The 72,089-nt window shown below is 39.8% G+C and overlaps 3 protein-coding genes across 21 annotated transcripts in view; 2 read left to right on the top strand and 1 right to left on the bottom strand.

Annotated features, from left to right (window-relative positions):
- picalma (phosphatidylinositol binding clathrin assembly protein a) overlaps nucleotides 1–28,922 on the bottom strand; it is a 47,160-nt gene extending 18,238 nt beyond the window's left edge. For 17 of the 19 annotated variants that reach the window (XR_014554617.1, XM_083684932.1, XM_083684923.1 and 14 more), the window contains exons 1-13: nucleotides 28,808–28,922; nucleotides 28,430–28,647; nucleotides 11,909–12,051; nucleotides 11,423–11,498; nucleotides 10,875–10,977; nucleotides 9,459–9,552; nucleotides 8,989–9,100; nucleotides 8,249–8,355; nucleotides 8,114–8,155; nucleotides 7,133–7,218; nucleotides 6,223–6,346; nucleotides 5,530–5,666; nucleotides 683–780 (exon numbers count right to left, since the gene is read on the bottom strand). Coding sequence is in view for 18 of the 19 variants with exons in the window: in XM_083684932.1 (XP_083541058.1) it covers nucleotides 683–780; nucleotides 5,530–5,666; nucleotides 6,223–6,346; nucleotides 7,133–7,218; nucleotides 8,114–8,155; nucleotides 8,249–8,355; nucleotides 8,989–9,100; nucleotides 9,459–9,552; nucleotides 10,875–10,977; nucleotides 11,423–11,498; nucleotides 11,909–12,051; nucleotides 28,430–28,559 (1,252 nt within the window). In the remaining variant the exon portion in view is untranslated. The remainder of the gene's footprint in view (nucleotides 1–682; nucleotides 781–5,529; nucleotides 5,667–6,222; nucleotides 6,347–7,132; nucleotides 7,219–8,113; nucleotides 8,156–8,248; nucleotides 8,356–8,988; nucleotides 9,101–9,458; nucleotides 9,553–10,874; nucleotides 10,978–11,422; nucleotides 11,499–11,908; nucleotides 12,052–28,429; nucleotides 28,648–28,807) is intronic. The other 2 variants (XM_083684933.1, XM_083684925.1) reach the window with 1 other exon arrangement.
- A 12,004-nt stretch (nucleotides 28,923–40,926) lies between these two features.
- Nucleotides 40,927–46,857, top strand: zpld1a (zona pellucida-like domain containing 1a; the record flags this gene model as incomplete). Its single annotated transcript, XM_083665553.1, has 10 exons — nucleotides 40,927–41,035; nucleotides 41,158–41,378; nucleotides 42,115–42,296; nucleotides 42,618–42,690; nucleotides 43,271–43,368; nucleotides 45,383–45,463; nucleotides 45,566–45,737; nucleotides 45,917–46,019; nucleotides 46,374–46,403; nucleotides 46,682–46,857. The coding sequence occupies exons 1-10, from the start codon at nucleotides 40,930–40,932 to the stop codon at nucleotides 46,855–46,857; spliced, it is 1,242 nt and encodes a 413-aa protein (XP_083521679.1). The 5' UTR covers nucleotides 40,927–40,929.
- A 6,515-nt stretch (nucleotides 46,858–53,372) lies between these two features.
- On the top strand, nucleotides 53,373–60,246 carry LOC310801170 (zona pellucida-like domain-containing protein 1; the record flags this gene model as incomplete). Its single annotated transcript, XM_083665165.1, has 9 exons — nucleotides 53,373–53,436; nucleotides 53,749–53,969; nucleotides 54,321–54,505; nucleotides 55,585–55,657; nucleotides 55,960–56,057; nucleotides 56,199–56,279; nucleotides 56,972–57,140; nucleotides 58,474–58,597; nucleotides 60,122–60,246. 9 exons carry the CDS (start codon nucleotides 53,373–53,375, stop codon nucleotides 60,244–60,246), a joined length of 1,140 nt encoding a protein of 379 aa, XP_083521291.1.
- Nucleotides 60,247–72,089: the final 11,843 nt, after the last annotated feature.

Genomic DNA, 72,089 nt, shown 5'->3' with positions numbered 1-72,089 from the left:
AAACATGCCACCTGACTGGACATAAAACGTATCATAACAATTACATCAGCTGATATCAGTTTATGAGAAGTAACCTTACTGAACAGTCCTGAACAAAGAACTTTGTTTTGGTGGGCAAGTTGGCTGCCTGGCAGTTTACCTAGCAAACTAAGACACTTAAACAGTGATTTGTGTTCTGCCATAAGCTGACAGCTGTTATAACTACTTATGACAAAACAGAGGTGTCAAGTAATGTGTTCCCAAGACAACACATTATACAACTGTACTAAAAGACAAGACTAGCAACAGATGAAAGGAAATAATTCAATCATGCCCTTTAATCAGTAAGTCGAGTCCAAACAATTATTCTCCCTGCAATGAATGCACAGCACATGGATTAATGTACTGAATTGAATCCATTACCGAGCACTATTAAGCCGATAAGCTTGGTTTGAGAACGCAAAGGGCATACTACACCAGTACAACCAGAGGAACCCAATGACTGTGTGCGTGTGTGTGCATATTATTTATTTATATATATATATATATATATATATATATATATATATATATATATATATATATATATATATATATATATATATATATATATATATATATATATATATATGTGTGTGTGTGTGTGTGTGTGTGTGTGTGTGTGTGTGTGTGTGTGTGTGTGTGGCATGACAGGAGCTCTCACCTCCCCATGCGTTGGTGGCGGGCAGGCCAGTGGAGACAGGCAGTGGCTGCTGAAACGCCGGCTGCAGGTCCAGTAGGTCACTGGCTGCCTTGGAAGTGCTGGAGGGAAGAGGGAGAAAAGGTCTCTCTTTAGTTTCTTAAAGGTCCAGTGTGTAGTTTTAAAATCGTGCTAAACGGCCATGATAAATCTGTTGCGATCAAGGAATGAGATCACATTAAAAAACATTCAGTGAAGATCACTGTTTTGGTCTAAACAAAGCGCTTTCTAAAATCTGGTCTTAAGGTCGAGCACTGACCATTATGGACAGTACCTTCAGCAAGTATTCAACCCCTTGGACTTTTTCCACATTTTGTAGTGTTACAACCTGACTTTAAAATAGATTTAATTGCGATGTTTTTAAACTGATCCACACAAAATACCCCATAATATTTTTGTTGAAATCTTTATAAAATGTCTTGAGTCAAAGTATTCCCTTTGCTATGACGCAAAATGTCTTCAACAAGTTACTCAATAAGTCCATCTGAGTTCAACGATAATAGTTGATGTGATGATGTTAAAATCTTTGTTTTTGTTCTACAAACTGAGCAAACGGAGAGGAGGAAAAAAATGCTCAGGAATGCCATCCTGAGACCATACACAGAAAGTCTATGGACCAATTTTGTAGAGTGACTGGGATGAGGTTGTCCCATCTACAGCTGTTTCTTCTCAGGCCTCAGTGTAGCATTCCTGAGCAGTCTCTTCATTGCAGTGACAACCTGATCCATACAGTGTGTAATTGATTCTTATTAAAAATCAGGGACCCTACAATAACAGATTTCTATTCTGAAATCACATCAATTATTAGAGTCACTTTTTTTTGTTTGTTTTGCATTTTGAGTGTCAGAGCAAATGGGGTAAAAATATTTGTAAGATATTTTGTGTAGATCAGTGTCAAACATCTCAATGTCACTATTAGAAAGCGTAGCATATGTATGTTTTCAAATGTTCAGTGTGGCCAGAGAGGGCAGCATCGCTCAAAACAATATGCTTCACCTTTAAAGTTGTAGTAGTTAAGTTTTAAATCATTCAAATATTGCAAAATTACACTGGTATATCTGCAGCAAACTGGCAGTGAAATTGGCTGGCAGAACATATACTGTAGGACTCAGTGTCCTATTCTCTGTGCAATCACGCAATGAATGTTCATTGGTGAGTTTAACTACGCTGATGTTGAGAAAAAGCATGAGAGAAGAGGAAGGAGCAGGGAGGGAGAGAGGCTTGTTTGTTTTAGTTTCAAATAGGAGGCTACTGCACCGAGTTGGAAGCTTTCCGCAACCCTGCCGACTGCCACTTTATTAACAAAACCGCAACTATCCCCTAACCTCTTCCAAGGTCTTTGAATGCCTCCAACCAATATATTTAGGATGAGACTACCCCACCCCTAATCCAAACCCAAAACATTGTTACTGTAGGATGAATGACTAATCTGAGCTCTGGAAGAGGCAACTTCTACCACCACCACCTCACCTAAAAAAAATAGGTTAAAAACAGTCCCACAGAGGCTCCACCAAAACATTTTACCCACACACACACACACAAGATGAACTTGGCAAGCTGGTTTGAGACTCTCAGGTGAGAGACAGGGGGAGCTCTGAAAGTCACATGCAATCAATACCCTCTTTACAGCCACCGAGTCTCCTTGAAAAGCTATCCTGATCAGGGAGAGCCTTCAAATAGGGAGAGACACACTGTTCTAAGTCAACATGGCGCCCCCCATGGCAGACGTGTTTGTTTGTCCCGCTCTCGAATGCCGGCGTTTTCTTTTGTTTTGTGTGTTTTTTGTTTTATCTACAGTGCACACATGCCATGCACTGCTGACATACAACAGACAGGCATTGGTGGATGCCTTAAATTTTGCTGTCTTGTACATTTGTTTAGTATATATTGTATATTCTTTTGTATTGTATATTTTACATTGGTTGGCATTCTGCGGACAGCAAAGTAAGAATTTCGTTGTACAGGGAAACATGTTTTCTACTGTGCCAATGATAATAAACACTTTGAATCTTGAATCTTCTAGCCACAATGTTATGCAAATCCTACCCTTGCAATACGCCTAGAAATCCAAGCTATGATTTAACATGGCATCTCTAAATAAAAGTGAGGCTCACATGAAGGTTTAGGATGAGTCTTTTATAGTGCATTGACATATGAGCAGCTGTGGCACTATAAATACTTTCCACTGTCATTGGTTTCATTAGGTGGGCAAACTCAGATGCAAGTGTGTAAGAATAGAGGGACAAAGGTTATAAATAGTGATGGGGTGTTTGGCTCTATGGCCACATGCCACTGACTGTCTAGTCAGGCTTCTCTAGGCATAGGCCCTGAGCTGTGGCTTACATGGGAGGGATTTTGCTCTGAATTCAACCCCAAGCCTTAATCTCTTTCCAAGACACTTGAATGCTTAAAAGGACTGGTGGACCTTCACATCAAATTACATCCTGATGAAGGCAACTTAGATTGTCATCGGCAAGTATTGGCTTTGTTTGTCTCGCTCTGTTATTTTAAAGAAATTAGCTTATGAAGAAATGAAAGCTTTTTAATACAAACTGGTAAGAGTGCTCCGTGTCTTTTGGATATTACCAAAGTTTTTTGTTTAAAATTAAATCAAAATCAAAGTTTATGACTATGAACCATGAATACCAGGTTTGAGAGTTGTTATTCAAGGCTTATATGCACTGTGCACAATAGCCTGGGGACTAGGTGACCCCAAGACCCAACCACTGGTCACGTCTTGATGCCCCCTAAGATCTAGGAAGCGGATGTTTCTAAGAAATTAAGCAGAAACTCCACAAAGAGCCATTATCATATCAGTGCCCAGGGACTACAGGTGAAAACATTTTTTTTGGTAACCCCAGTACTTTTACATTGATGTGAAAACTGGAATGCTGATAAATGTGCACTGACCAGCATGTAATTACTAAGCCGTAGAAGTACTGTAATACCAATATATATTATGGGCCCCAATTTACTTCTGGTAAAGAGCACTGCGCAACACTGAGTTTGAGTGGGCATTGCCGCTAAGATGGCAATTTCGTTCAGCAAAGTTTCAGTTAGTGTAGAGGCAGAGAGCTGGTCTCTGACAATGAGTGGGTGGGGATAATTGAATATGATATTAAGATGTCGATTGTGCCCGCCAACCAGGATTTCACTGCGATTGTTAGATTGGATAATCATTATTGGCGAATAAAATGCCCTTACTATCAGTTGTAGGCAACAAATGCAACCATGAGCTGAAGTGTCTCAGATATCATTATAATCTAAGCACTCAACAAGCCTACAATGGCACGCCAAATTCAACCTGCTGCGTGTCTCCAAATGCCGTAATGGTTTTACACCTGTCGTGACTCTTCTCATGTCTTTTAATCATTTGCATCAGCTAAATAAATAGTCAATTCTCCTTCATCTCTCACAACCCCAGTCCTAACCATAATTACAGTGCCCTCCATAAGTATTGGAAAGAGGAAGCATCTTATTTCAGCTCTATACAGTTTGGATTTGAAATCAAACAACTACTATGGGGTCAAAGTAGAGATTCTCAGTGTTAATTTAATGTGTTTTTTTTTCTTTAAACATACTCCTCCTATTTCAGGGCTCCAAAAGGGTTAGGGTTAGGGTTAGTATTGGGGAAAAAACATATGATGTCCAAATAAAGCACTCATGTTTAGTATTTGGTCGATAATCCTTTGCATGCAATAAATACCTGAAAGTCTGTGACCCATTGACCCCATCAGACGCTGGGTATATTCTCTGGTGATGCTCTGCCAGGCCTGTACTGCAGCCATCTTCAGTTGTTTGTTTTGAGGATTTTTTGCTTTAAATTCCCTCTTCGGCAAATTAAATGCATGTTCAATTGGATTTAAATCTGGAGACTGACTTGGCCACTCCAGAACCTTCCACTTTTTGGTCCTGAAAAACTCTGTAGTTGCTATGGCAGTATGTTTTGGGTCATTGTCATTGTTTGGGTCATTGTTTTACTGTTTACAATGAATTTGGAGACATTTGCTTGTTCTTGTAAGATGTACACTTCAGAACACATTCTGCTGCTGGCCATCAGCAGTAACATCATCAATTAAGACAAGTTCTCTGACACATCTCTCTCGCATGTTTGCGATTGCTGAGCTCACCAGAGCTCATCTTTTTTTTCTTTTTAATGATGTTCCAAACTTTTGAGGTTTTCGCTTGTTTCTGAAAGTTTTATTCAGATTTTTCAGCCTAATAATGGCTTCCTTAACTTTCTTTGACACCTATTTTGGTCCTCATGTTGACGAACACAAATAGCAGACTCCAAAGGCAAACGCAAAGATAGAATCAATACTAGACATTGACAGCTTTCTTATGCCAGCACAAATGGTGTAACGGAACACACCAGAAACACCTGTCAAGCCAATTGTCCCATTACTTTTGGTGCCCTGTATAAAAACGATTGTAATTTCTAAATGGTGAAAAATCCAAACTATAGTATAGAGCCAAAAGAGGAAAAAATGCTTCATTGTCCCATTACTTACACAGGGCACAGTGGGGTAGCTCTCTGTGTTACATTTTTACATTTTGGTGGTGTTAGTCTGCCCACCAAAAACAGAGTGGTGCAGCTTCTGTGGAGCAGGATTTTCAAGACACACCCGAGGTAAGAAATTGATTCATGACATATTAGGAGTTAAACAATTAAGCAACTAAACTTCAAGGTACTGTTAATGTAAAGTATATTTTCAGCGGTGGAACAAGTATGTGGGTAAAGAAATTTTTTGGAGAGAAGGGCTGTGAGGCAGTGGTGTATGGGTAATGTTAGAGAAAACAGGTGCTCTCACCTTTTTGTCGAGCTGGGTGTGGAGAAGAGGTCAATGGCGGGCCCTGTGTTGATGGCCCCTCCCACTATGGACACTGGCGACACAGCCGTGGTTTCAGAGAGAGAAGGATTCTTCTGGAGTTCTTTCAGACGCTGCTCCTAAGTAAAATGGGCCAAATTCAACAAAACGGAACATACAGCCTACCTACATGAGCCCAACTTGGTATCCAAAAGCAGTTATTCAGCGCAACTCAAGACTCACGGACAAGGTTGCTCATTACAAATATAGTTCATATTAAATCACTTCTGCAAACGACACTAGCCAGCAGCAGCATATTATTATAAGAACATAATTTTTTAAAATAGTTTATTTGTATCCTCATTAGCAGTTACATCAACTACAGCTACTCTTCCTGAGGACCATTCAAGCTTGCTTAACTGAAGTAGAGGGTCAGTGGACGATAACAAGTGAACAGAGTGTGGTTTATTGACACAAAACTCATACAAGAAGGTAAACAAAAAGAAAGAGACTTTTAAAATATTTACATTTTAAAGCAACTTTCAATATTCTTTCCCTAGAAGCATCACACAGCCATTTGAGGGATGTTCATTATAACAAATGTGTTATAAATGTTGCTGCCAAGGGACAGCGCAGGTGGACTATCTAGGCCAATAAGAGGAGAGAAAAGTAGGGGAGCGCAAAAGGAAAATGTACCTTCAGCGCTTTTAGGCGAGCCTGCTCTTCCTCCAGAGCGGCCTGTTTTTCCCTCTCGTCAACCTTGGTGAAAGATATGCCAGTGTTGGCCAGAGAGGAGACGGCATTGGAGAGAGTGCTAGCCCTGGATAAAAAAAGAGGAAGAGAGAGACAGGGGTCAGCTGAAAAAAAGGGGGGGGGGGGGGGGGTACTAGGGGAACACTGTTTACAGGCTTTTGTCAAAAGTGCTGTGCTGGCATAAGCAGTTTTACAAGCTCAGTGACAGAGAGCGGTGCATATACTGTATTCACAACTGGACTTTGATAGTCTACCCAGGTGCAACAACAATGACAGAAACTTGGCAGAGGAGGAAAGGATTTCTATTTCAGAGTGACATGTCTGTTTCAGCAACCAGGAGTAGGTTTGTGCACAAAAGGCAGACTGCAGAACCTTCCTTTTGCTTTTTTAATCTAAATATTTTTGGATCTTGCAGCAGCAGGGGAACAAATGCACACAACAGACGTTTCATCCAAAGCCTTCTTCTGTGGGAGAAATGGAACTGTCTCACTCCAACAGAAATCCTGTACAAGCATTGATGGTATATTGAAAAGCACAAAAGGGAAGGGGGGAGATAACTTAGGTCTGGGACACAGTAGGTCTTAATCAACAATACATGATTTAAACAGGAGTTAGGGTTAGGGTACATTTGTCACCATTTTCACAGGAAATGATTGGCAAAACACTAGGTGAGAGGAAAGGCTTCCTTTGGAATGCAGTTCAAAAATGCTTATTGTTGGAATTGCTGTCCACCCCAAACACACTTCATCTCAAACTTACACCCACTTGCTAAATTTGGTGAGTGAGCAAACAGTTTTGTCTGACTGGATTGTATGGGATAAAAGGGTTTAAAGGGAAGTCAAATTTACTGTACCTGCTGGCTGCTGTGGAATCTTTCACCTTCTTCCCTTCTAAAGAAGCCAAGTGCTGCTCTAAGGCATCCAAAAGGCTACTGGGGGCCTAGCGATTGAAACATACAGTAAGTTCAAAGGACAACATAAATAAATGACAAGATGTAACAGTTTAAGAAGACAAAAACATCTACACTATGCATGCCCAGTTATTACAAAGTGTACACAAAGTGAAGCAAGCTACTCTCAAACACAGAAAAATTGTGAGATACAGATACTTACACAAACCGTGAACTGAAAATGGAAAGATACAGAATATAAAGGTGGTAATTGTCACAGAAGATAGAGATGATTTTGGAAAAAAAACTAATAGGCCTAGTACCTAAGTGGCAACTGAGCCCCTAATCAAATCTAATGCAAAATGAATTACATAGAGAACCCGTGCAAATAGTTTTTGTATGGTATTGCACCATGTGTACAGGGAGTGGCTGTTGTAATAAATGTAGAATCATAATATCATGTTATTGACTAGCAATCACTCAATCAACCTAAACAACATACTGCCTTTCTTGAAAGGTGACATGTAACTAACATACTGTGTTGAAATGTATAATTTCAAGGTATGCCAAGAGTCTTTCCTCCAGCTCCTTTATCCTGCTTCCAGCCTACCAGGTACTGTATATCCTGGTACCTAAAGTTAACACCTTTATGTGCTGTATGTCGTGCAAGGTCTGAGGGAGAGTGAGTGAGGTTTCCTCTAGGAGGGAGCCACATGCACTGTGGGCCCAGCATGCAGTGTGTTAGCACTGTGCAGAGGAAGACAGAGCTGTGTGGCTATTTGTGAGGTCTAAGACTGCATGGGGTGAGGCAGAGTGGTGAGAGAAGACAACGCACAGTGATGGGGGCTGAAAGAAATGTCAAGCCGAGGGGGGGGAGCAGGGTTCAGTCTCAGACCTGCTGCCCTTCAGGCCAATGTGAGGAATCCAGATAGCTCCAGGTCTCACCTGAGAGAGGTCTGGGATGTCCCCTCGATCGATCCCCACTTGCTGCAAAGGGAGAGGACAGAGAGTCAAACATTACATTACTAATGTAGTCATTTTAGATCGTATCATGCAGCTGTTTGACAGGTGGAATCTTACCTCCGCTACTTTGAGGAATTCTGAGATTCTTGTCATTCGAGTGAGGAATTTCTTGTAGATGTCAAGGCCCTCTTTACATTGAGTTTTCTTCATGTCAAAGTATTTCTCTGAAATGTAACAGGACAACATTAAAAATTAGGCATTGAAACTGGGGGGATAATAACAACATGTCCATGACTAATACACAAAATGAAAATTACAATTTATCAAATTGTTTTTACAACTAATTTGACGATGTTTTCTATCAGCTTAATTGGTATCACTCCTTTGAAGGAGTTCCGTATATTTGTCTGTAGAATGTATACAGAGTCTCGAGGGGTGGAATATATCCAAAGCCTTTCTCACTAGTCTGCAAACCTCTCACTGTTTTCTCATCTCACATTTGTTCACTTCCCTCCAGGACAGGCTAGATTTGAAATCCAAACAATGAATTTGAAACTTGAACACACACAATGGTTTTTGAGTTCAAATGGAATTGCCCAAGTGCAAAATGACATTTTAGCCTATATAAGGACCTTACATCACACAGCAAAACTAGACCACCAATGGAACAAAATTGTAGCATAGCACAATAATAACCCTTATAGCCCTCCTAAAGTTTGGGCTGGTAGGCATGGAACAGGTTGATAGTGAGCGGTGACAAACATCGAGGCCAGAGACAAAGTACAAAGGTGTCTTTGCATCAGTGCTGCTCGATGGTAAAGGATAATATGGTGATGAGGCCAGCTGGAGGGACTTACCCAGCAGGTTAATAATGCCTTCGTTGTAGGCAGCAAACAGTCGAATAGCATCTTTAAACAGGAGCATAAAGGCCGCGTTGATCACACCATTTGTGAGTTCATTGGCATTGACCTGGAGATGGAGGTGGGGGAGCAAACCAAGAGTTCAACAAGGTCATCCATCATGAATCCTCATCGGTCAGAACTAGCCACAGACCAGCTTCTGATCAACAGGACAGGGGTGAATTTATTCAGGGGTGAATTACGATGATCATCTTTACATCCATTGCTCACAATAGACTTAAGATGATCTTAGGGCTACAAAGCTTTTAGAAAACTCACCTCAGAAAAATCTAGCGAACTAAATCAACAAAGCTAACAATTCCAGGACAATTACCAGGACGAGTACTGTTCTGTTCCAGAGCTAGAGACAACATTCAGGTCATAGTTATTTATACAGACAAAACCAAGCAAAACCACCAAAAACTCACATTGAAATCAAGTAGTGCATCCATCTGATTCTGGATGATGGGTATGGTCTTCAGCAGCTTCTCTGTATTCATAGTTCTCATCACTCCATCAGATCTATGGGAAAGTGGACTGTCAAATCATTCAGGGCCTAATCCTGATTTGAGAAAGACATGCACAGTGTGTTTGCCAATAATCCTTTTTCAATTCCCTTGATAAAACATGCATGTTCAAATTCCACACACATATCTTAAAAGGGGCAATCTGGGATTCAAACAACAACAAATCTCCCCACCACTGTTTGGCGTAAACAGCTGAGGGATATGGCTGAAGAAGTCTAACCAATCTCAAACTCATAGATGGAGCTATGGATGCAAGGATTGACCATTGATGAGATCAAAATTATCGTTTTAACCATGTTTTGAAGATATACAATGTTTATTTACAATTACATTGTTTACAAACAATGGAGTAAAGCAATCTTATATTTTGAGTTCTGATGGGGTAAAACAGTTTAACTAAGCTCCTGAGGAATTTAGAAGTTATATTCTTCAATAATTAATGGCTATATATAATGAATTATTTAAAAGTCCAAAAAAGTATGTACCAATGCCCCTTGAGTCTTGAGAGAGCAAGGGGAACACCAGCACAATGGGGAGTGGGGACCTGTCTGTGAAAACTCTCAGCCCAGGTTATAAGGCATGTTATGAAGTCTAGTGAAGAGAGACAAAAATACAGTGCCCTGCATAAGTAACGGGACAGTAAAGCATTTGTTCTTCTTTTGGCTCTATATTCCAAAGGTTTGGATTTGAAATCAAACCATTACTGTGAGGTTAAAAAAGAGATTTTCAGCTTTTATTTGAGGGTATTTGTGGACAACTTGACAGGTGTTTCTGGTAAGTCAGGTGTGTTCCGTCACATAATTTGTGCAGGCATAAGAGACCTGTCAATGTCTAGTATTGATTCTAGCCTTCGTGTATGCCTCAGGAACACTCTCCAGGAGGTAGGCGTGAATGTGTCAGAGTCTACCATCCACAAAATACATCACCAGCCGAACGACAGAGGCTTCACTGCAAGGTGCAATCCACTAGTTATCCTCAAAAAGGATGTTCAGGTTCGCTAAAAAGTATCTACAAAGCCTGGAAGTCTGGAAAAAAGGTCTTGTGGACGGATAAGATGAATATGATCATGCATCATTAATTTGGACATCATATGAATCTGTCCCATTATTTTTGGTGTCCTGAAATAGGGGGACTATTTATAAAAAGTGTTTCTCACCATTTCTCAATGGTGAAACCAATATGTACAGAAATACCTTTAAAAGAAATTAAAAAAATAATCTGTCCTTCAACCTCATAGTAATTGTTTGATTTAAAATGCAAACTTTGGAGTATAGGCAGGGCATTATGCAGGGCACTGTACAGCATAAGTTTCCTTACCCTCTTTTTACTTTTGTGAAGTCAAAAGCTACTTGTCGGTATGACACAGCCTTTTCGTTCAGGTAACGGCTATACCTCCTAATGAAAGTTGACATGTCATAACCTGAAAAAGAGAGAGAGGGGATGTTGTCTTTGAGCATAAGGTACTTCATCATGATACACAGCACATTACCTTCACATTTCCACACAGACAAAATACGATAACATCTCTCTCTAGCAATATGTAGTACCCTGATTAAATTTTTCACTTCACAGTGAAAAACAGTTATTCACTTCACATTACTGGATTTAAACAATGGAATTTCAAGGCCTTTATTTCTATTTTCTTTTTCCCATTTCAACACTAGTTGTGATTGGAATAGAGACAAAAAGAAGTCAGCCTCATATTTGTTTTCTTGAGTGACATGGGCCTCCAACATAGTTTTCACCCTCAGGTCTAGGATCATCTACAGCTCTTCCTGAGCTATACTGAAGCATGTCATCTCATACTACATAGTATAGTGTACTGCACGTGCTGCATCTGTGACTGACAAGGACATGTCACTTACCTTGTAAGCCACTTTTGTCCAAAAAATTACTGAGGTTGAAAAGTGTGTTCCTCGAAGCCAAGTACTGTATAAATCTCTGCAAAACATAAAAAAACATCAATGTGTGAGCAAACCTACTGTAGATTTAGAAGGAAATGTAAAAGATATGTTGTGTTTTTGCACAAGGAGCAATAGTTAATTAATGGCAACCTTATAGAACAAGTGCTCTTTCAGACATGTTTCCAGAGGCTGATAATGCAGAGTTACATTTTGAACACCCTTTAGATAGATAGATAGATAGATAGATACTTTATTGATCCCTGAGGGGAAATTAAGGCATTACAGCAGCTCACATCACAAACAACAACAACAAGTGACAATAGAATAATTAGTGGCTCTTAGCTGAAGACTCATACTTATTTTCATACATTAAAGACAGTGCAACTTATGATCCAGTACCTTCTTTCCAACAATCTTTGTTTTCGATGTGTGTGTGTACGTACTCACCTCATTTCCATAGACCATAGTATGGTGTGTGGTGTTTAGGGACTTGAAGACCACCACCCAGCTGGTGTTAGCGGTCCTCTCAAACAGCGTGTCGGCCAGCTGGGGGATGTTCACGTTCATCTCATTGGTGCATTGTATCAGGTCTGTAAGAGGTGGAGCACATGGGTTATAGTGGGCACTATACAGTAGACATAGCATTGTGTGTGTGTGTGTGTGTGTGTGTGTGTGAGTGTGTGTGTGTGTGTGTGTGTGTGCGTGCGTGTGTGCGTGCGTGTGTGTGCGACTGTGAGAGAGCATGACAGTGGGAGTGAGTAAGTAGGTACCACAAGCACTATTTTGAACAAACAGTTCCACCAAATCAAGTTGTGTGAGCCCAAAGTCTTTGTGATACTGCCCGAACAGCGCAGGTTAGGTACTTTGAAATGCACCAATCCGATACTGAGCAGGTAACCGATCCGATGCCATGACGTAAACTGTCGTAAAAACTTGCCAAACTTGTGCAGCATCACACAAGTGCGGTGACAACAATAACAACCATGTCTGTGGGTCTGGAATTACTTCAGCCTTGAGACAACCACCAGTAAAACAAAATGTGTGTTTTGAGGTCAGTAACATTTCACATTTAAAAAAAAAAAATAGACTTTTATTAGATCAGTACTCTGTATCAGCCTCAGTTTAGTATTCAAAATTGGTATCAGCAATGGTAAAGTGGTATCAGTGCATCCCTAGTTGCACTGATTATGGTGTGTTCAGGCTGTGGTCACAAATGCCTGTCTGGGCATTATTTTGCCTCTTACAGGAATCCACTGCCATCTAGCCTGTAGAGAAAGCAGATGCCTTCTGGCCCCTCTCCATCAGTGCCATGAGACTAGATTTCATTTCGTCAGGCCATTCAATCATACACCATCAAACCCTAGTTTTCTTTCAATCTGACACTGACCCCCCCCCCCCCCCCCCCCCAACACACACACACACACACACACACACACACACGTACGTTGTGTAAAAATGTGTTAAACAATCCAAACCTCAGAAGCCATCATTTGGTTCAGAATGTGCCCATAGCAAAAACATCAAAAGATTGATTAGGCGAGACAAAATCTCCCAGAAATTGTTTAATAGGGCAGAGCACACATACAAATACATTCACCAACAGCTGTACATAGTACACCGTGATTCATTTTCATGATATCCACAAAAGGGCAATATCAAAGTTTCATCATGCATTCAATTGTTCTATTCTTTCTTTCCTTTGTAGAGCTGACTGTTGCTAGCCTGTTTACCTGACATGGGTGGTCTACAGAACACCTTTACTGACAACAGAAACCATTCTGACACCCACAAAAGGCTGGCCATGTGACAACAAAAGGCTTTTCAGAACAGGCTGACATGACTAGGGGGGAATGGAGACAGGACACATACAGTGCCCTGCGCAAGTAATGGGATAGTGAAGCATTTTTTATACATTCCCCTTATTTCAGGGCAACATATGTAATGGGAAAATTGGCTTAATGGGTGTTTCTGTTAAGTCAGGTGTATTCCATCACATTGTTTGTGCAGGCATAAAAGAGCTGTCAATGCCTAATATTGATTCTTGGCTTTGCATTTGCTTTTGGAGTCTGCTGTTGGTGTCGGTCAACATGAGGACCAAATAAGCGTCAATGAAAGTCAAGGAAGCCATTATTAGGCTGAGAAATCTGAATTAAACCATCAGAAACACAGACAAAACCTGCTTGCTATAATCAGCAGTTTGGAACATGATTGATGAAAAGAAGAAAAAGCACTGGTGAGCAAAGCAATCGCAAACCGGCTGGTAGACCAAGGAAGACTTCTATAGTGGATGACCGAAGAATGCTCACCATAATTAAGAAAACCCCCAAAGCAACTGTCCCACAGATCAGGAACACTCTCCAGGAGGTAGGCATGAATGTGTCACAAGACTACCATCCAAAGGATGTGTCATCAGCTGAACTACAGAGGCTTCACTGCAAGGTGCAAACCACTAGTTATCCTCAAAAAGGATGGTCAGGTTACAGTTTGCTAAGTACCTAGAAAGCCTTCAGATGTCTGGAAAAAGGTATTGTGGAAAGATAAGATGAACATTATCATGTATCAGAATGATTGCCATTGTTTGGGCATGTATAGCTGCCACTAGAACTGGCTGACTTGTCTCAATTGATGATGTAACTGCTGATGGCAGCATTAGAATGTGCTGATATTGACCTCAAACGCAAGCAAATGCCTCCAAATTCATTGGCTGGTGCTTCATCATATAGTAAGACAATGACCCAAAACATACTGCCATAGCAACTAGGGAGTTTTTTTTAGGGCCAAAAAGTTCTTGACTGAACAAGTCAATCTTCTGATTTAAATCCAATTGAACATGCATTGCATTTCCAGATAAGATTTTAGGCAAAAAGACCTCAAAACAAATAACTGAAGACGACTGCAATACAGGCCTGGCAGAGCATCACCAGAGAGGATACCCGGCGTCTGGGGGGGGGGGGGGGGCAATGGGTCACAGACGTCAGGCAGTTATTGGATGCAAAGGATTGTTGGCCAAATACTAAACATGAGTGCTTCATGTGGACATTATATAAATCTGTCCCATTACTTTTAGTGCCCTGAAATAGGGAGACTATGTAAAAAAGGTGTCATTTCTAAATGGGGAAACCAATATGTACACAAATAAAAGCATTAACCTCATAGTAATTGTTTGATTTACAAAAGAAGAAGAAAAAAATCACTGTTTCATTACACCTCTCTCTCTCTTCTCTTCCTCCTCCTCACTGTAATATTCATGAAACTACCGGACTTCACAAGTTAGAAGCTAGGGATATGGGTGTTGTCACAGACAAAGCCAGACATAACCACAAACCTGCATGGCAGTCATATCAGAATGACAAATGTGGGCCACGTCTTAAAGCCTGAGCACACCACAAAATTGCCTGCTATAAACTTCATCTCAAGGTGCATTTGTTTGTGCAGGGTTATTATGGAAGCACAAAATACACAAAAAAATACAATACATTTCACATGCACAGGTCTATACGCCTAATCAAAGGATACAATGACAACAAAAATACAGTACACTGCACACCAATTTTCTTGCACTGATTACTTAATATAACTGGAGAGTGATGTACCCATAATTTAATATTCAAAATGATCACATGCCAAGTGGTAGCTTTGCAACTTAAATACATATATTTCTGTGAATTTCTTTGTTGTAGAATGGCCAAAATGAACTCCCATTATGCATAGGTTGTAAATTAATTTTTAAAAATTGTCACACAAACAATTCAACAAAAGAAGAGTAAAAGTCTGTTTTCCTGTACTACAACTAGTGTGGAACTAAAACTTGTCCCTACATTTCTGAGAATGGCATGAAGCTACCTTCTCCCTGTGACTTGTAAAATGGTGTGTATGAATCTAATTCTGCTATCGCTTTCCTTCCTAAATTGCTGTTAGAAGCAAAAAAAAGCCATTGACTCAGCGGCAGGATGCTTTTCACTTCCTGCATTTCATGACAGGAAACTTAATTGAAATGAATCGCTGCTCTGCAAGCCCCTTATACTGTACAGGTAGATAGCAGTCATGGTTCAGTCTCCCCTCCTAAAACATCACCATTGCACAAGGGATAACTTTTCAGTAGCAGTGTACAGTATGACTGGCATGTTCCCATGTCCCAGGGGTAATGATAATCTACTCAGTGATTATTCCCAAAATCAAAGCCTTTCAAATCCATTAAGGGGAGCATCCCTGCTTATAGTGTAATATGGGGTAATGCAACAGATGTTTGTCAACCTACAGTAAGCACTAGGGCTGGGAATTGCATGGGATCTCACAATACAATATTATCACAATACATAGGCTGCGATGCAATACATATTGCAACAGTCAATGTATTGCAATTCCATACTACAATATATTGAAATTCAATATTGCCAAAAAGAACATGTTTTTCTTTTTTTAAACACAACCTGTAAAATAAATAAGGGGGGTGGAGGTGGGCTCATCCTTTTGAAATAAATAAATACACACATTAATTAAATCAGTATCGATACAGAACTGCGGAACATAATATCGCGATACTCAACCTGAAAGTTAATGAAAACAGACAGTGTGTATATAGACAAAGTGACCTTGGTGGCATGCACTATGGGGCTGGGGAGCACATGGAGGGGGAAACCGGGCAGAAGTAATGAAGAGAGTGGCGGTACTACAAGTGCAACAGTGTGTAAATTCATCTTTTTCACATCAGCCATGAGAACAGCAGCAGCAACAGTTTTGGCAGGAATGTCAACTGAAATTGCCATGGTCTAGAATCCAAAGCATGCAAAAGGAAGCAAATGCAAAGAAGCAGCTGGTGGGAATCAGACAAGGGCTCAGTTCTGAAATCCACAGTCAGCGTGGGCAGGGCTACCCTCTGGTTTGGAAGGCTGTGTAGAGGAGTTTCAAAGCATGAGATGAGGGGTGAGAAGCATGACAAGGAGTTCAACAGAGAAGGCTGTATCAGCAGCTGTAGCTACATGGTAAAGTCCAGCCATAATCAAACAAACTGAAAATGATGAGTAAACCTTTCCATTAGGAGAAAGAACTACATGAAAGCTACACAACACATTCATAAGATAACCTACAGTATAACTCTTTTGGAAGCAATACTGTACAAAGAGTCTGATTCAAATGCAAAGAATCTTGATTTAGGCTAGTGCAATGAAACTAGAGGCCAAGCCCTGGACTAAATACTGTAATACATGACTCTCATTTGACAATGCTTTTTAGTCCAGGAGCAGGCTTAATCTGAGTCTGGGAAATTGTCCCTAAGTGTTTGTGATCTTCCTGTGCCTTGTTGCAGTTGAGCCATGATGGGCTCAGGGATGATAAGGTTGGGGCAGCTGACATGAATTAACAGTGTTCTAATTAACTAAACATGGGGAGATAAAAATACAGACCCCAAAAAGGAACTCTCACCATTGGAGCACAAGCTAGCAGTCATCGGAATGCAGTGACAGAGGCATTTCCCTCGCATTCCCTTGAGAACCCCTTATGAATAAACAGACACACAAAGAAAATAAATATCCTCATAACCGTTGAAATACACTCATTTTTGAATTGTAAAATGTGCATTTTTATTTTCATTTCACTTTATCTAATAGCATGAGTGCAACATCATTATTATTAACAATTGTTTTGTAATAATCCGTCTATCAAACTGTTTCGTATTTTGAGGGAGAGGTAGTTGCTCACACTCTCTCCCTCAAGAAGTGCGCTATCCCTTTGAAGCTCCCGCTAGCTAGCGCGCTAGATGCGGGGGAGGGGAGGAGGTAGGGCTGAAAGCACTGGCCCTCTACCGATGAGAGTGCGTGCTGTCAGAGAAATCACGCACGACCTACAAGACTAGCCGCTGGACTCCACTGACGATCCCCTGGGATGTTGGCATGCCTCACGCCGGACAACGTAAATATGCTCGTGTTCCTGGGACAAAACTTCAAGGAAGAGGCCTAATAATAGACCGAACAAAGTTCTTATATTTTGCCTATTTTGCTATTAAATAGAACGTGTTTATTTTGCTCCTTTAGCCTGTTATTTAAAAAGGATATGCGCAACAGTCTATTTGCACTGACTACGGTAGGCTTAGCGTGTCTTTTGTGTTTGGAATTGTTCTATTTATCAAGCGGCAGCTGCCTGTTGTCATTTTATTTGCGTAGACTATTTATTAAAAAACAATATTTCTGTTCCCTGCGTTCATATGGCAGGTACTTTTGTTAAATATGTGTGCACTTCATTTTATGCCTGATGTTCTTGCCTTTTGTTGAATCAATAGATAGACCTTAAAAACGTTGGATGTTGTTCATTCGTTATTCAGCAGCAGCAGTCGACCACATGGTTATTCTGGCTCTGGGATGAAATGAAACTAACATCCAATCCATTTTCTCACAATACGCTATGAAAGTCCATACATGGAAGTTCATCACAAACTGCAGAATGTAAACAAAACTGGAGACTGGAGACATTTTTGGAGACAGGCGTCAACATTATAATTGATAGCAAAAGAGCGGTAGCTAATTAATGGTAAAATCCAGTAAATTACTCAAATAACCTTGCAAGCTTCGTAAACCTTGAGGCAAATCAGAAGATATTTACCGTTTGTTAGCTACGGCTCATACTTTTGCTAGCAATCATAATTACTTTTGCTAGCAATCATAATTACTTTTGCTAGCAATCATTTGCATATTGCAAATAATGAAAGGACATATATAAATACAACGAGGGACATATACTGCCTGGTGAGAACTACGCCTATATTTATGGGCATATTTGTTTTTCAATTCCAGTGCAACCTACAGCCTATTGTTATTTAAACAGTAAGGAATGCACACAAGAAGAGAAATAAACACATGAATTTCAAAAAAACTATACAACCTGAGCTAGGGGTAGATTAATTGGAACTTCATACAGTATGCAAGGCTTAATTACTAAGCTTCAGCCACCACAGGCTAACACCTAGTAAGCAATTACATGTAGGCCTATGCCTTATACAGCACATCAAACACAAAGCAATTTCAACAGTCCCCTAGCATATTAATTTACAATGAACACATCCTAAGGACATCTGTGTGACAAAAAACAACATGGAATGTACAGTGTACAAGATAAGATGAATTAAACAGCTGCCTGATAAAGTTCACTAATTGACAATTGCAAAGTTTTCATTTTGAAGAGACAGATGTCACCTACAGTATAAACACAAGTTGGGAGGCCACCAGAGTAGATACTATACAAGGATCTAATTAACAGTCATTTGGGGTACAACTAATTGCCTGACATCATGGTGAATTTGAAAAGCCAAATTACAAGACTTCCAACATTGTCAAGAGGGCGCATGTCTTTGTTTGCAATATAACCAAGCGGTAAAATTAATAATGTCTTGAATAGATTAATCATGTTGAAAATCTTGCACATATTTGAAATGCAAACAACAACAAACAATTCCAGTCCTCAAACTTGTGGGAAGACAGTGGTTAGTTGACGTAATCATAATGCTTTCAGAATCAAGAACATCATTGACAGGAAACAGATGAAAAAGGCATTGCCGTCACCTCTCCTTTCCTCCCAATCTCACATTTGATCGTCTCCACAACATTTTGGGGGGATTTTTGTAATGACATCCCGTTGGCTGTTTACACTCTACAAGAACTCAGGAAGTGCCTTTCTCTTCAGAGCCTGCTAGTTCACTCTGAACATGACATTGCCTGCTGAGCATCGCCTACAGCTTTGAATCAAACCTCTACGTCATCCTCTCCAATCACCACCAGATACAATAACAGCAGCAGTAACAGTTTGTGAATCGCCTGTTTGTGACACATTATTCATGTTTTTTAGGCATCTATTGTGGAGAGTCTTGGGCTGCTATATATCCTCACAGCAAGTACAGAAGTGGTGCAATAAGTTGTTAATTAATGCTTACAGCATTGTTATAATGCACTATATGGGTATTAGAAGCTCTTTAAATACAATAATAGCACAGGTAGATCAAAGGAAGTATTACAAATATGCCTGGTTCAGTCAATTGATTTCATTACAGCCTAAATTACTTGTTATCTCTGAGGAAAGAGAGAAAGTAGGACAGTGTAACCTTCCTGCTTTGCAACGTTTAGCCCATTGGCTGTGTTAGCCAGGGATAACGATAAGCCAAGTGGCACACAGAAATGAAGGCAGAGCCATGTACATCAGCACCGGGGTGAATGCAGATCAGAAGGGAAATCTCATAACATTATGATATGAGTGCCACATGACCCAGAACAGCAGCCCTCACTTTCAGTGGGGGAGGGATACAGGTAAGGACAATAGGGTAAGGGATTTACCGTTTGTTCCATTTAAACTGTTGCCATGGACAGGTGTGAAGGATAATAAAGACAAGTAGTACAACAACGGTGGGGTGAATAGTGAAAATCAAGTGATCAGAGTTCGATATAAAAAAATTAAAAAAAACATTCTGATAGCTAAAGTACATTTTGTCACAGTCAACAGAGAAAATACAGACTTCACAACATTGCAGGGTGAGTGGCTGCTGGGATTTGGACACGAGATGGGCCAATAGAGATATACAGTGCCCTGCATAAGTAATGGGACAGTGAAGCATTGTTTCTTCTTTTGGCCCTTTACTCCAAATTGGGCATTTGAAATCAAATAAACAATAAAACAAGGTTAAAGAAGAGATTCTCAGCTTTTCATTTGTATACATATTGGTTTCACCATTTAGAAATGATGACACCTTCTATACATAATGCCCCCCTAAAAAAATGCCATCAGAAAGATAGTCAAAACCTTAGGCTTGCCAAAATCAACAGGTTAGAACATCATAATAATAATAACTACATTTTAAAAAAATAAACTGTCCCAAAGATCAGAAACACTCTCCAGGAGGTAGGCGTGAATGTGTCAGAGAACACGTAGAACATAGAACATGTCACCAGCCTAACTACAGAGGTTCACTGCAAGGTGCAAAGCACTAGTTATCCTCAACAAGGAAGATCGGGTAACAGTTTGCTAAAAAGTACCTAAAAAGCCTGCAGAGGTCTGGAAAAAGGTCTTGTGGACAGATAAGACGAATATGATCATGTGATTGCAAGGGGAAGGTTTGGAGAAAAAAGGATCTGCCCAATATTTACAGGATACCACCTCATCTGTGAAACATGCTATGGTGCTATTGTTTGGGCACGTATAGCTGCCACAAGAACTGGCTAACTTGTCTTAATTGATGTAACGGCTGACGGCAGCAGCAGAATGTATTCTGCAGTGTACAGAAACATATTGTCTACTCAAGTGCAAGCAAATGCCTCCAAATTCATTGGATGGTGCTTCATTATACAGTAAGACAAAACATACTGCCAGAGCAACCCGGGAGTTTGTCAGGGCCAACAAGTGGAAAGTTCCTGACTGGACAAGTCAATATTAATATTTAAATCCAATTGAACATCCATTGCATTTCATTTCCTGATGATATGCAAAAAGACTTCAAAACAAACAACAACTGAAGATGGCTGCAGTACAGGCCTGGCAAAGCATCACCCATGATACCCAGGGTCTGGTGAGGGTCGCAGACTTCAAGCAGTTATTGCATGCAAAGGAATGTCGATCAAATACAAAAAAACTGATGCTTAATTTGGACATTATATGAATCTGTCCCATCACACAGGTATTGTGTGTAAAAAGTGTTGCAATTTCTGAATGGTTTAACCAACATAAAAATACCCTTAAATAAAAGCTGACAAGATATACTTTAACGAGGGTTGGGCTGTATAGGGGTAATACGATATCCTGCGGGATTTGAAAATGCCCACGGTGTGCTTTTCAATACTGTCACAACATTTCTGCTCCATTATCAATCAAACTACCAAATTAACAATTTGTCAATTCACAATGTGGAACAGCGGCGCTGCCAGTGAGGTCTGAGAATTTTTTTTAGAGAAGGTTAGAGAAGGTTAGAGAAGGAGAAAAAAAAAGAAGATGACTGGCGGTAATGATTTGGACCCTAAAAACAATGCCACTGCTGCTATATGGCAGCATTTCGGGATCCGACCGACAATAAAGGAGAGCCTGCAGATTAGGACAAGGTTATTTGCAAGATTTGCATGAAAAAGATAACAGCCAGAGATGGGAACACTAATGGGAACTAATCTACACTCGCACCTCAAATTGAAACACCCATTAACACCTGTAGGGATGGGATATCTGTCTGTATCAAATGCTGCTGTCGGGTTCAGACAGCTATTCACTGACAACGGATATGTGAATGTGCTAACCATCCACTTTGTCACACCCGAAACTACAGTCAAAATGCCTACAGGCTAGCTTTTTTTCCAGAAAACCACACAGCAAACAACATTGTTGATACACTCCACGCTTATGGATTGGAAATTAGATGAGAATAAACAGGGCCCTGAATTGGCCATGGCTCAACTGCTTTGGCCACAACCTCAATCTGGCAGTGACAAACAAAGTGTAGGACCAAAGACAACAGACAGAGCAGGCCCTTACCATTACCGCTGCCTTCTCTCACAGCTGCCCACGAAACTCTCAGAGCAGTCTCATAACGGTAACTAAATCAATATTTTATAGACAAATGATAGCCTATAGGCTATATGACATAGGACATGAGACAAGTTATATTATTACAAATGCAGTGTGTGATGCTTCTTATTAAGCTATCATATGATGCTATCCAACTGTCTAGTTTAGTTTGTCAAGCTATGATCGGAATGTAAGTTTAAAGTTTAAATGATTGTTTAGGCTAAATGTCATACAGTATAGCAGTCACCACATTAATAATTTTCGGTTTTCAATGTAGATTAAATATATGGAACAAAGACGGCTCCCGCCAGCCCCCTACAAAATTATCATTTTACATTTTTGTGGTAATACTGCATACCCAGGTCAAATTTAAGGGTATAAAAGGTGTGGAAAAAATGTATACTGCACAACCCCAACCCCATAGTAATTGTTTAATTTCGAATGCAAACTTTGGAGTATAGAGACAAAAGACAAACACATGCTTCACTGTGCCATCACTTACACAGGGCACTGTACTGGTCTCTGCGAATGGCCCAATCCAGCCCTGAATAGTGCCACCAGGGCTCTTTTGGAGACTAGAGAATGAGTGCTTGATGGCAGTGCCCCGTTTGCAGCTTTGAATCGTGATATTGAATCTCAAAGGCCTTTCAGAGTTACAGTGGGCTCCATTCAGCTAGGGCCGGCGGTGTGTCAGCACTCTTTTTGAAGGACTGCCATTCGATGCCCCAGCGGTCACATGCTCCGTGGGCTACGTTTCGCAGGGGGTTCAGGGTGAAGTAGCAGGCAGCACCTACCTCTCGTAGGGCACAAAGGCTACAGATGTGTGTTAATTAACAGAACCTCTGCTGTCTTAGTGGTTCTAGGTGGATGCCACCTCAGGAAAGGAGAAAGGTCCACTTTTCATTGGGACATTTGCAACCTCATGAGCAACCTCACTTTAAAAAAAAAAAAAGTGTATTTGTCCATCTTGCAACTGAAGTTCATCTACTGTTCTGTGTCAACCCCTCCTCACAGTGGGATCTGTTTACATACAAGGTTTGCAGGGGGAATCCACTTTCTCCCAATTGCAAATGAGAATAGGACATCATTTAGTGCCTGGTGAAAGAAGGCCTACCACAATTCAATCAAAACCACTACAAGAGAGCGATGACAGACACCACTCACAAGTGCATTTCATAGGCAAGCAAGCCTGGAGTGTGGGTGAGGCCTTCAGAGTAACATGAGGCCTTATTCAATAACTTCATGTAGTAGGCGATAGCTACAGGCTATTTGATTGATTTGCTTTTAGTAGCCTATTTGCAACAAAGAGGAACAAGCAGTAGTATTATACGTCAAAACAGTTAAATAATTCAAACCATACATAAATAAACTGGTACTGGGCTACATTGTGTCAGACTCAGAAACAAAGGAAAGAGAAAAAAACAAGGAAGCACTTTTAGATTTGCAACAGTTTGCAGTATCATTCATAAACTGTATTTCAGTCAAACCTTGTGACTGTATTGGATAAGCCAGAACCCCCTTCTCAATCCTTGGCCTAGTGAGGTCTGTAGCACTGTTGGTTTGAAATTGTCCCCTCTAATTAGGAAGTGATTCAGACCTGGGACACTAGGTTGGTAGTATCTCTGGCCAATTAGTAGCATTCAATTAACTGCCAAGAAGCAAACAGTACTCAGAACTTTAGAGATCTAAGCTGAGAAACCCCGGTACATCCTTCTGCTGTAGGAGTGCACATTTGGACTCTTCTGTTCAGTAAGCCATGTTTACTGTGTGGAACAAAACCAAACTCAACTGCATATCAATTCAAACATCCTTCATCTATCCATCTATCCATCTCTCATTTAGAGTTATATAGAAACACTTTAATAGATGGTTTTAATGATGAGCAAAAAAAAAAGAAGAGCTCTGGTACACTGAAGTGGTTAAAAGGGTTTTGCTCCACACACTCTGCTGTGGTTTGATCCCTAAACCTGCATGCCTCTTAGTCTCAGCAGATTCTAGGGAGCATCATATTGCACGACTGACTCATATGAGTCAAGCTCCCAGAATAAGTCCAGATCCTATAGAACATGCTTACACAGTAATGTCACAATATGTACCAAGGGTAGACCAGTCCTCCTTATTACATAACTTATAGCACTAAAAATTACCTCTTGCATATTTGATTAATTATTAAATAAATAGAAGCCTGTATTACAGGGCCTTTTGTAGGAGGTGGTTGAGTGAGATCACATCAATATAACCATGATTATTATGCAAATCAGCTGAGACACCCAAATCTAGTATGTCTGTAGTTACAGTGCCCTGCCTGTAAGTAATGGGACAGTAAAGCATTTTTTCTTCTTTTGGCTCTACACTCAAAGTTTGGATTTGAAATCAAACAATTACTATGAGGTTAAAGTAGAGATTGTTATGGAAAATACATTCATAGAACTATTTTCAGGTTATACACTTTCATATGACTAATACAACTTGTGTAACTACTGTGATTACATTTTCTCTTGCCACACCTCTAAGGTTCTATAGCCATTGTTCTGAGAAGCACTGTATGATTTACCATATGAACAGTGGTGATCTCTGAGGGAGTGGTGACAGGCGCATCCTGCCCATAGGTGTGAAATGTTGAACGGCGATTAATCAGTAAGAATGCGCTGATTGATCAGTAAGAGAGTCTCCCCATTGTTCATTCTCTCCCGCCCTTTCTCACGTAAGCACAAGCCCATCAGCCGATAGCCTTGTAGGTGCCTGGCAATATGTTCAAACTGTATAAAAGACGAACCTGATCATTGTCTCTTTAGACTTGTGCTGAACGGACCCCCGGTTCTACGCTGGGCTGCTGTTACGCTCTTGTCTCTTGTTTGCAAGCAATAAATACCGGACTCATATGTTGTGGCTACTCAGGACTTATTTCTTGATTCTTACTTCCGAAGAGCTAAAGTACAGAGTGGTAAATCCTAGACTTCCACCACAAGATTCTCAGCTTTTATTTGATTTGTATTTGTGTACATATTGGTTTCATCACTCATAAAGTACCCATTCAGGGTACCCAAAAGTAATGGGAAAGATTCATCAAATGTCCAAATTAAGCACTCATGTTTAGTATTTGGTGGACAGTCGATTGCATGCAATAAGTCTGCTACCCATTGACCCCACCAGACGCTGGGTATCTTCTCTGGTGATGCTCTGCCAGGCCTGTACTGCTGCCATCTTCAGTTGTTGTTTGTTTTGATGTCTTTTTACCTAAAATCTTATCATCAGGAAATTAAATGCATGTTCAATTGGATTTAAATCTGAAGATTGACTTGGCCAGTCAAGACCTGTCCACTTTTTGGCCATGCTATGGCAGTATGTTTTGGGTCATTGTTTTACTGTATGATGTTGCAATATCCAATGAATTTAGAGGCATTTGCTTACACTCACGCAGACAAGATGTTTCAGATACATTCTGCTGCTGCTGTCAGCAGATACAATCATCAATTAAGACAAGTTAGCAAGTTCTAGTGGCAGCTATACATGCCCAAACCTAGGCAAAAACCTCGTTTTTGCCTAACGATAATGAACTTGGCACAAACACAAATTACACCCCCCCGACTGACTCATTAAAGGTGACGTACAAAGGACCCCATAACATAACCTTATCTGGACATAACATTCAGCTTTTTATTGTTCACCAAAAATACTGTCAGGTGGACAGTGAATCACACTTTACCTCATTAGAAATTGCACATCCTGTTTTTGGGCACAACACAAGTCAAGGGAAACAATGGTTAGGTAAACCTTCCATGTACAGTTGTTGAAATGCTAGCGATAGAACTTTGCACTTTGAGTCTGACTGAGAAACAGGTTTATATAATAGCAATTGGTCCATAGAAATTCCTAAAGTAACAGGTACTAAATGTTAAATTGATTTTGAAGAACTACAAGTGGTGTCGTTTATGAAACTTCAGTGTATCTTGTTCTAAACCCTGACAGGAACAGTTCTCTCAGGGCTCATTTTACACTTCCTGTACACGAAAGTGGACAAGCAAATCTCCTAGCCAATTATTTGACCTTTACCTATTTTATCCTCTTTGGTAACTGCTACTGTCCATCTCTTTAAGGTTATTTGGTGGAGTTTATTTAACAGGGCAGTGTTAAAGAATGCGCACACTGGACGGAAACCCAACCCAAATCAAAAGAGCTGGAAGGGGGCTGTATCTTGTGTACAAATCAGAAACAGACAGGAGAGGAGCTAGACACGCTATTGCTATTTCTGTCTGACAGGAAACTCCAACAAGTGCACCCGGCCCTCCTGAAATACCTCCAACCTTTGTCACATTCCTGCCTAGCTCTTGCCAACTCCAGTCTACAAGAGGAGCCTTGAGAGGCCCGTTCCAGTAGCCCTATACAGGAGACACCAATCAACAAGCATTCGTGGCACAGAAGTCAGTGCAGTATGGCCTCTATCAGCTGAGTTTCAGACATACCCTTCAAAACCCAACGGTGCACATGGCATTTCTTACTACATAGCCAATTCTAAAAATAGGGCTTGACAGGAAATTGGTTTCAGTGAGTCTCTTGCCACTAAAACCAAGAAGCTGTATGCAAAAAGGCAGCATAGGGTGAATAGCTTTTGATGTGGCAAGGCCTGCAGTCGAACTGCTTTACCCGTGAACAGGGCAGTAGGCCTATTCTTTTATTCAACCCTTATTTTACCAGGTACATTGAACAACCCAGAAATAAGAAACACACTGAGCGAAGTAACCGAAAATGGCAAGGGCAAACATCAGGAAGAGCAGAAAAAAAAAATCTACCTGAGCTCATTTAACACCTACCATAAACCTAGATATGGCCTCAAGGAGCAAAGGGTAATGCTTATGCAAGCTCGAGACCAGCACTGTCATTGAGAAGGCTGGCCATTGTAAATAGCCACTGTAATGGAAAATAGTTTCTCTGGTGACAAAAACAGACTTGATACCTGACACCTACAAGTACAGGTGCACTCTTATGTGTTATTTAATGCATTCACATCCAAAGACATAAAGTAACTTAATTGAAAATGAGGGGGTGTATGGTATAATTTGATGGAGTGTAATACGTAATATGAAACATGTGTGCCTTTTCTCTCGACCAATACTGACACATCTTCACAGATAAAGTGATAGTCCTACTGACAAATATGTAGCCTATGGTGAGATTTAGTTTTTTATGTAGCTTACAACTTCCCTTTCTTTTGTCTGGTTGTGTGACGATCATAGACAATATTAGACCAAAGTACTTGGCCTAATAGACAGTTGATTCCACAGAATACTAACACACCTACAAAGTTGCTGATTAGAAACTGAAGTTGCCCCCCAAAATTCAACTGAACCATTGCTTCATATCAAAGCACATGTCCTATGCTCAACAGTGTGCTGCCTTGGTTTCATCAGCAAATAGTTGGAGTTTCATCTGGCAAAGGACTGTATCCAAACAGTAGAATAACTTAATCCTCAATAGGTTCCAGTAGAATAGTTCACTGGATAAACACTTCTCAAACTGCAATCAGAATACAACCTGGTGGCTAAAATGTTCACCATCATCCTGTAATTTTGTTGCAATACCATCAAAAACAATCAACATGAGAATGGCATACAGCTTAATCATCATTGCATCATTAAAAGGCATTCCATGGAAAGTAACAAAAGTTGCTCTTTGGTGGTTAACTTGAGACAAAGAAGTGTTCAAGTCAAATGAGCTTCTGCTTCTCTACTGATTTGCAGGCATTATCTGTGATTGTGAGGAAGTGCAGAGGGTATGTAAATTGTACAACCCTCAGTAGTCAGACACCACCTTGCACTTGAGAACAAACAATGACACCTAAAAGGAAATTATTTGACAATGTTCCCCATTGAACGAATGATGAAGAAACTGAGTTGGACAATATTTACTGGGTGGAGAAAAACTCAGATGGCCTTGTGGTGTAGGGAAGGCTATGGTGAGATCATGCAGGGACACTCACTGAACGGTAAATTACCTACAGGCATGTAAAACGTACATTGAAAGGGACACACACTGGCCACCACATCTTGTTTACCATGTCCAGCCTAGGAACTTGAACAATCATTCCACATGTAATTAGGACTGCAATTAGATGAACACTAAACAATCTTGGTCGGCATCAGAATTATGCATTATCGTGTGTATGAAATTAATGATTTGAAGTTAAATCGTGTATGACTGTTAATCACATTGTTTACATGTCAAGCACACACACGATTTCAATTGTATGTAAAGTTGACCGCATGGCATTTGACACAAATGGGGGTTAATTCTACCAGAATTATAGGAAACCCCGCATTGTTTAGGTGGGCAACCAAACAATAACTGTTTGATATCGTAGGCCTCAGCCACGGTCCAAACAATGTCCAGTTGTCTAACAAGCTGATGAAACGCAACAGTGTAACAACAGACAATACTGATACTTACAATCCAAATGTTTCTTTTTTGGTCCCATAATTTCATGCGTGGTCGCCTTACACACAGTTTTTGACACCGCAGAACCAGTAACGCTGTGTTGAGCTGCGGTTATCCTATCCGTAATGCTTTGCCCAGACATTTTCGCAGATTTATACAAAGAATGAGATACAATGTTTCAAATCCAGTGGAATTGCTTTTGTCTTCAGTAGCTTCCACTGTCCTGCCACCTGACACAAGATAAAGAGAGAGGAGAGGAAGAAAATTGAGACGGTAGAAACGTTATTCGTGTAAATCCACAGCCTACATCCAGGACTTGATTTTAGATTCTGATATAATTTTCATAACTATGTTCTCACTATACACCGGGCGGCCAAAACATATACCAACCCAGAGTTTTGCCTTCTAATCAATTCCGTGAATGTCCTCGGTCTCCTCTCCCATGCAATTCTATTCCTCTCTTCCTCTCACACACTCTCTCACTAACCCACCCTCTCCCCCCTCTCTCCCTCTCTCTCTCTCTCTCTCTCTCTCTCTCTCTCTCTCTCTCTCTCTCTCTCTCTCTCTCTCTCTCTCTCTCTCTCTCTCTCTCTCTCTCTCTCTCTCTCTCTCTCTCTCTCTCTCTCTCTCTCTCTCTCTCCCAGAGAAGAAGTCTGTGCCCCCCCCCCGCTGGGTTTAAATGGACTGGAGGCTTGTATGAAAATGGCGGGTGTGTTTCCTCCCTCTGACTGAAGCCTCCCAAGTTTTATGTGAGATACGGCTGAGTTTGCAGCTAGGCCGCCATCATCTGTGTTCCGTGAACGACAATAGTGCCCGCCCACCAACCTCGGGTGTATGTAAATGAGGATTTCTTCCAAATAAAAGCGCCCACATTAAACTTGTTTAAGCATTTAGAAATGGTAGATATGGAAAAAGGAACCACAAATGTTATGTAACGTATCTCAAATAAGCATTTAATCCTCTCAATGTATTATTTGCTTTTTTAAGGATTTGTAATTCTTCTAATATCTCAATTAACCTGATAAAAGACTGCTGGACTGCATAGGGAACATATAATGGAGTGTACATAAATATTTTTCCAAGGCTAAATTATATTTTTAATCTACCCAGCAACACTTCTGGAATATGAATCAAGTGACTTTTAACCATGAGCGGTCTGCATATGGCATATATAACGTAGATATATAGATTCTACAAATGTTGCTCAGTAGATTGGTAGTAAATATCAAGTTTAGCCTTAGAATATTATTTGTGTACGTATGCGCCCTGTCAAATTATATGTAATTGCACACATATGTAAATTATAATGTAAAAATACTTGAAATTGTATATACTTTTCATTATTTCATACAGAATATGATAGCATATTGTGATCCCATCACTTTCCAGTGATCTCTTACCTCGTGTTTTTACTTTGAAGTCGTGAAAACTAATCCGGAAGTCTTAATGACCTGCCGCTTATTATCGTTCAGAGAACAGATGCCACCATTGTGGCTCGTATACGGTTCAATTGAATAACGTTCCCGGCAAAGTTGTTGAGCCAACATGGATATAGCCGGACGATAAAGCCGGATGCTTTTCGAAGTCTTTGTCATACTTAATTTTATTGAGATGGAATGTATTCCTGTCATGATACAATTACAAATGTGACCAATAATAATAATAATAATAACTGTCTTACCTTGTAATTAACAAAATAACAATTGATTATTATTGATAGATCATTGATTGTTTATGTGTTTGTTCTCATGGGAGCGTTTATAAACAAATTATGTAAAAAAAAAGAAATCATGTTTGAATAACACTGTCATGGAATATAATTTTTTGAGCACCACACAAATGTTATAAAAATCAATTGCTATTTTCATGTGAATAGTATTTGCTCCATTGCACTTTTTGTTGGTGACCCAGTATGACGAAACCACTGAGTGGGGCTCTCAATGTACTTTCCAATGAAGAATCTCAGGTTTTGTCAATTTGTAAACTCAACTTGAATTTTCTTATACTATCATTACAGTATGCTAGATAAAACCAAAGCTTTCCTCTGTTTTATACAACAACCAGTCAAAATACACGCACCAAATCATCAAGAGGAGATGCTAGAGTCTTCTGAAAATAATTACATACACTTCTGTATTTATGAGCTCTACCATTAAAGGCACAATCTGCAAAACTGTGTGCTGTATAATCACAAAAATGTACCCATTTATTAATGAGGAACAACTTATTTAAGAGGGACTACAGTGGCTGATTTCACCTTGATTTTCCTTCTCTTCATTTTCCAAAAATGCAATTGAGAACAAGATTTGTTTCTGAGCTGTGGTTTGATGTAGCTTCCATAAAACCAACCTTCAAATTTGTCAGGGAAAGGAGGGCATCACAACTCTCTGCTAATCATGATCTGTTCTCACACTGACTCGATTTACACTCAACTGCTCGTTAACGCAAATATCTAATGGTGTGGGGGATATTTTCTTGGCACACTTTGGGCCCCTTAGTACCAATTGAGCATTGTTTAAATGCTACAGCCTACCTGAGTATTGTTGCTGACCATGTCCATCCCTTTATGACCACAGTGTACCCATCTTCTGATGGCTACTTCCAGCAGAACAATGCGCCATGTCACAAAGCTCACATCATCTCAAACTGGTTTCTTGAACATGATAATGAGTTCACTGTACTCCAATGGCCTCCACAGTCAGCAGATCTCAATCGAATAGAGCACTTTTGGGATGTGGTGGAACAGGAGATTCGCATCATGGATGTGCAGCCGACAAATCTGCAGCAATGATGCTATCATGTCAATTTGGACCAAAATCTCTGAGGAATGTTTCCAGCACCTTGTTGAATCTATGCCACAAAGAAATAAGGCAGTTCTGAAGGCAAGGTGTGTAGGTGTGTATACTGAACATGAAAATACTGGATTCATGTCCAAAGTTATAGTTTTTACACGTTTTAGTAAATGTTGAGGCTAAAATTGATGTGACTACTCAATGCTATCAAAAGTTGATTTTTCGCTTAAGTTCCTCTTTAATGCCATGAGCTTAACTGTCTTACCCATAATAACCCAAAATACACAGGTGTATTACCATATTTGGATGTTTTTATTGTCGTTTCAGTCTTTCTAAACAAACATTGCATAGATCAAAACACAGACTTATGATTGTGATGGTTAAATCATAAGGATTGTAATTTACCAAGACCATTATTGTGCAGATGAATTGAATATGCAACCTGCATGAACATTTAAAAACAACCAATTTCTTATTCTATACGTAGCAGGACATCTAGTGGCCAATATCTACAATTACTGCTTTCACGCACCAACTTCAATGGAGTTACAGTGCCCTCTATAAGTATTGGAATGAGGAAGCATTTGGTCTTCTTTTAGCTCAATACTCCAACACTTCAATTACTATGGGGTCAAAGTAGAGATTCTCAGCTTTTAATTCAATGTTTTTTTTTTCAGATTGGGTTCACCATTTAGAAAGTAATTTTATTTTTTCAACATTCTCCCCCTATTTCAGGGCTCCAAAAGTATTGGAAAAAATAATATCATGTCCAAATAAAGTACTCATGTTTAGTATTTTTTTCAGCAATTCTTTGCATGCAATAACTGTCTGAAGTGACCGACTGAACCCACCAGACGCAGGATATATTCTCTGGTGATGCTCTGCCAGGCCTGTACTGCAGCCATCTTCAGTTGTCCCCCATGGAGAAAAGAAATTGGAGAGGGGACTATGAAAAGGTCTCTGTCTGTTCGTATGTCACAATCTTTTTCTCCGACACCACTGCAACAATTTGGATTAAAATTGGGTGAATGGTGGGTCTTGCCATACAGATGGGACATGTACAGAATTACACTGATTGGCCCAATTTTTACAACGCTACGGTGAAAGACGCGTCTTGCCATCGATGTTGTTTATGAGTTTCGAGGTGACATCATTAAACATGTCATCATAGGGTACAAAGTGGATAGCTAGGAGTGTAGCATGTCCATGTCCACAGCAAGCTTTTTTTTGTTAAAGCAGCACTGGGCTTTTGTTGTTGCTTGGCTACCCGATACAGTGTTTGAGCTGGCAAGGTAGCTAGCAACAATTAGCGATTATGCTAACATAAACTTTGTAGGCATTTCTATGCTAGTAAGAGAGTAGCTTGCTAGAAAGAGGGGGTAAAATACATTTAGAGTGTTTGTTTCATACAACAAGAGTGTATATTTATTTCAGAAACTGTAGTGGAAGACATCTTCATTTTCAACTGAAGTAGCCGCCATCTTGTAGTGAAATTTGTGTTTGTCCCGCCCCTCCTGTAACCTGATTGACTGGTGTAAAAGTGACATTGATGGACGCAGCTTTTATCAAAAGTTGAACCTTTTTCAACTCTGTCCAGCTCTGAAAAAGCCGGGTGTTCAGGAGCTTGACGCCCCCTAAAAAACTCAGCTCCAGGCTTTGGTTTTACAGCGCTGAAAAACCGAACTGTTCCATTGAGAAAAACAGCTGCTGCCGTTTAAAATTAAAGCTTGCTGTGGACACCCCTCACCCCTTAAATACAGTAGGCATATAGCCTAACGAATTTGGGAATAATATTTTGAGAAATCAACGCAAAGCTGTAAGAAGCAAGACTGATAATGAATCAAATGAGCACTACAGGTTTCAGTAACTTTTCATTCTGGCTACGAATGCAGCTTTAGGCAGACAGTGCCTTCTAAAAGTATTCAGACCCCTTAACTTTTTCCACATTTTGTTGTGTTATAGACTCAATTTAAAATGGATTTAATGAAAAGAATTTGCCATCAATCCACACACAATACCCCAGAATGACAAAGTGAAAACAGGTTTTTAGAAATTTCAGTAAATATTAAAATTGAAATACAGAAATACCTCATGTACATAAGTATTCAAACCCTTTGCTATGACAGTCACACTAAAAAAAATCAACAAATCACTCAATAAGTTGAATTGAGTCCTATCTGCAAGGATAATAATTCATGTAATTTTGGAATTAATATCTTTGTTTTTATAGGGTCTCTGATTTGCATAGGAATCAATTACACACATCCCTTTTTATTTTTTAATTACGCAGCGCACTGTATATTCTTAATGAGTAGTAATGATGTGTGAATCATAAACAACTTGATTCCTCTCCTTTCCAATCCTTGACTTTAGTGATACTCAGTCTGAACGGCCTATTCCCATTCACTCCAGTGGTGTGTGCAGAATGCTTAGAATTTTCTTGAGTGCTTTACAATGGAGAGAGCATTGATATGGTCATAAATTGGAATTTCAGGACAAGATTCACATGGCCAAAATAATAATTTGTCAATGTTCTTACTGCAGTACTTGTATGTCAATTTTATTGACATAGAATTTTAATGTCATCACATTTTGATGCATTACTAATTGTCATTTTGAAATGGCAATGCCTTGGTCTTAGTAGGGTATTTGAATGGCTGCACAGAGGAGATGCACCTCACTTTCCAAATGCTCAGGAGATGAGGCACTCAAACACAAGGGCCAAACATATTGGCCAAGTCGCTTGTTGCCTGAGCTGATGTCCACAAGGGGGTGATAGACTGCTTCCCTTTGTCCTCATATGCATGTAGCCAGATGTTGCAATTATCCAGGTTTCAGTTAGATAGATTTATTCATCTTTCAGTTGTTTTCTTCTGTTTGATGATGTACTCCTGGAAATGGCTTAATATGATTTTCACTTAGTTTTACTAATAGGGTCAAATCCATTAACAATACAACAATGATAACTTTATTTTAGAATCTTGTCTTACAGTAGGTGTAGCTACAGTGAAAAAAAGCCTGCTCCACCTGCCAGGACTTTTAGCACCTCTAGTTGTTCCCTATTTTGATCATGAATCCTTATCATGAAGTATGGCTGGTGTAAAACACACCTAGCTGTTTGATCATTCAACCTAGCTGTTTGATCATTTTCTTCTTCGTTTTTCAGAACATTTCAACCAGTAATGATGAATTATGTTCCCCCTTCAGATTGGATCCTTCCTTGCTTTTGGATGAGACTGTAATACAAATCTGAGCAACAGCTATATAATACCTCATGATATGCTTCAGTTAATTGACATGACATTTGTTTGAAATGTTTATTTTTAAAAACAAAGGGGTAAAATAGTTCAATCAGGGGAGTATTGAGGCAACACAGGACCCTTCTGATCTGGATTAAGTGTTCTGTAAAAGAAAGAAAAAAAAAAGAAGGAAAATTAGATTAGCTACTGTAGCTCATCTGAAATAAGACAGTTCTCTTCCTCCAATGACTCCTGATGAAACCTTCTCCTCTGCCAGATGGAGGTTCGGATGGTTACAGTGTCTCTTGCAGCCACTGCCCTGGGACTTTTGTTCCAAAGCAGTGCTGTTGAAAAGGTGTGTTTTTCTTGCGATCTGAAAACCTCCTGGCTTGTGTTTCAGGCAGAGACAATGAGGCATCCTGTTGATTTCTGCCACCTGGGACCTGGAGTAGGGCCTTCCTGTCTGAGAATGGCTACAAAAGACACAAAGGCGCTCAAAGCCAATTACGCACCTTCTTTCAGTACAAAATTCACACTGAGATGTGTTTCATCCTGGCTTCTTATCGTATAAATGTTTTTAACAATTAAAAACGGTTCCTCATCCTCAGTATGGATAGAATTGTTTTGCTGCAAGATTCACTGAATGTGATGAGAGAGGAGAAGCACAGAAATGGTATTTTTTACATTCCAAGATTCATAAACTTTATCCTGTGCATATGACCAATAAACTTTGACTAAACAAAGGTTTCCTCACAGTGCTGAGTCCATAGACTCTAACCTTTGTAAGAGCTGTGAAGCATCCTTCAGAATAAACCAATAACACATTGTCTTTGGTTGATTCACTCATGTTTAAATTATCTTATAAAAAACAGGGGCATTTCTAGGACTAGAGGACATTGGGGGCTTAGCCCAGGGGGGTTTAGGGGAGACTTTCTCACTCTCTTTCTCTCACAGACAGACAGACAGACAGACAGCCACCGAACAACTGACCGACCGACCGACAGACCACGACAATACTGCAAAGCACAAGTGATGCGCCGTTATTAAAACCTATATCAGATGTACAGACTGATTTTTTGGACCATCAAAAGTTTCGGGGCTGGACGAAAAACATCCAGGCCTAGTGATGCCACTGATCAACACATTGTTTGGAAACCACAAAGACAACAAGTGTACAGTAAACATGTTGTCCCCAAGACAACAATTCTGTATTGATATAAGACGCCTTTACTTAAATTTCATCAATAGGCTAAGCCAAAATGTTTGCACAGCCAATATTTCCATCAGTCTTGCTTCTTACAGCTTTGCATGGAATTCTGAAAATATTATTCGAAAATTCGTTAGATAAGACAAAAATATTTGCACAGGCAAATTATTTGGTTACAAATGCGACTGGTTATAAACCAATGTTACACAACTCCGGTTTCCACAGCGAGCTTTAATTTTATTTTTTATTTTTTATGTAAAAAATTTGTACATTTTATTTTTTCTCCTTGTTTTCCCATTGTTTTCAATGGAACAGTTTGCTTTTTCAGGACTGTAAAACCAAAGCGTGAAGCAGAGCTTTTTGTTTTGCGCTGAGCAGAGTTAAACAACAGTTAAAAAACAGCGCCCATCAATGTCACTTTTACACTAGCCGACCTATGAGGTTGATGGAGGGGCGAGATAAACATACTTTACACAACAAGATGGCGGCTACTTGTCTCTCCGATTTCATCGGTGTGGGACAATAATTGCAAAAAAATATGGCAAAAGGGTCTATAAGTGAGAACACTTTCGGGCACTCCCCAAACACTTTGATATTATATTATGGGTTAGGAGTGCCCCCTTCTGGTTCCACAGTAGAGGAACTGCTAGCCATTAATAAATAATGAACTCACTATTAAAAAATAATTATTCCTACAGAAACTTTATTAAATTCTTAGTAAACTATTAGTAACTATATTCAAAAGTATTTGCAAATGGTTCACAAATGATTTGTTAAACATTTTCTAACTGCTTATAAATCCTTTTTACAACATAAATAAATGTTCATGGATGTTTTGATAAACATTGTTTAATTAATGATTTTCTAATAAACATTTACAAATACAACTTATACAGTATGTTTACGCATGTGTTTCGTATGTGTTACAAATCGTTTATAAATGTATTCATTAATCATGTATTAATCATTTGTAGATTTGTTTTGCAGTACCCAATCTAAAGTAAACTGTTCAATGTTATAACCAATTAAAAGGTTTATAAGCCATTCAAGAAGGTTTATAAGCCATTTTAGCTAGCTACAGTCCTCACTCACAAATCACTCAGACTGAAGCTAGCTAGACTGTAGCTTAAGAATGAAATGATCGTTTCTCCAATGTGAAATGTACCTGAAATTGTTAAAAGAATGAAAATCTATTGTCATTTCCTCTGTGGTTTTGTGGGTTTATTAGGTAATTTGATTGCCTGTATGCTTTTTTAAAATATATTTTATTGAGATGATCAAAGCTAGCTACCAATTTGCACCAATGATCTAAAATGGCCTATAAACCTGTATAAAGGGTGAATAGTTGCAACTTTAGAGACTGCAAACTCTACAAATGATTAACAAATGATTGAGGAATGTATTTACACTTACACTTAGGAAAAGGTGTCAGTAATGACATCACAATTTATGTATCAAGGTCTACAAATGGCTTATAAACATTTGTAAATTGTTGCAATGTGTTTTGATTTAACATTTGTACATGTTTGTGAATAGTTACTAATAAATTATACTACAAATTACAAATAGATTAGGCATACCTACACAATAGTAAAATAGCCAGACAGGCCACAACCCATCAATTCTCTCATTACAACAATATTACCAAGCACATTGGTTGGTGGAGAGTGCTCCTATTCGGAAGAATGCAATTGTCCTGTATAGAATATCAATGTCAACAGGGAGGAAACCTGTAGACCTGGTTACTCTCTGAGGGACAGTGGGAATGATGCAAAGACTTTAGTATGTGTATGCATGCCAAGTGATGACATTTCACATAACAAAAAGCCTTTCATTCAGTCAAAGAAGGTAATTACTTGCTCCCTATTTCAAATACTAAAGAGAGATTTCTCTGAAGGCTACTAATCTAGATTGATTTCACCTCAGATAATGAATGTCCAGATCATATTTTGTTGAGAAGAGTGATCGGCAGTTTTATTATTGCTTTAAAGTCAGCTTTTGAAAAATGTTATATAATATTCATTTGCCATGCACATATCCATGTCAGTTCCGAAATAGAACCCATTACCCATATACTTGACCCACATACTTGTATAGCAGTGGCATGAATAAACAAGAACAACAAAGGGAAAACAACACAGTATTTATAATTTCACAACCTGGCCTAAGTGACCTACATGAGTAGAGACCTAAAGAATTCTTGACTTGTTTTTTCTCTTGTAGTTCCATCCCCCAGCACCAAGAGAATAACATAGTGCCCTCACAAACCATGATTTGATACACAAGTTGCAGATCCATAATACTCACAATACATTAATCAGAATGCATATAACTTATCTTTTAACAATGTTCATATGAAGATTCCACTAATTTGAGCAAATTTAAAGTAAAAAGTGTGAAAACCTGTTGCTAACTGAGTGTGGGGCACATGCAGTTCCACCTTGAGGATACATTTTGAATGACATGTTTATACTGTGACAAGTCAGGTGGTCAAGAAGGTCTCAGGTCCTTTACCCAGTTAGTGCTGTTCATAATAATCATTATCACAATGTTGCTGTAACAAACGCTTTGATTTTTTTTCATTTTTTTTTTTCAAGTGTCTTGATTTATTGTCAGGTAATGTCAGGTATCTGGGAAGCCTTCTGAGGAATCCTGGCATATCCATATGACAAAAAAACAATGTTCATGCTCACTGTTCTTTAAGGGCACCCCCAGGACTCATTGCACAACTTAAACACACACACACACACACACACACACACACACACACACACACACACACACACACACAAACACACACACACAATCTTATTGTTGTCCTGCACACACACAAACCTAGCCCTCAAGTATTTTCCAAGGCTGACCAGTGTTACAGCCTGACAATGTCAATATCTGGGTGTGTGAGGTGATGAAACCTCCAAAATGGTGTCTTTGATCCCCATTTTGGTCTTGTTACATAGCGTGTGATAATTTCCAACTGATAAGATCCACACGTAATCTCTTGGCATATAGACAGATGCAACTGTGAAAAATGAATAAATGATAGGTGCTGGAGAGTCTTAGTGATAGAGATGGCTATCTGGAGCACTGAATCACAGTACTATATGCCATGCTCAGGTTTTAACTAAAGGGAGCTCCCTTCCCCTGCACTCGGTTTTGGGGCATGACTGCTGGATGTGTGTGCCACCGTCTTTGCAACCTTCTACTGTTCTTGGCATGTTCTGTAGGAACACAACAGTGAAACATTGATAAAGGACCTCTTGGATATCATCAGATGACTTCATCAATCTTGATTTTTGCTGTCTTTAAGTGCCAATGATATGTTTTCAGCATGGCCATTTAGACAAACTAGTGAGACATTTTTTTTAACCAAAACCAAGAAACTATTGTCTAAGCAAGTCTTTGATGAGCTCATCAAAAAGAACAAAAATGATGGGCGTGAGCAGAAGGCATGGAAGACTGGACTCTATTTGTAAGGTAAGGGGAGCTACAGTAGCACTTACACACATCATATTGTCATGTTTTTTTTTTTTATCCTTCTCTCCCACATGGCTTCTCTACACACATACAAGTTAGATCTCTAGGTGGGCTATGAACCATTTGTCCACTGTGTCAATACTAAATTAAATTATGTCTGTTATGTTGGTTTTTATAGTGTTACACTATGAACCAAATGAATGTCATGGGATGACACACTTATAATGCTCTTAGGATGTGACAGAAAGCAAGGCACTCTAAAAGCATCATATGCAAGTATGCACACAGGCAGTCCTATGTGGTAGCATTGGTACAAACAATAGTGGAAATATCCTAAACATGTTCAAAAAAGGTGAGCCCGTAATGTTATAAGAAATTCAACAAGTTTTCCTTTTGTTTTCAACATTTGTCTTCTGCATCACCTACCATAAATTCAAAGTTTCAAAGCAAAAACTGAGGTTGCCTAAGACTTATGTCATATTCTATATCCACAGAAGATTTTCATATCAACGCTTTGTCTCTGTCTCATACTGTGTCTAGCCTATCACATATAGCATGGTCCATATGGACGACGGGATGCTAGGGGCTCTCTAAGCCACCGTTTGGCCGAAGCGCCCCTTTGCTCTGCTTGTGTAGGGGTCTGAGAGTAGGAATAAAGTTGAGAGATCAGGGGGGACAGGTGCTGGCTCGCGGCCCCAATAACCAAGGGAGGCCAGCAGAGATGTGCTGATGGAGGAGGCAGGACACAAAGCGTGAAAAGCAGCCAGACAATCCCAGACCAAGGGCCTGGTCCCTGCACTGGCTATGGAGAAAGAAGACCTCAGTCAGCGAGCCAGAGCTGCTCTTGAGGCCTGATGAAAGGATAATTCCCCCAGCACGGACCTCATGCGGCGTCAAACCGTTTGTGAGCGCTGACAGAGCCAGATCAGGCAGAAAGGATATGAGTGGGAATTTTCAAAACCTGCTCATGTTTCTGTGGCTGTGAAAAGGTTTGTATAACACATTCAAATTTGATGGACTTTCCCATGTTCTCCTGGACAGCCCTTTTTTGTTGTTGATGTGTTCAAATAATGAATCTCTTATGTGTCTGGTCCTTTTTTTCCCCCGGCCAAAGCCATGTTTCTAGTTGTTGTGTAGGGATGCTGTTCGGACCATTCCATCACATGCGGCAGTCACGAGCATATGGAGAACCGCTGACTCGCCGGCTTCCAGGGACCAGGGTGAGTAGCGTTAGCACTGGGCTCTTTTTACTTGAACGACCCTGGAGAATGCCTGCTGCTAGCCAGGGAAGCTAATCAGGCAACCAGGGCAGCACAGGGCAACCTGGACAACCCCTATCTCATAATGATAAGATATGTAGTTATCAGATAACAATCTGATAGAGGGCTTTTAGACAATGGGATTAACAAAGAGAAGAGATAACAATCGTTTTTTGAAATGGTAGTAATTATCAATAGAATATCTTAACATAATTTCAACACAGTTTAAGGCCAGGACATTGGGTTCTCCATGACCATGGATTCTAACATTTGGCAATTTAAACTAAGATTTAAAAGAAAACATTTTGAAATGAACTGATTTATTTTAACAAAGTTTACATTTGTACATTCAAAGTTATTTGTTAATTCTTCAATGAAGGTGAGTGCTCAGTGAAATGTCTGAATCAAAATAGTCTATTATGTCTAATTTACAGGCGACTAACCCTTACCCTGACTCTAGAGATACGAGTTCTCACAGAAAAAAAATGAAAATGTCATAGCATGATAAAGACTGTTTTACTCTTCTCTAGGTGCTGAAATGGAACAAATATGTTTGATCCTTTTGCTTTTAAGTAAGGCATTATCAGTTGGAGCACAGTTCAATGGATACAACTGTGATGCCAACTTCCACAGCCGCTTCCCTGGTGAGGAAATCATAGACAATATATTCACAAAACTCAATGTACAGTACCACCTGCTTGTTGAAATTAGACTATAGCCTATGCATGATAACTGTAATAGTAGTGTATGTTTCCTTTTCTCACAGCGGAGAGGGACATCAGTGTGTACTGTGGGGTGCAGACCATCACCCTCAAGATTAACTTTTGCCCAGTGCTGTTTTCCGGCTACACCGATACTGACCTGGCCCTCAACGGTCGCCATGGAGATGCCCACTGCCGGGGCTTCATCAACAACAACACCTTCCCGACCGTGGTCCTCTTCAGTATCAGCCTAGCCACTCTGGAGACGTGTGGCAATGCTCTAGTGGTAAGACGCCGTAATGCTAGAACTCACTTGTTTGAACCATGTATAATTAATTTAAAGTGCCTTCTACACAACTTGGTTAAACAGGGAAATCTTATTAAGACCTGAGTCTCTTTTACAGAAGAGCCCTGTTAGTTACCTAAAAGCCATACATATATCCAGAATGTATTTCACAAAGATGCTATAGTGCTTTCACAATACCTTACACACAAGTGGCACATACTTTAGACAATTGATATCTGTCACAATAACAACACCACAGATCACATTGTGACTGAGCCTGAAACCTCCTGAAAGCTCTTTAACCATAGTAACGTCTCTCACTATTAGGACTAAGATTAGATCTGTAAAGTCCATGTTTTGACAACCTGGATTCAGCTTCCGTGGGACAGAGGTTCAGTAATTGGTGTAGTGGTAGTGGGGAGAATAAAGACCAGCCGAGGTAATTGTTTGTTCCTGGAAAGAGTTGTTTAAAGCTGGAGAGACCAGATAGGATCCTTTGCTAAGTTGGCTTTCTTTCCCCGTTTCGCTGACTGACGAGTCGTACTGTTGGGTGGTTCTTAGGTGGCTGATGCCGTGATAAGGGGGGGATCGAGTTGGGGATTAGCAAGATGTGGGTGCATTAGCTCAATAGCATGGGTGATGTTATCGACATGGGCCGTCTCTGCTGATGGGACCTCAGCTATCATAATGGTGGGTATTGGGTGGGGATGGTATTCACCACTGGTTTGGTTTGCAGGTTTCCACAGCTCAGGGACCTAATGCTTATGGGAACCTGTCACTGGTGCAAATTGGGAACGTATCAGGGTACATTGATACGCCTGATCCCCCAACTATCATAAGCTACCTGCCGGGTCTGCTCTACAAATTCAGCTGCAGCTACCCTCTGGAGTACTTGGTAAACAACACACAACTGGCCTCGTAAGTGCTTCCAAAATGGCATTTCACACATTTCCATAATGACTGCTATCCATTCACATATGTCATGTTGTATATGTATATTTAGGACACTGAAAAAATACAATGTAGATTAAGCATATTGAGAGGGCATTGGGATCAAATTTATATTCTAAAAGAGAATTAAATTGACATATCAAGACATCATATCAATATCACTGACATATCAAGATAACTGAAACTAAACATGGAAAAACATTTTGTAAATGTATCTCATAATGTTGGGTATAAATCAGGCAATAAAATATGTTTAACATAACTGCCTAATTGCCTTGTTTATTCAAGGTCAGCTGCTGCAATATCAGTGAAAGACAGCAACGGTACTTTTGTGAGCACTTTGAGTCTACTGCTTTACAACGTAAGTTATTATAAAAGTCATAATTCAGCAGTCATTGCATTTACTCTTTGATGCACCCTTAGATAGTTAAAGCATTTGCATCTGTTACAGTGGAGAGAAAGTAGAACATGGTGGAAAGACCATTAGCAATAGACTTGTTCCCATACAGCTTTAAAAGTTTTAGGAAGCCTGATTATCGTATGGTTATGATTTAGTTCATATGGTTATGATGAGTTCTATATTAGCCAGTTGTGTACAGTATTGAGGAGTTTTCATGATATGGAACACATGATATGGAACACATGATATGGAACACAAGGCTGGAAATATGCCAGCTGGGGTGAATTACTGGGGTAGTATATATAGTTACAGGATATATTATATAGAAAAGAGAAGTGCATAAATTATTATTTACTTTATTTAGTAATGGAGCAGATTTTTGTCAATTTGAATTTAGTAAATGTTAATACTAGCTACTATGATATCACAGCGGATTATTTTTGTTTTGTTTGTAAAGGACTCGTCGTACGCTTGAATTTAGTAAATGTTAAAACTAGCTACTATGATATCACAGCTGATTCTTTTTGTTTTGTTTGTAAAGGACTCGTCGTACGCTCAGCAGCTGTCCATCCCCATGGCGGGGCTCACACTGAAGACACGTGTGTTTGCAGCGGTCAAAGCAACCAATCTGGATAGGAGGTAACCTATCAGCTAATAATTTAACAACTAGACAGTATGCAAGTCACATGACCTTTGCTGAGAGAACCAAGCTATCTGAAAGATCACTTACTGGTACACATACAGCGCCCTCCATAAGTATTGGAAAGAGGAAGCATTTTGTCTTCTTTTAGCTCTATACTCCAACAGTTTGCATTTGAAATTACTATAGAAATTATTATGGGGTCAAAGTAGAGATTATCAGCTTTAATGTGTTTAATGTGTCTCAGCTTTCAATGTTGGTTTTTTTCAGATTGGGTTCACCATTTAGAAAGTACAACATTTTTTAAACATACTCCCCCTATTTTAGGGCTCCAAGACGATTGGAAAAAATCATATAATGTCCAAATAAAGGACTCATATTTAGTATTTGGTCGACAATCCTTTGCATGCAATAACTGCCTGAAGTCTGCGACCCATTGACCCCACCACATTTGAGATAGAAGCATGAGTCTGAAGATTGACTTGGTCAAGAACTTTCCGCTTTTTGGCCCTGAAAAACTCTCTAGTCGCTATGGCAGTATGTTTGGGGTCATTGTCTTACTGTATGATGAAGCGGCATCCAATGAATTTGGAGGCATTTCCTTGTACTCGAGCAGACAAGATATTTCTGTACACTTCAGAATACATTCTGCTGCTGCTGTCAGCAGCAACATCATCAATTAAGACAAGTTAGCCAGTTCTTGTGGCAGCTATACATGCCCAAACCAAAGCACCCCTCCACATGGTGACGAGGTAGTATGCTGTACATCATGGGCAGATCCTTTTTAGATACTTTTTAGCAAACTGTAACCTGACCATTTTGAGGATAGCTAGTGGTTTGCACCTTGCAGTGAAGCCTCTGTAGTTCAGCTGGTGACATATTCTGCGAATGGTAGTCTTTGATACATTCACGCCTCCCTCCTGGAGAGTGTTCCTGATCTGTGGGACTGTTTGGGAGTTTTTCTTAGTTATGGTGAGCATTCTTCGGTAATCCACTGTAGAAGTCTTCCTTGGTCTACGAGCCCATTTGCAATTGCTGAGCTCACCAGTGCTATTTTTCTTTTTTAATTATGTTACACAATGTCGATTTTGTTAAGTCTAAGGTTTTGGCTATGTTTCTGATAGATATTTCAGCCTCATAATGGCTTCCTTGACTTTCATTGACGTCTCTTTGGTCCTCATATTGACAGACACCAAAATCGCAGACTATCGCAGGCAAAAGCAAAGCCTAGAATCACTACTAGACATTGACAGCTCGAATGCTGAGAATCTCTACTTTCACCTCATACTAATTGTTTGATTTCAAATCCAAACTGTTGGACTATAGAGCTAAAAGAAGACAAAATGTTTTCTTTTATGGAGGGCACTGTAATACATACTCACTAACAGAAGCTAAATGTGTCTATTTGAAACTCCCAAGAGTAGCCTAATGGAGACATGGAAAAATTATTGTAGTTGTATGTGTCCATGTACAAATTGTACGGCCTCTACAAACGCAATACAGAACAATTATAAAACGGTGAATCAATGCAGCGTTGATTGAAAATTCCATCTCAGTGCATCTACTATTTCTGCATTTACAAAAACAATATATATGAAGACACATAATACCACTACACAATATGAGTCAATCCCAGTGGCCAACATTTGGGCCTACAGTGGGTCAGATAGATTCTACATGTAACACAGATGTCACCTTTACTCAACTGAAAAAATGTCACATGATCATTTTTTGTTTTTTATCTGCTGTTGACCAATTAAACAGTTCACAGAGCATAGTGACTCTTGAAATAGAACAGAAATTAAAGAAAACACAAGATTAAGCTGTTAACTGTGTCACTTTCTATTTACCTGAGAAACGCCCTTCTGACTTACTATCCCTGTCGATGACACATGATAAGACAAGCACTATGGCTAAGAGAGCTAACATTTAGTGACTCAATGCTAGCTTTGTTGAACATTTTTTATTATTCTAATAACCCAAAACTATGACTTTCCTCCACAACTAAAATAGATGGAATGTTTTGATGGATTACTGTTACACCACAGCTTCTGGGAACCCAAATGATGAGCTGCGCTATGACCTTTTCTTTAGGTAATGCTGCATTTCTCTCTGAGACATTTCTTTGAGAATAGTACCTTAGTGTGTGTTGTTGAACCCCTATCTGACGATTCTCCCTTTTTTCTCAAAAAACAGTTGTGACAAAGACCCCCAGACAACCGTCTTCGAGAATGGGAAGAGTCAAATGGGCCGGTTTGCCTTTGAGGTGTTCCGCTTTGTCAAGCACAAGAACCAGAAAATGTCCACTGTTTTTCTTCATTGTGTGACCAAGCTGTGTCGAGCTGACGACTGCCCCATGCTTATGCCGGTGAGGTTCCCACAGACAATCAGAGGTGTCTTCTAGCAATGCTTATTAAAAAAGACAATTCAGCTAAGATTAGACAATATGCAACATGGTCCCCAAAAGTAACCAATTGGTAGTTTGAACTGAAAGGAACATGTATTGTACAGTATGTATCTCAACACATCAATGTTTCTTCTCCAAAGATCTGTGGCAGTAGAAAGAAGAGAGATGTCTCTGAGGGGACGGAATCAAACTCTGCGTCTGGAAACGCTGTCATCACTGCTGGGCCTATTATCACAAGGAGTGGTATGCTATATATGAACAATAACGTCTGATTAGACAACACAATATACATTTTTTAATTTAATAAAGCTACCTATTGTCTTAAAGGGACAATCTCAGATTCAAACAACAACAAAACCACATAGTTTTGAGCTGTATGCCTCAATGCATTGATGGACAAGATAAGCACCATCTAATTTCCTGGTTATATTTCGCTTGCTTGTGTTTTTCATTCATTTGAGATAGAAGCAAATAGCTGGACCCACACAACCGATGGTGCTGAACGTAGACTAATCTTGTCATTAGATCAATTTTGAGGTCCAAACTTTCATTTTGGAGTGAACACTCTGTTTAAAATGGCCTTGTTATGTTTTACAGATGAAACACCGACCAATAACTCACAACTAGGTAAGCTCTCATGTAGTTCCTTTTATCCTGTCCAAACTTGTCATGTACAGTCTCATGATCAGGTTTCTCATGTAAAAAGATGTACTCAGTAACATTTATTCTCATGGAAATGGGAGAATGGTAGCACAATAAATCCAACTAAATGTTAAGATGATAATGTTGTGATAACACTCAATACTGCAGAGACTGTAATGTACTGTACTAAGTATGGATAGGATACAAATTTGTCAAGGATTGCTTTGATTGATCGTTGTTGTTGTTGTTGTTGTTGATTTTAGCGCAGCTAAATAGCCCTGTGTTTCGGATGAACACCGTGACCAGTGCACTCATCTCAGGCATCATCATCCTGGGCGTCATGAGCCTCTGCTTCTTCATCTTCTCCCTCACCCTCCTCAAGGGCAAGAGGGTCCCACCGACTGCCCTGTCAGGGGCCCGTAACCCTGCTTTCAACTGACTCCAACCCAAGACCCTGCTTCCAAAATCATGCCTCCCCTTGCCATGTGGACTCCACATAGCAAGGGAGAGAAGGTGTCACATGCACAGGTGTATGTGTTCATTTAGAGTGAAGAGCCCCAATTGTTAATTTAGATGTATGTTAACCGTACTGTATAATTTTTGTTAGCATAATACTCTAGGCGGGCGGTATCTTGAGTATATGTATTTCTTTGTATATTGTGCTTATTTTGTGGTTTTGTTTATACCCAGTGACAGACCTGAATATTGTTCTCTGCAGGTATTTAATTTACGATGTGGACTTGACCCAAATAGCTGGGTCAGACTTAACTTTAATTCAATACCTCAGCTACATGGCTTCCTCTTGCAGGGTGTAGGATCAATTACAAGAAATACATATAGTGCTTAATAAACTGGTCTGTTTAGCGGTTACATTACAAGGCGACATGCAAGCAGTGTCCCTTAAACAAAACTATAACAAAGGAGCTCTTGAAAATAAGAGACATTTTATTTGCAATAATTGGATTAAAATAAAGCAACTCAAAGGACCCTGGGGTTGGATTTCATCCATTCCTTAGAAGACAGACTAGCATGCTTATGGATGGTAATGAGTGAAAAGCTAACTTAAAGTAATAAACTAATAGACTAGTGGAAATGCATGTATAATGTTATTAATGTTGCTGACATTTACTAGGGATAGTATAATGATTATGACAAATCAACAAATAGAAATTAACTTGTACTAGAAAAATATTGTATGTAAGCAATGTGGCAATATGCTTGTTAATCATATTTGTATATTTACCCCTCCTTGTCAAGGTATTATTTTACCAAAGTACTTCATGTTAAACAAAAATGTCAACTGGTTTAAGTGTACCTCCTTCACCTCATTTGAGAATGTGTGTCTTGTAATGTCAACCATTGCATTATTTGACATGATTCTGTATAAAAACGTGTGCATATTGCAAATATTGCACTTTCACTTGTGATTCAAATTTGTACAGTGCAGTATTTTAAAATAAACACCTTACCAATTTCAGTTATTTTAAATGTCTCTTTTAGGTCCTCGTTAGCTGGCTTTCCGCAGCGAGGCTTATGCCGTGCATGCCAGTGCATGTGAAGGCCAATTGCTTTACCACAGTCACTCCCAGGTTTCAACAGGGCTTATTCCAGGCCTATACGGTGCTTAGAACTCTGGCTTTTAGCCTCCTCTACCCCCCTGATCTGTATAAGGCCGAACAGGGCTAGGGGCGTGGTTTAGAGCGAGGGTGTGCTTCAGTTGGCTAGCGAATTTGGGTGGCAAGCATAATCCAAATTAGCTTGCTGTAACTACACAATTGAAATGGATTTGAATAGTGCTTTTTACAGAAAATGTGTTGTGTTGCTAGTGTCTCCATAGTTTGCCACAATTGCAGAATGTACACAAACTGGAGATCATATAGGGCGGGACTAGAAATCCCAACTGATTCAAACACGGTTGTTCACTAGACTTGAAGCACCAGGCTTTGAGCACTAGCTGGCCGCTAGTAAGCCTTGGCATGCACTGGCACCGCTGTCGAAGAGCGGCTATTAATTCATTTGCTCAGACTGGCAGCTGTCTAAAATGGCTTGTCGATGTGTGCACATGCCTACATAGGTACTATTTGGAAAGAGACTGCGCATAGGCCTAATACCAAGCAGTAAATAGCGTTTTCCACAGCTGCATTAGTTAAGGGTGTATACATGTTCAGAAAAGGATACACTGCACACTGCTCAGTAGGAGTCCAAAAAGGCTCTTTAAAATAATGCAGAGATTGCAAAAATGCAAGTGATTTAATTAATGTGCTCCAACAAAGCATAGTGATACAAGAAATAAATACCGACCAGTTTTGGTCATGCAACCATCATCAGTACAAGAGATACAATGGCACTATTAGCAGGTAGATATAGGAACATCACAGGTAGGCTATATTCAATCAGTCTATTACAATCAGGTGCATAAGGCGAACTAGTCCCGGAGACACTCGGTCACGGCTTTTCACTGTCCTGACGCCCCGCTGGTGGAATGAGCTTCCCACTACTATCAGGACTGCAGAATCACTACCGATCTTCCGCCGTAGATTGAAAACCCATCTCTTCAGGCTACATCTTAACAGTCCCTCCTAAAGACCTCTTCACCCCCACTACCCCCCCTGTACTAACCCTACCCTAGAGACCTCTTCACCCCCACTACCCCCCTGTACAAGTTCTCTCCTATATATAAATAAATAAATAAATAAATAAATAAATAAATAAATAAATAAATAAATAAATAAATAAATAAATAAATAAATAAATAAAGGCTTCTGGCATTACCACTGCCAATGGCCCCTGGTATGAGCATTGATTACTTTGTCTTATGATGTCTGTTGGATAGATGATTCACTTACATATTTATATATATATAACATGAGTTTCGAGGGCTAAAACATCTTTAACAGCTGAGGGCTGTTAAATATCAAGGCATTAAACCTTTCGCTTAAAACGTTATACAGAAATTATGCCCATTTTGAGTGGAGTCACACAGACTTCGCTACAATTCAAATTGCATCCTCCAGAAAAGACAGAACAAATATTACAGCAAATAATATGACTAAATTCCGATATACTGATAGAGAAAAGAATGGTGAATGTATAAGGGTATTTTTTTTATTAATGACATTGTGAACAAGGATGGTAAAATCAGGTCACACAAGCAACTAACAAAAGTGTATGGAGGTGTAAGGCAATGATGGGATATTGTAAGTGTCTATATGAGTGAGTGTATACAATGTATAAGTATTGGAAAGAGGAAGCATTTTGTCTTATTTTAGCTCAATACTCCAACAGTTTAGATTTGAAATTAAACATTTACTATGAGGTTAAATTAGAGATTTTTTAATTCAATGTTTTCTTTTTTTCCAGATTTGTTTCACCATTTCGAAATTGCAACCCTTTTTATACATAGTCCCCCTATTTCATGGCACCCAAAGTATTGGAAAATTGGCTTGACAGGTGTTTCTGGTTAGTCATGTGTGTTCTGTCCCATCATTTGTGCAGGCATAAGAGAGCTGGCAATGTCTAGTATTGATTCTAGGCTTTGCATTTGCCTTTGGAGTCTGCTACTGGTGTCTGTCAACATGACATCAATGAAAGTCAAGGAAGCCATTATGAGGCTGAAATAATATGCAAACCACTATTTATCCTAAAAAAGGATGGGCAGGTTACAGTTTACTAAAAAGTACCTAAAATGCCTGCAGAGGTTTGGAAAACGGTCTTGTGGGCAGATCAGACGAATATTATCATGTGCCAGAGTGATTGCAAGAGGAAAATTTGGAGAAAAAATAATCTGCCCAAGATTTACAGCATACCACCTCATCTGTGAAACATGATGGAGGGGTTACTATGGTTTGGGCATGTATAGCTGCCACAAGAACTGGCTAACTTGTCTTAATTGATGACAAATAACAGAATGTATTCTGAAGTGTACAGAAACATCTTGTCTGCTTAAGTGCCTCCAAATACATTGCATGGAGCTTCATCATACAGTAAGACAATGACCCCAAACATAGCATATGTTTAGCCATAGCAATTAGGCAGTTTTTCAGGGCCAAAAAGTGGAAAGTTCCTGACTGGCCAAGTAATCTTCAGATTTAAATCCAATTATGCATTTCATTTCCTGATGACAAACAACAACTGAAGATGGCTGAAGGACAGACCTGGCAGAGAATCACCAGAGAATATACCCAGCGTCTTGTGGGGTCAATGGGTCGTCAGGCAGTTATTGCATGCAAGGATTGTCGACCAAATACTAAACATGAGTACTTTATTTAGACATTATATGATTTTTCCCAATACTTTTGGAGCCCTGAAATAGGTGGAGTAAATAGGGGGAATAGAAAAAAAGCAAAACATTGAATTAAAGCTAAGTCTCTACTTTTACACTATAGTTACTGTTTGATTTCAAGTCCACTGCTGGAGTATAGAGCTAAAAGAAGACAGCATGCTTCCTCTTTCCAGTACTTATGGAGGGCACTGTATGTGTATGTGTGTATATTATCTGTATCTTGCCATGTGAATAGTAAGTAGAATTGCGGTTGTTATTTTCTTTTCCTCCAATTAGGGGAGGGTTGGGGCAGGGGGAAAAAAAAGAAAGGGACTACAATGATGCAAGTTATGCTATCTGATATCATTTCAATTATATTTACCAATTTTCAAAGCTGATCTACCCCTAAAAAAAAGTCTGTCCTTGTTCATACTCCTTTCAGGGTATGGGGAAGGAACCAATTGTGACGTTGTCTTTTAACTATCCCTTTAAGTTACAATGTAAAACATTTTTAAGAACAGATGTCCTATTATGTTGGAGGGTCGATGTCCTATTATGTTGGGAAACAAATATATGAATATAGTAATTGTAATAACACCATATATTTGTGTCCGTTTTGGTTTCCAAGGAGATACAGTATTTCTTTTGAATATCTGGAACAATTATGTCCACACCTTGGCCCCTGTCATGATTCGGTAGGAACAAAGCTTTATCTCTTGCCATTGGCAAGATCATTTTGCAATGCAACATTGCAGTATCATCATACCCTTTTCATGTCACCTCTGAATAAAAATCAACAACACTGGCTGACATAATTTGATCCTGTTCCATGAGGATACACCTTTTCAAAGTTAAAACAAATATGGCATCAATATTATTCCAAAAACAAGTGGGACAATAGTCTTAAGAAAAAAGCATTGTTCATTAATTTCATTGGAATGCAAAATATTACATATTAATAATAGTACATATTTTCGTACCTCACAACTTTCCTTTTCACAAAAGGCAGAGGTGATGGATTCTGGATTTTTTTAAGTGGTGGAGCTGCTTTCAAAGAAAGACAAGCTTGCAAATTATGGAGATAAACATTCAACCCATGACTTTGCTCTACTACTCTATAGAAGAGTCTTTCAGCCAGGAAACTTTCATAACAATGGGGCAATAAATATACTAGGCAATATCACTCTGAAATCTGATCCTCTTGCCCTAAGTGAAAGCAGATACTGTAAATCCTTGTGAAAGGAGTCTTGGGGTTTCAATTTACCCATGATAAACCCTTTCTGTTTTAAGGGAGAAAGTGAGAGGGAGCATCCAACTCAACACACGCATGACAAAGCACACAAATTTGGAGAAGCCAGAGGTCATTGGGCGACACCACCAGTCAGTCTGTGTCTCTGTTTCCCAAGTCTGGCACCACTTACTACACCGCAGGCTCTAAACTGTAAAAAGAACGAGAACAAACGACACAAGGTGATTAGTGTACAGATTACATTAAATCTCCATCATCATTGAATAATCTGGTGGCCTTTCCCCCCACTTATTTATTGTTGTTTCATTTTAATAGCACCCTTCTTAACATAGACAGATTGGTAAAGCAGATAAAAAAAAGTCAGTTCTCCCCATGTCCCACCTTAAGCAGAGGATGGGGATGCACATTAGAGGAAGCCAGGTTTCAGAACAATCTTTTCTGTCTGGTCCACCCTTGTGAGGGATATCCTATCTCCACCCTATGTGGTATGACGTTGGCCAATAAAAGTGACACTCTCAAGGTGTTTTTTTAATGGGTGTGGGGATTTTGTAATTAGCCTATTCACAGATCTCAGATTAATAAAATAATGCAGAAAGTGAAACATTGTTGTTCTTTTGGTCTGTTGGTTTGAAAGGTCCCAAATGTCAGGCTGTCCATCAGACAGTAACGCCCCACGATTATTTTCAGAGGAATTACCCAATGTGAGACCTCTCACGTGTTATGTCATTGTATGTCAAAAGATTAGATTTGATTATCACCTAAGAATCAGTTTATCCGTTGACTTTATTATCATTGTTAAGATTAGGCGATTCCAATGGGACATGCTGTACATATTTTGACTTACATCTGCAGGATGAAGGCCAAAGGGGCATTGTTGGGACTCAAACTCTCCTGAAAGAAAGTCATGAAAGTATTGTGTGCATTCCCCTGGGATTCAACACTCGCTTCATGAAGTCTCATTTTAGCATGTCAAGGGAACCCATATTTTAAACAGTCACAAAGGAACCAGGTCATTGTCTTTGACTCATCTCTGAAAACTCTCTGATGTGTTGGGTTTCATGAATCGCCCTAAGGGATGGTCCATGGCACCTCCAACACAATGGAATTGTTCGCATACAGTGAAGACGCCAAACTGCAATGACCTTGTTTCTGTCCAATCCCAAGTAGGAGCCCTGTCTATAAAAGCACCTCTATACATCCCCAAATAATCATAAGCAGGAGACAAGACAGCAAAGGAAAATCTTTGGGGCAGTCAAGGTGGATACCTGCCTGAAAACCGTTGCTCTTCGACTGCTACAAGAGGCTCCCAACTCATCTATGTGTTCATTTCAAGCTCCTCTTCTGGAACTTTTGTGTTGACTGACTTTTTCAAATGTATGTTTTTGCATCTGTAGATATGAGCATAGCAAGGAACACTGAAATGCATCTTCTCAGCGTTTTCCTTATGGCTGTTATGGTGGCCAAAAGCAGTCAATTAAGTGACTGTGAAACGACCTCCAGACGCCCAGGTATAAACATCTCTTTTGATTGTTGGTCTGCCTTAAAAAAAATACTATGATCTGTTTCTCAACAAATCAATTTCATTATGTGCACCTTATACAGTGGTTATGCAAAGGATGATATGAAAGTTCTCTGTTAAGATAACGACAGCGACTCCTTACTGTAGTAGAACATACAGACATCTTTTACACATATATTACACTACACACATTTCTCACACAGCTGGTTCTCAGACATGTCATTTGGCACTTTTATACACAAATATTTCCTGTGATATTTTAGAATGCATCTTTAACATAGATTGTACACTGTTGTTTCAGAATACACAGACATCTCAGTGGAATGTGGCACCAACTCTATCGGCCTGGCTATCCTTATCTGCCCCGTTATTTACACCGGCTACAATGAGTCCCTGCTTATTCTTAACCATATAATGGACGACCAATCCTGCAAGGGAACCTTGGATGAGAGCGTGATCCCACCTGTCCTGAGGTTTAACTTCCCCCTCAACATGACCAACTCTTGTGGCAGTAGATTTAGGGTAAGAGCTGGGCAGAATCTACAACTCTGGTGCTGGAGAGCTTGATCACTTGGTCAGTGATTGCATACAGTATGTTGTTGCTATAGGTACTTTGGTATATCTGAGCTACCATTGTGTGAAACAGGTCCCCCTCAGTTTCAACGGGCTTCTTTGTCAGAGGACATGTAGGGCCAGATCTCAGAATGCAAGTCTGTACCTGTTAATATGACGTTTTGCACATGTATGACCTTTGCATATGTGAGCACTGTTCAACAAGTTATATAGGTGCATATACAGTATATCAATGCACATTTTCAGGAAAATCTGTTGAAGACAGATTTGTGTTGATCATGTCCTTCCTTACACCCTCAGACAACCAGCTCTCCAGGCACAGGGATATATTCTGACTTCTCCAATATCCAGACAGTCAACGTCAGCGGTGTGGTCCAATCGCATGACACCACTATAGGGACGGTGACCTATAATGCAGAGCTGAAGTATTTCTACTCCTGCGCCTATCCTCTAGAGTACCTGATCAACAACACCCAGATTGATGTGTAAGCTCTTCCTACTATGGCATTTTGTCATGCAGCACTGCAATGGCAGCCGAATAACTGGCAAGGGATAATGAGTTTGTAAGGAGACATAGAATTGCATTATGTACAAATGTTGTTGTTGTCTATGAGCAACTAAGGAACTAAAATTAAGGCTTTTTTCAGTGCCAACTTTTAATATAAAGTGCAGTTACATTAAGTACAGCATACCTACATACACAAACAGCTCTTTTTGTCAACAGGCTTTGAGCTCCAGTACATTACCTAGCTAAATGTCTTTAAAGAGCGCTATGACTGGTCATATGGTGCCTGTGGGTCACCTCAGGTCTGCTGGGTGTCCTTTCTGACTTGAGTTACATTCAGTAGGGTGTAATGTTATAGAGTGTTCAGATGAAATGTATTCTGTAGAACAAACATGGCTTTCTATAGGTTGCTATCATTAAGTGTCACAACAGGCTGTATGAATGTTAAATTTGTCAGCTGGAGGGCAGGCTGCTAAATCAGCTGAGTAGTTGAGCATTATCAAACCACTTGACCAGCTAGCATGTTCCTTTCCATGTCATGTTGGTGGGTACGGTAGATACAGCTAGTTACAGTTACTGAGAAACTTACTTCATGTTTAATGCAAACCTTTACTGTTTGAAAAATAAACTTCAACTGTCAATAGACGATTTGTCAGTTATCACTGGCTGGTGCACATTTATGTCATATCACCTAAATATCAAATCATGTCGCTAATTATAATGGAAAGCAGTTTGATCAAGCAGGGTTTTTCATTAGTGTGGACGAGAGACGGTTGTCCTTGCCCTCCAACTGAAAATATGAATTTGATTATGACCTTTTTAATTATAACAACCTATAGATTAGGGACTCATGTCAGCTCCATTCAATATATTTCTATCTGTTGTGTTCAGAGCACTGTGCACCCATGAGTGTGACCCTGTTCTCCCATGAGTTTTTACCTGGACACACCCCGGGGACTATGTCTGATACCTAAGTGCATCTCTGGCTGTTGGAGCCTCTGCTTTCTCTCACTCAACTAACTCCCTCCCTCCTCCCCCCACCCCCAACTTTTCCCTCAGGTCTGCATCCTCCATTGCAGTGAATGACAAAAACGGAAGCTTCATCAGCACTTTGAGCATGAAGCTTTTCAGCGTAAGTCAGTGGCCAGCAGCCATGGAGCAGCCAATCTGAATTCACACACATGCAAAGTAATCACTAGGACCAGACTACAGACAAAAGACAGAAGACAGAGACAAACATACAGAGTGGCTAAACTATTTGCACCTTTTCATGCTCTACAGTAGTCACCATGGTCTCTAGGCTAACTCTTCAGGTTGTTACCAGTAGGTCTGTGATTTATTGTGAAATATAACTAAGCAAATTACTGTGATTTTTCACTGATTGATGTAGGCAACCTGTCTTCTGTTCTTCATACATCTCCATACTCCCCTTAGGATGACAAATACACTACGCCCATGGTCATTCCTCCACTGGGCATTGAGCTTAGGACTGACGTCTATGTGCAAGTCCAAGCCACCAACCTGACTGCCCAGTAAGACTACTAGCTATGCTAGACTTTCTTTGTAAAATTTCTAAAATTAGGAATTGTTCATGAGAGTTTATCTAGCTAACTTGTTGACTCTGTCTCGTGAAATACCACTTTGATGGTAATGATGCTATTCTACCTCAATAGGTACTTTGTGCTTCTGGACAGATGCTACGCCTCCACATCTCCTCATCCTACAAACTCTACTTTCTTCAACCTGTTTGTCGCGTAAGTCCTGTCCCCTCATCAAAGTCTCACTGGAGAAACATAGAGTAAGAGCAAATATTCTAGTGTGTATTCTTGGGATATTCTAGGTATCCAAATCCATTGTTCAAGTAGGCCCACTCTTAGGGATGTTCCATTTTTTTAAAATATTTTTTCAGAGGGGGATTCTGTCATAATCAGAGGTAGATTGGATGGTCTGCACAGCCTAATCTCAATAATCATTCATATGATATCGTACCTAAAGTAATGTACCTAGAAAACATAAAGATTTTAATGTGTGGGCAGCCAACCCCAATCTACCACCTACCAAAGCGTTCTTCCTTTTGTATCTACCTGCCAGTTGAAGTTGCCTGATTTGTGAAATCGTTATGTTTTCTGACTGCCCACACGTAAACATCTTTAGGTCTCTCTGACAGTACTTTACATATGATATAGTATGAAATGATTGACGAGATTCTGTTGGTCTGCAAGGTGTTTTAGACATATTTCCAGAATTAATGGGGCCCAAAATATGACAACTCAGTATCTAAAAAAGGCTGTTGGCTAATCAACAACAGCCAAGGTCAGGTCAAAACCAGAATTCTTTAAAGAATTTAAAGAACATCCCATTAAGAGATTTAAAGTCAACTTTAATCAAACTTGCCTAATAAAATGTAAAACTATCTACTGTAACTAACGGGTGTTGTTTTCAACAGCTGCTCCAGGGACCAGTTGACCACCATGTATGAGAATGGAGAGAGTCAACATGCCCGCTTCTCCTTCCCAGCCTTCCGCTTCATCGAGCAGCAGAATGAGGCCTTGTCCACCTACTACCTGCACTGCATCACCCGTCTCTGTGAGAAGAGCACCTGCAGTAACTTTAATGTAGGTTCACTCTGGTAACTCTGATTGTATTCCCCCTATGCAATATATTCAGCCAAGGATGAAAACAAACTGTGAAAAGTGATCACTTATGTATCACTTTTGAGCTCTTCATGCCAATTTCCAGATTCTGGAATAATCCCCTTTCTCTCTCTCTTCAACCACAGCAATGTAAGATATATCCAGCAACTGTAGATAAATAGTAGATATACATATAAATTACAAAAAACTACATTTGAAGTTAGATACTTAGAGTTGTCAAAAGCTGAAAAAGACGATTGAGCACTGTATCTCTAAATCTGACCTATGCTCTGACAGGGTTTTCCAGCACACTCAGTTTTGACTCCTGCTACAATAGCTTTGTTGGGCTACTGTACTTGAAACAACATAGGCTACAACACTTACTCTTCAGAGAGGTTTCAGAATGTTTTCAGAAGAATAGCCTATCTAGGTTTGCATTTGGTTGAAATAGGTTATGCACTCTAATGATAACATTACCATTTGTATTGCAAAGTAAAGATGTTCATGTGTAGGTTTAGGTTTAGCAGGAGTCTTTCTGGAAAACACTGTCAGTGCATAGGTCAGATTTAGAGCTCAATCAAATTTCCTGTATTTTTCTAACTTAAAACATTGTTTTTGGTATTTAATTTCCATATTTTTATGGTTCCATGGAAGGTCTGGTATTTGACACCAACAACAACTGCAGCTCTAAAGACTAACAATCCCAATTCCGCTCTTCTAACATAAATAGGGCCTATCTTTTATATCATAATATAAATTAACCATGATAAAATGTTAGTCATTTTCTTAAGCAGGATGCTATAGGCCAGAAATTATATCAGAACACACACACACACACACACACACACACACACACACACACACACACACACACACACACACACACACACACACACACACACACACACACACACACACACACACACACACACACACACACACCCATTAGCCTTCTTGATTAGCCCTCTTGATTGTGACCAGAAATAAAATCTCAAAAGGGAAAAGGATGCGAAGAGACATGTATTGATTGATCTATTTCCCAACCTAGTATGCTAATCCTATGAATTGGTACCAGGAGTTTAAATCTTGATCTTTTGAAATATTTCAAAAATGATTTCACATGTTTTCATAAACTAGGTTTATCGCAGGCCATTTTTTATTCAAAGGTTGCATTTATCCCGCAGCGGGATAGTTTGATTAAACACCCCGATATAGGCCTAAAGTGAGGAGTCATCTGTACTTACAAACTAGCGAACTACCAAGAAAAACAGCCCCATGGCCGCATGCTATAACCGGCTTCAAAATCTCTCTGCAGGATTGCCTCCCTGGTAACAACAGAAGGAGAAGGAGTGTAGAGGCCGGTCCACTCACCCAAGATGGAGTGACAGAGTCCACCACCCTCTCCACTTCCCTTCCTATTATCACCAAGGCTGAGAGTGGTAAGTGCTTCTTCTCTTGACCTCTCTCCATCTGCTCGAACCAGTGCTCTCCACCCCTGATCTTGGAGGGCCGCAATGTGCTGGCTTTTGTCCCAGCTCAGCACTACCACATCTGATTTAGCTTATCAATGTTGTTATAATTAGTTGAACCAGTGGTTTATTCATGGACTTATTCATATTCATAGCTTATTCATAAGCCACTTTTTCTTCTAAATAATATTAGCTTGCTTTCCACAGTGGGGCTTACGCCTTGCGTGCAAAGGCCAATTGCTTTACCACAGTCACTTCGGGACATCAACAGGACTTACACTGGGCCTATTCCGTGCTTTAAACTCGGGCTTTTATCCTCCTCTACCCCCTGGTCCTTATGAGGCCAAATGGGGTTAGGGGCGTGGTTAAGAGCGAGGGCGGAATATTCTTATCAACCAAGTTCTTTAGTTGGCGAGCGGACTTGGTGGGTGCAAACATAATCCAAGCTAGCTCGCTGTAACTCCACAAAGGTATTGATTTGAATAGCGGTTTTTACAAAGAAAATTGCCAAAACTGCTTAAGTTGCCAGAAACATTACATGATTTGTAATGTTTTGCTAGTGTCTCTGAGTTCGCCACCTCACGAAATGCAGAATGTAAACAAAATATACTACGGGGCAGGACTGGAAAGCCCAGCTGTGGAAATTCAAACAGGCTTGTTCACTTGGCTCGCAGCACCAGGCTTTGAGCACTAGCTGGCGGCTAGTAAACCTTGGCACGCACTGGCACTACTGTGAAGCAACTATTGTGTATTACGCTACATGCCATCCACTCTCTTATCTTCTCTCTAAGGAAATGAGTGTTTAGAAACCTATATGGTCTGTTATCACTCATGTTTTGAGCAGTCTCAGGTAGCATACTCATATAAGCGGTTGCGCAATAAGATAAGCCTACAATGTGTAAGTCATCATCATCATAGTGAAGTGGTGAAAACGGTTGAATGATTTTGTGACTTTTTTTTGTTGTTGCTAGCATTGTGACTGCCAACGGCCCCTGGTCCTAGCATAGATTTATTTTTCTTATGATGACTGATGGATAGATGATTCACTTCGACAAATGTATTTGACAAATGTTCCCCTGCATTTATGTCTTTCAGTTCTGACATCAAAAGAAGAAGGTGAGCTTCTATATCTTAGCTAAATGATAGTGTTCCGATCTTGTACGATTCTAAAAGACTAACAACATTGAGACATTGTCATGTTATTTCAATCTTCTCTCGGTTTTTGATTAAGGGATACACTTATCATTGGTTCCAATACTTTGGAATCTGTCTGTCTGTCTCTCTCTCTCTCTCTCTCTCTCTCTCTCACCCTCCCGTTACTGATCTGATATCAGTAGGGTCGCTTCATTGCTTTCACTGATCACTTACAGATCAGTTACTATCTCAAGGTAACTACTTACTTTTAAGAGTGTTTGGACAGTGCCATAGACCTCTTTTATTATGTCCTCTTCAGAGTAGCTCCAACACTTTGTGTCTCCTCTGGCCTGTTTACAGTACTGTCCAGCAGCGAAGGTGAATCTTCAGTGGGACTTGGAGTGGCTGTAGGCATCCTGACCCTGGCTGTCATCATCATGGTGGGCATGGCAGCTGTCTTCTACAGGCGACTCAAGCACAATTAAAAGGGGGCTGGCTAGGAAACTGCTTTGCTCGCACAAGCTTAAATCTGGGATTACTGGGCCCGGACGACACTGTCCCTTTAAAAGGTGTGTCTGCCTGGATGTCTTACAACTACTGGTGGAGGACTGAGCTCAGCTCAGCATTGCTGTCTTTTTCAGATTTGTCTAACTTTGGCAAGAATGAGATCTTTGTTTCATAGTTGTTCTTCAGAAATATCTGTCAGTCTGTCATAGCCATAATTGTCTTTACGTACTAAAAAGCCATATAGATGGGAACAGTGCATCCTTAGAACGTTTACATGAGGAGAGAATCACAGGCCTAGTTTTTTTTGTTGTTGTTCTTAATGCTAATGATAAACAAAAGCTGAAATGTTAATGCATATATGCACTTCAACCCCTCGATGAGACCGTGACAATGTAAGACAAATTCTAATGCAAAAAGTGTTTTACTGATTTAAAACAAAACCATCAAACTAAAGTGTTCATTCTGAAATCAATTGTGTCTATGTTTGTCATGAAAAAACAAAAGTTTCAGAATGCACACGTTATATGTGAAAGTATGTGGAGTGTTTTGTAAGTGTCAGTCACTTTCCACTTCAAAGTATTATTTTGTGTTATTTATGATATTTGTCTTATTTCTTTACGCTAATAAAATATTGGCACCTGCAGATCAGTATCAAGATGAGGGATCCCAGAATTTCTATTCATGGTACATTCCTATGAACCTGAAATTGAACCTTCACCTTTTAAATCAATCCACAGTATGTCCACACTCACGGCATAATGAAGATCATCTTTGGTGTTTTTTTTAACATATTCATTTACAGTTAATACATAAATGGCCAGGAAAAACGAAGCTATTCAGGTGGGGATGTAAAAAGTAAGGATAGCAATAAGCTGGTTATTGTTTTCTCAGTTATTTTCTCAAGTCTCAGTTGTATATATTCAAATGCATGCCTCTTTGCCATTAAAGCTTGCAGGAACAAGAACCAAATCCATTGTCTTCATGAGTGGCTTCCTTATTTCTTTTCTCCCTTCAGAGTGATGATTTGAGGAGTGGCTATAGAGGACCATGTGACCTCACCTGACCAGGACAAACTGGAGAAAAGGTGTTCAGGAGGGTGCCACGTTCTAAACACTGAACCAGATACTACCTGTATACTCACTAGCTAACATCCTGCTCTGCTCTCCCATCCCTCTATGGCCCCATTAGAGAACTGTTTGTTTATGTTTCATTGAAAGTGACAATTGGCTCTGGTTTCACTGACATGTGAACCCTCATTATGTCCAAAGACCCGCTGAAAACCTGATCTTTACTCCACAAAAATGTACACTAAACAGTTGACATTTAACCTGATCGTTGAAAGGACACACAGATGAATACCAAAAAAGAAAGGTTGGACAGCTATAGACTAAGAAGAAGCACTCATTCTATACAACATTGAACATGTGGTCCAACTCATATAAACTGAAGTTGTGCACACTGAATCTGGGTAATGTAGCCGTGAATTAGGCTTCAGTGATGCATTAGTCTTCCTCTGGTCTACCTCCAAGACACTCAGGTCCACTCAAGTCCAAAACCAGGTCATAAGATGGCTTCCACCCAGAACTCAAACTAGGCGATCATTATGAGGCACAGCTGACTGTTCAGTCAGACTTACATTACCAACCAATGTAAGGGAGATCCACTGACTCAACTCATGTTGGGACACACCCTTTTGAATAAGATAGTTTACAGAGGAAAAAGCACACATTCAACACAAATACAAGTTATTTAAACAAATTGTATTTCATTGATTTCAGGTGAAGTTTAATATAGTATTTATAATAGATATTATTCTATGTCATGGAATAAAGGCAATCGTGTCAACTCTATACATGACATTTCAGACATTTTGGATGTTTGACCCCTCAAAGTCCCTTCCAAGGTCCATTTCCCAGAGTCCAATTATCCTCAGAAAGCTCCTATAAAAATCATCATCTGTAACCTTACCCAGGTAGGTGTTCAGATTTTCACTGTTAAAAAAGGCCATTCACTTTCATCTGGCTGACAAGCTTTGTTTCAGGAGGACTCAAAACAATAGGATGGAATTTCTTTTTCAATTCTGCTGAAAAGCTCACTCATAATTCAAAGGGTGGCTCTGTTGATGAACTGCTCAGTTCTTCCTACTGGGCAGAGTGGTTGGGTGGGTGGGTGGCTGTTGAAGGAGGGATGAGGAGAGCAGGTGAGAGGCTTTGAACCTGCCAGCAGGATGTGCCACTGCACAGCTTCAAAGCAGAGCTGCCTTTACACCAAACATACACACAAGGACTGAGAACTCCAGGAAACGAGTCCTCCAGACCTCCTGCTAAGCTAGTCACACTCTATTTCAAACATGTATCAGGGATTTTCTGATGATTATGTAACCATAGCCTTTACTATAGCTCTGACTCCAGCTTATTAGACTTACCTTAATAAACTTACTTATATTCATTTAATACATTAGGTTGGGCCATTCTAAAAACAGTGCCCATATTTCAAGATTTTCATTGCTTTACCACAAGTAAAATCTATCTAAAACACAATTTGACTATGACTGTGATAAAACAATAAATGTTTAGGCAGACTAATAAACAGAATGAAGAACATGTAGACTGCTCAAAGGTGAAACAAAAAAGCACACAAAAAAAACAATACTCCCACTGCATGTGCAAGCAGGGCTGACTTCTCATGCACATGTGATTCAGACAAACCACCAGTAGAGGGCAGTCCAGTAATTCTACAGTTACTCAAAGCAATCCAGATTTTGCTGTATGAGTGAGGGTCCAACTGATTCATGTACAAAACAGGAACAACCTCCCTAATCATGCCCTTTGGGTACGTTTCCAAGAGAAAATATCTGGAAAGGAGATCCATAAAACCCGGATTTAATAGTTATGCATGTGCAATAAATAGCCAAATAACCATCTAATTGGGTTCAGTTGCTTTGACATTATTTTTCTTAGTACTGTATGACTTTCTTCAATGATTCGAGAAAAACATTTCAGCAACCTTCGAATTCTGATTGATGTGGTAATGGGTGAATACTTTGGGGTGTATTTGGAGGTTGAAAGAATTTTGAACCCTACATTCATTACCCATTGATGCTTTGCCACCAGTGCATCCCAGTGAATGGCACTCTATCTTCAGTCTAGGCAGGGGGCAGCCTGTGTGTATGATCTTAAGTACTCTGGATAGGGAGTCATGAGTGGAACAAAAGGCTTTCACTAAAATGACAACCACCCACTTCCCCAGCCAACACTTCTTACCCACTTAGACTCTCCAGAGTGCAGTGACTAGTGAGGAACAATATAAGGGCTTACACAAACCTCAATGAATCACAATGTATAACCCTCCAACATGAGCAAAATGTATACTCTTCTTATTTGATACTGAATGATACAGAGCCCATTATTGTGCTGAAATGTGATCTTTAACTCCTTCAGTGCCGAGGGTGACTTTATTCATCAAAAATGCATAAATAATAATGCTTCATTTTATAACCAATCAAAGTATTGTTGCTAGGTAAATACCACATAAAACACTTGGCAGTCTAAGTGATGAGTGTTCCGGAATTCTTTGGCAGTTAATGGTTTAATGAGACTGTGCTGATGTAACTAAATCATATGCTATGTTTAGAGCATAATATCAACATGCAATGTCACAATTGTCATTAGTTGTATTACATGTAGCTTTATGTACAGTATAATGGAAATGACTGAAAGAGCATCAGAACAACATTAACATAGCAACATCAACAACATCAAAAGGATGATGGAAGTCAGGTGAGGGTCTTCTTGTTTTAAAACACAATTTTAAAAAGAGAAAAACAGATATCAACCATTTGCTCTGAACATCTTTGAAAATATATCATATAGTGTTTCATCAAACTTACTTAAGACCATTTGCTGAGGTAGCAATTTCCCAAACCCTCGCATCCATTTTAGGTCCCATTTTGTAAATTGAGCGAAAGGTGAATAACTTGGGTTTCATAAACACAGGGTCGCTTGTTACCTGAGCAGCTTGAGTCAGTTACCATCTTATAGCTCAATCCTTTATTTAAGACCCACTGTATCCATGCAAGGTGCCTCTGGTCCTTTTCACACTCCATTGATCAATGCCAATGCAGGACAGAAAATAATTAGCCTATGACAACCCGCTATGTTTATTAGTTGCTATGTAATAGCCAGCCTGGGATAACATTATTAATTGTCAATTTACCAAAGTAACCAGGCGTGGCAAGCTGGGCTAGCCTCTTTAGGAGGGCAGGGCAAAACGGCAGATTTACTACACTGCCACACAATGGTGTGTTTCTAATCTCAGTACCTTGGTTTTTGGTTGAGTTTTAAACAACACTGATAACTTGAACAAGAACTGAAGTAAAAATTGGGTTTTTATTTTAGGAACAAATCTTGTTTTTAATGTCAGTAAGAAATTATCTTGTTCAAGGCACTTTTTTTTTTTTTTATCTGTGTTGGATTACGGTTTATATATTGTTTATGTGCAGGCTTAAGTCAGTATCTTAAAGGAGCTTGGAAAAAAAAGCTTTGTGAGAGTGTTTAAAAGTAATCTCCTCAAACGTTTCGATTGGCTATGGTATTAGTGTATTGATTTCTCCTGGTTGGTACGGCCACTTGTTACAGAAGGCAAATCAAGACTATCTGTAAAAATATTTATTATTACCTATGACATGTCAGGATCTTATCTCAAGGGTCTGGATAGCTGATTTTGTGATCGAAGCTAGCGCCAATGGCTAGTGTAAACAAAGCTCATTTTAATTGCACATTTCACTTGTGACCACACAGTGTATCATGAAGTTTTAAGATGTATCATCAATGTTAGATCAATTACCCATCACTGTGATTTGTATGACATGAAGAAGAAAAAAAAAAAGTTAAAAAAGCAAGTGCACAAGCAGATGTTGCATTAACAGAGATAACAGACACATTTGATTGAAAATGCTGGTCACTGGGGTTAGCGTGAAGAGGGCATCACAAATGCTTGTTTGCCTGGGCTCAAGCAGAGACAGGCATATCTGGAGGCACACACGCACCTGGCATTCAAATCCACAGCACTGGCACACAAGGTTGCATGCCCTTAGGACACATAAACAGCCGGTGCACGGAGATGCTGGTACAGACATCTAAACCTGGCATTGAGACTGGCATCCAAGGAGGAAATCCAACAACCACACCTGTTCAAGAGAGAAGCACAGAGACAATGAAGGAAGGAAACTATAAAAAAAGAAAAAACCCAGAAAGAATGTCTTGACTGTGTTTCATTGTGTAATGGACAATGATATTGTGTGGCGTGTTGTAGGAGACCAAATAGATTAAAAACTGTTTATTATCTGCGCAAGCGGACATGGATCAGTACAGCTTCAGACACCTTGTGCCAGGGTTAGAACACAGTCAGAGATATCAAACAAACAAAACCTAACATACAATATAAAACTAATACACTATATAACCAAATTGAAGTAGAAACCAAACAAAAGCTACAACATTGAACAATCTTAAAAGTGACCAACAGTTAAATAACTTGCAATGAATGTGAGCCATATGTAACTATACAGAGAGAATAACTTAACGTGTCAATGTGATACAAACAAAAGTGTAATCTGAACTAACACTGTCAACCAGGCCCTATTAGGGTGGAACTAACCTTAGCCCCCAGTCTTTCTTCTTATCTTGTTTGGAAAGCCAGGGCAAGATGAGGCAGAAAGTGTGTTAAAGAGGGGTGGAAACCTGTAACGGATTGTCACACTCCCAACCAGTCAGGCAGCTCAAAACAGAACAGCAAATCATTGTCACTGGTCCCCATGTGGGTAGTGTTCCAACAACTGAATTATAATTCCAAGAAAAATAAAACCACTTCAGCAATGTCCATTTTCAAAAATATAGCTTGCTAGCAATGTTAGCTAAGTTAATTGTCTAAGGCTGACTAATTTGCTCTTCTCAAGAGTAATGGAAAAGGGGAGGGGGTTGTTGTTCTCGAAACATCACCTCTGCACAGAGCGAATCAAAATGTGACCGCTTGCAGCTTGTACTCCATTTAAACACACTTCCCAGTGATGAATTCTGTAGACTTCCCAAAGACGAGTGCTAACCAGACTAGGTTGGAACACACCTCTCAAAGCTGCCATCTCGAACATGTTCATGAGACGCTGACTGACAGTTTAGAACAGCTTGTATTGCTACACAGAGGCATCCATGTCTGCTAATTTCACTGTGTCCATGTGCAGGCCTAATGACATAGTTGGGTGGGTGGTCTGTCACAGCTTCTTTGAAGGTCAAAATAAGCAAATTAGCATTAAGGCGGCTGCGTGTACACTCATCGTTAGGCAGACAAAATAAAAAGTCTGTGGACCTCACCCCCTAAACACAGCGAGAGAGAGAGAAAGGACCTTGGAATAAATTACGGGCACGGGACACTCCAAATTCAGTCCCACTCGTAAGTGAATTGCATACAATAAATCAGCTCTTTTATGTGGCCTTAAAATTGTAATTAGATTAAAAACTAAACTAAAACATGCATACACTATATTTACCGACCATAAAAAATATCTCCATGGCAGGCAGATCTATTGTACCTTAACGATTTGTCTTCCCCGGATCAAGACACCGCTTGGTAGGCCAAGACGACGCGCATAACAACAAACAACGATTCTACGGGCATGTGTGAAGGGAGGGTTCTTGGAATTAAACATCCAATGAAATTGCAAGCACATTCTCTCGTCCAATTAAACTGGCTAATTTAAAATTCTCCAAACCTCCAAAAGAGGCGTGAGAACAACGTGATTTGGTGGTATGGCGATGCAAGACTAGTCTCTGGCCAGCTGCTGCCTCAATAAAAAAAAGAAAGATGTGTATGACATCGCGCTAGCAACTTACTTCAAGGTGATGCTATTAACTAGCTAGACTAGCTAACTCGTTATATGCCCGTTTTTATTCTTTTGTCATGACTGGCTAACTTAGAGATATCTAGCTAGCCCCATTTCACAGCTGTCCAGTATCCTTGCTGCAGTTTGTTATTGGGTTATGTTTTGTTAAAAGGGAATGCCATCTGTCATGACTATAGTATAGACAAACATGAATAAACAGTTCATGTGATTTTCTTTTTAAACTACTTTTTATGAATGATGTTGGCTCACTTTACTTGATGTTGTGATGCAATTTACACTACACAAATATAAATACTGTATGTGGTTATGCCACATAGTGCCCTTCCCCAGCTTTAAGTCCTTAAACACTGTAATAGGGCTTTACATTTGCAATATTGATATTAACCATGCCTGACTTTTGCACTTTGCCCATAGGCCCATTTTCTGGAGGATTTTGGCCAGTGCTAGTTTTGAGGAGAATTTACATGTGGCATCAGATTGGGGGTGAGGCCTGACCCACGCTGCTTCTCCTGTCTTCATCTGAACATCACAATGGCGAACATTGTAATGCTTTGCTTGTTTTGCTTGACCTTTCTCAACATTCAGTCTCACCGCTTGGGCTAGCCTTTGGTGGCCGGCTATAGTGAAAGAGAAGGAACAGACTGTTTTCTCCGCAGTCTCTCGCTGCAGCATGCACAATGTCAAGCTGAGAAGTCCAGGCAGGCGTCCAAGAAAAAGTGAGAAACATTGAACTCAGGGCCGTGTGTGTCAGGGAACTCCAGCTTAGAGGGACACCACTGCACTGTTGAAAACATGGAGGGATTGCACACATATATGCAGCAGCATTTACATTACAGTCACAAAATCACACAAACCTCAAACATTGCACAGTTACATGAGTTATGACACCAGCAATGAAAGTCATTTTATGTTCTCCAAATACTAACTTGGGGATCACACTCAATACTCAAATAATATGTTTCTCAAATTTCTATGATTCAATTGCATAATCAGATTAAGAGCATGCCTACGTCTGTATGAGTGCATTCCTTCCCATTTGTTAATGCAGTAAATTCACTCACCCAGTGAATCTTCCTCCTATGTATGCTGGGCGCACTGTACCATATTTCTCAGGAAATGATCATCCCCTGCACAACTTAGCCTACTAACACACAGGCTCCCTAAATCTTCAACTAAACACCTTGTTTTCTCTGGCGAATGCAGTACAGATAAATGGTTGTCTTTCCTGGCCGTTTCAGTCAGTGATTTATATTTTAGGGGGCACATCCTCCTTTATAGAGCATCATGCCCTTTTCCCCTGCTGGGCGCTGGGTGGTCTCTAAGCCTGGTGAGGATAGTGGATGGGCCCAGCGGAGCGAGTCCCTTCCTCAATTGAAAAGTCAGCGGAGCACAACTTGGGAGAAGCAAACAGGGGAATCCTCAGGACCAAGAGCTCTTCGTGTTCCAATCCACCCCACCCCCACCTCCCGCCCTCCAAGTCCGAGGGACAGGTTAATCACCCAGTCAGGACAGCCCCCATGGAGGCCAATACATCTTACTTGGCCCGTCATTGGCCTCATTACCAGGCCTTATCACTCATCAGCCGATCAGTTCACTTTGACAGAACATCATCTAATTGCAGTCAATCTATCAAGAGCTCTTTATACTATATTAAGAAACATCACCGTAGAAAGACCAGGGCAATTAATCAGCAAGCTACTGTACAGTGCATCCTCCTGACATATTGAGGGCATATCGAGAGACTTTCAAAAGTGCCAATATTAACCAGGTGTTTATCACTTGTAAACAAAACTGCTCCAACCAACTTCCACCTCTCTCTCTCTCTCCTTCTCTCTCTCTCTCACTGCAATTCAGTCATTGTATGTATTTTTTTTGTCATCCATTAATGCGCATAGGAAGGCACTCACTTCAGACAACTGCTGGCACAGTCTTGGCTGAGCTCTGAAAAGAAATTCAAAATTAACCTTGGCGTCTGAATATATGAATGGGTTTCCTCTACCGCTAATTTCACTTCAAAATGACAGCAGAGATCAATCTATTCAGCAACCCCTACTTTCCCTGCCAATTGTGGGAGACAAAGCAGTCTGCAGAAACACAGTAAGTCTGGCAAACAGGTCTAATAGGTATGCAGGTGTATGAGGCAAACCGCACCGGGTGCTTTGGTGACAATTGACCTCAGCTGAAGCAATGAATAAAGGAGTAAGATGCATAGACAGATGATGTGATGCTCTTATCAAATGTGCGATTTACGAATCATTAGTGAAAATGTACCGGTGGAGCCGAAAAATAAACAAGTGAGAGGCATCACTGATGATGCTCTTAAGCCAGAAATCATAAAAAATATAGATGATTTCTGGTCAAACATATGGAAAAGCATCTAAGAAAACATCTACCAGAAAAGGTCTTAGGGATAGTTCAGGTTTTTTCATGTTAGACCTAATTTAACAGTTATTTGGACTGTTGTAGACTCATCCAGAAAAAAAATCTTCTTCTAGCATTGTGACTGCCAATGGCCCTTGGTCTGAGAATTGTTTACTTTATCTTATGATGACTGATGGATAGATGATTCACTTACTTAAACAAATGTATTTGCTGTAAGTCGCTTTGGATAAAGGCGTTTGCTAAATGCCATAAATGTAAATGTAAATGTAAATCCAGACAAATTTCAGTCATAGCATTTAGCCGTACCAGTGTACATTAATGGGATCTGTGCACTATTAAAAGCACAGAAAACGGCTTTCAAAACGTCTCCACACAAAATGTAAAACATGTTTTAGTTATCAGAGGTTCCGTAGAAAAATATTATATTGTTTTTTTTCATTATCTGTCATTGTGCCTTTGAATAGAATGGACTAGCTACTTCAACGGAATGCCATCTGTGTTGTTCCACTCAAGTGAGCAACAAATTGCACACTTCAGTGCGCAGATATAGTAAAAAAATAAATAAAAAAAAAGAAAGAAAGAAGAATCCGAAACAAGGGCAAAACAGAAGTATTCTCAGTTCTAAGAATATACATTTACACTAGTACTAGTAATTGTTGTCATGTCAACATGGGTGTATAGCACACAAAGACATGAGATGGCTGTAGATTTCGTTAACACTTCAGTATGGGGAACACTTAATAATATAATAAATAATATAATGAATAATATAATAATTTGTAGCTTTTAAGTGTTTAAAGGGTTCAACCCTCCAATCACTGGCTAACATCCGGGGATTGAACCAGCGACCTTGGGGTTACTGGCTAGCCTCCCTAATGGCACACCTTGCCCCCAACAGCATTGTGTGGGTGTGTGTGTGGGGGGGTGTCTTCTAGGTAGAAAGTAATGTTATGGAAAATACATTGATAGAACTGTTTGAAGGATATACACTTTCATATGACTGATACAACTTGTGTAAATACTGTGATTACATTTTCTCTTGCCACACCTCTAAAATTATTGGCTATAGCCATTGTTCTGAGAAACGCTGTATAATTACCATATGGATAGCGGTGGTTTCGGAGGGAGTGGTGGGGGAGAGTGACAATAAAGGTACAGACACATCTTGCCGACAGGAAGGTGGATAGGTGTGAAATGTTGAACGCCGATTGATCAATAAGGAAGTCTCCCCATTGTTCTCTCTCTCTCGCCCCCTTCCTGTCTAAGCACAAGCCCATCAGCTGATAGACTTTGTGACTCCTACCATTATGTTTCATCTGTATAAAAGACAACCTTGAGAATCGCCTCGTCAGACTTGCGCTAGACAGACCCCCGGAATTACGCTGGGCTGCTGTTAGGCTCTTGTCTCTTGTTTGCAAGCAATAATAAATACCGGACTCAAATATTACTCAGGACTTTGTTTCTTGAATTTCACCTCCGAAGAGCTGAAGTACAGTGGTACATCTTAGACATCCACCACAGTAAACATTTATAAGCTACAAATGAGTGACTAATATGTGTTCACTAAAATAAAGTGTTACCAGAAATTTTAAGTAGTCATACATATACATACAGGTGATCCCATTCATGTACACTGGTATGGCTAAATGCTAACCCCAGAGCCATCCAAAGAAAGCTCAACAATGGAAATATGACCAGTGTGTTGATGGGCCTAGTGGAAAATTAGGTTTAACATTGAAAAACCTGAACTACTCCTTTAAAGGTGTTTAAAAAAAACATCAAACCTCATTAATATTCAAGTACAGACCCCGGTCAACTAATATCAACACTTATATTTAGTTTTACAGAATACTAATAGTTTGGCTTTTGTATGTTTAAGAATCATTGCCCAGTGTCCAGGTCAATCTTTTACCAAAAACATAAAAAGATATTTTCAAATATCTCTGCCTGATGAGGAGGGAGGATAATGAAAGTTAACACAAGTAATAATCATATGTAGACCTACCAAATACTTTGTTTTGACTGATCGGTAATTGCGTTTTTTTTTTTTTTCAGTGGGAATTGTTTGAAGTCCTTGTGCATAGAGTTGTATGGTTTGTTAAACTTTGCTATCATGGGCTTTTGTTTGGCATATGTTTGAAAGTGAAAAATCGAGTCCCAGCATCATTCTGTTACAGTGAAATTGCCCCTAATAAAACGTGCGATGAGAGATTCATTGCAGAGATCGATGGCAGGCTGTGTTCTAATGTGAGTGACAATAATGAGTGCTATATAGGACATCCCATGGGAGAAGGGATTTGACAGTCCTGGGGGTCTCCATTTCAGATGAACAGACATGGAAACCCACACAACACACCCTGCAAGGGATCACTTGGGGGGCGATCATTACAACAGTTGTGGCCCCTTTGCCCCTTTACAAAGTGACCAAGCTGTCTGGGTATTAAATAGCACATAACTAGACTAGAAGTGACTAATTTTTTCATATTGGAAAAAGATCCCCTGCTCTATCTCTTGTGTATACGTCAATTAAGGCAGTTGAGG

The sequence above is a fragment of the Argentina silus genome (assembly GCF_951799395.1).
Source record: "Argentina silus genome assembly, chromosome: 2".
Lineage (NCBI taxonomy): Eukaryota > Metazoa > Chordata > Actinopteri > Argentiniformes > Argentinidae > Argentina > Argentina silus.
The sequence above is the reverse complement of the archived record's forward strand: the minus strand, read 5'-3'. Positions and strand labels throughout refer to the sequence as shown.